Source organism: Dasypus novemcinctus, chromosome 8, assembly GCF_030445035.2.
Source record: "Dasypus novemcinctus isolate mDasNov1 chromosome 8, mDasNov1.1.hap2, whole genome shotgun sequence".
Classification (NCBI taxonomy): domain Eukaryota; kingdom Metazoa; phylum Chordata; class Mammalia; order Cingulata; family Dasypodidae; genus Dasypus; species Dasypus novemcinctus.
The window spans coordinates 127,642,765-127,714,853 of NC_080680.1; the positions used below are offsets into that span (position 1 = coordinate 127,642,765).

Sequence of the window (72,089 nt, forward strand, 5' to 3'; positions counted from 1 at the left end):
GGCAACCACTAAACTTTTTGCTGTCTTTAATGGATTTCTCTTTTCTGGACCTATCATATAGAGGGAATCATACACTATGTGGTGTTTTTCCACTGCCTTCACACTTCTGTTTCATTCCACTCAAAACAATCCATACAAAGTGTACAATCATTGGCTTTCCATATAATCACAGAATTGTGCCTTCATCACCCCAATCAATTTTATAACATTTTCATTGCTCCAAAAGAAAAACTCCTTACCCCTTATGACCCCCTGCTATTGCTGTTTTGCAATATGTGACTATTTTTGCTATGAATGTCGATGTGCAAATATCTGTTTGCATCCCTTCTTTCAGTTCTTCTGAACACATACCTAAAATGGAATTGCTAGATCATATGGACATTCTATACTTAGCTCCCAGAGGAACCACCAAACTGTCTTCCACAGTGGGTATATGAGTCTACATTTAGACCATCAGTGAATAAGTGTTCCTATTTCTAAAGATCCTCTCCAGCACTTACAATTTTCTTTTTTTTTTTTTTTTACTAGTGACCATTCTAGCAGGTATAAAATGATACCTATTGTCATTCTATTTTGCATTACCCTAATAGCTAGTTATGTTGAGAATCTAATAGCATAGTGATATTGTACTTTTTAGTCATTTTTATTTACAGTTTGGAAAAATGTCTAAGTTTTTGTCTGTTTTTAATTGGATTGTTTGTCTTTTTATTGCAGAGTTGAAAGCTTCCTTTCTATGTTCTGCATTTTATGCCTTTCCTGGATATGTGGTTTCTTGCATTGATTTGGCTGCCTTTGTACCTATTTGACAAAATCAAAGTATTCAGTTTTTAGGAGGTACCATTTATCTATTTACTTTTATTGTTTTGCTTATTTATAAAGCCTAAGAAACAATCCCCTGCCACAAGATCTTTAAGATGTTTCTTATATATACATATCTTTTAGGAGTTTTATGATCCCATCTCTTATATGAAGGACTTTGATCCATTTTGAGTTCATTTTTGTATAAGGTGTGAGTCAGGGTCTTCTTTCATACTTTGACATATGGATATTACAGCACCATTTGTTGAAGAGAATGTTCTGTCCCAGTTGTGTGGACTTGGCAGCCTTGACAAAAATCAAATGACCATAGATGTGAGGTTATATTTGTGAGCTTTGTATTTGATTCCATTGCCCAACATGCCTATCTTTATGCCAGTACCGTGATGATTTGACCACTTAGCTTTGTAATATGCTTTAAAGTTGGGAAGTTTGACATCTCCAACTTCCTTCATTTTTTCAAGATCTGTTTGCTTTTTGGGGCTCCATATCCTTCCAAATAAATTTGACAATTGGCTTTATTACTGCAGAGTATGCTGTAGTAACTGTGGTGTTTATTCCCGTCATATCTGTTATCTTTTTGCCTATGTCTGCAATTTCCCCTCCAAGTGTTGTCTTCATATTTTTAACCTCTTCCTTTACTTCATTAAATTTGTCTCTGATATATGTTCTGAGATCTTTAATTACTTGTCCAAAGTTCTGCTCCCCTTCCTGGTTTTTAGTTTGTTTATTGGATTCAGCCATGTTTTCCTGATTACTGGTTTGGTTTGTAGTTTTTTTGTTGCTGTCTGGTCATCATTTTATCTTGATGGGTTTAATCAGTTCCTTAGCTTCTTTGTCTAGTCTTGGGGATTAATTAGCTGTTGTTTTTGCGTAAGTGTTATATCTTCTCTTTATCACTTTGTTCTTCTTATTCTAATTTCTTATTGCTGGCTGAGTTCACTTTGAAGGAAAGTATTAGGGCCAGGGAGAGGCAATTGAGTAAGAAAGGAAAAAGTGTAAAGTAGTATTGGTAATAAATGTTCACAGAGCAACAGTATGAGATCTGGGAGCATGGATATTAGATTCATGTAAGTTGTGTAGAGTTATAGCAGCAAGTAGAGTACCTATAATGAGGTAGTCGACTGAATATGGGAGGAATATGGTATGAATTAAAAAGCTAGTGTTTTCATGAGAGAGGGAAAGAGAAAGGAAAGGCAATAGTTTCAAGAGTGGATAAAAGACAGAAGTCAGAACATTGGTATTAAAAATTAAGAGTTAGACAATTTGGGGATCAAAGAAAGGGAGGTGGAATATAGGAGAGACAGTAGATGATAGAGGATATCAAGATGTGGGGGAAAGGGCATAGTGTAGGTAGCCAAAATCAATTCACACAGAAATGAGGCAACGGAGGATGAGGAAACCCAGCAAATGTGAGGTGTTCCCTGCAGCACCTATTGTATAATTAAGATAAAATAAAATAAGAAGAAAATGAGGGACAAGAGAAAAGAGAGGAAAAAAAGAGAGAAGAAAGAAAGAAAGAAAAAGGACGGTTGGATAAAGAAAAGAGAGGGGAACAAGTAAGGAAAAGCAAAGAAGATATAGAACACCAGCAACAGCAACAATAAAAAAAACCCTAAATAAATGAAAAAAAAAAAAAAGACCTTGGGGCATACAATTGGAGAAAAGACTAGGAAATAATGCAATATTAGCAACCACGACAATAAAAAATAAAAAAAATAAAAACAACAACAACAAACAAACCCGCAAATGTTGAGAGCTAGGACAATTAAGGACCTCAGATGGGCCTCAGGGCATGTGGATTCAGGGATGGAAAGTCTGTGATATTGCAGACTCAAGAGGTGTGAGTCTCTGGGGTGTGGGCCACCAGGGTTTAGGGGACACAGACCTGGCAACCTCAAATCCAGTGAACAGGGAGCCTGGGAGCACTGCAGTGCAACACAGCCTTCAGGGATCCCCGCAGCTGGGTGCCAGCCCTATGGGAGAGGTCACATCTGCAAACTCTGATCTATGTGTCCGCAACCCACAATTCCCCCTCTCTCTAGGGTCTCTTCTGTGGCTGTATCACCAATTCGACTTCAGGACACCTCCCACCCTGCAGGCCCCCGAAACAGCCAGTTGGGGGCGCCTCTATATTGCAGCCAATTTAAGGATGCTGCAGATCCACAGCCAGGCCTAGGGGGCGGGGCTCTAGCCGGAAGCGCTGTATCAGTGTCTGAAACCAAAAATCCCATGCCTTACAGAAGAGTCCCCTAATTGGCTTCTAGATGCCTCCCACCCTGCAATCCCCCAAAACAGGTTCCCGGCGACGTCTCCTTACTGTGATCCATCTAAGGCCACTGCAGATCAGCAGCTGGCCTGGGGGCGGGGCTCCAGCCAGAAGCATTATTATTCGTGTCAGAAATAAAAAATTCCCCACCTCACAAAAAACTCCTTCCTTCTCGCCAAATCGGTCTGTGAAGGCCTGCTGCCCTGTCAACCCCCCAATAGCCGGCTCAGGGCTCATGAACTCCCCAGTACGGCAGAGCCTCCAGGAATCGCCGCGCAGCGCCGGTGCCCAGGCTCCACCCGCCCCAGGGGGGAGCGTCCGGCGTGCAGCCCCTAACTCCGTGTAAAAGAGCCTCAATTTTATCTTTAACACGAATTTTCTCTGTTACCTTCCCACGAAATTCATGTCCAGACACCTCCTGCCCTGCAAAATCCCGAAACAGCCTGGTCCCGAAGAATCTCCAACGCTGCCCAGCTGCTTCTCTTCAGGAGAGACCACCAGGTGCACTCATTCAACCACCATCTTGCCCCGCCTCAGTGGGGGACCTTAATACACCATTATAAACATTAGACAGAGCATCTTGACAGAGATTCAATAAAGAATCAAAGACTTTGAATAATGCATTAGAGCATCTGGACCTAATAGACATATACAGAACACTGTACCCAAATACAGCAGGATATACATTCTTCTCTAGTGCACATGGATCATTCTTCAAGAAAGACCACATGCTAGGTCACAGAGAAGGTTTCAATGAACTCACAAAGATGGAAATCATATATAGTAATTTCTCTGATCCCAATGGAAGGAAGTTGGAAATCTGTAAGGGCCACAGAACCAGAGTAGGGACAAAGATAAGGAAGTTAAATGGCACACTGTTAGACAAACAGTGGGTCAAGGAGGAAATTTCAAAAGAAATCAGTAACTTCCTTGAAATGAAAGAGAATGACAACACACTATATCAATACTTATGAGATGCAGCAAAAGCTGTAGTGAGAGGGCTATTCGTAGCTCTAAATTCATATATCAAAAAAGAAGGAAGAGGTAAAATTGAAGACCTAACTTCACACTTGGAGAAATTAGAAAAAGAACAACAAAGGAACCACAAAGGTAACTAATTTTTAAAAAGTAGATATGGCTTTTTTTCTTGATTTGCAATCAATGTGTCAGAATACCATAGTGGACCGTGGGACAAGGGCTTGGGTTCTAGGATTAAATGTTGAAGATGTTTCCAAGAAGCAAATTCATGGCACGAGGAAAGGGATCCGGGGAAGACAGACAATCCAATAAAGCTGTGTTAATGAGAGGTTTACCACTGAGGGCACTTGGGGCCAATACCTGCTGCTGATTCTCTGGCAAACAGGGTGGGCTGCACCCCAGGTGGTCCCACTGAGGAACAAAGATGTTAGTTGGTTTATCCCACTAGTTACCTACTGGCTATGGACTGACACTTGGTGAGCTAATCCACCTGCACATCTGATCTCTCCGAGGGTGGCAGGGGAAACAGAGGAAAAGAAGATGCAGGCCCTTGAGGTGGGAACCTGTGAATCTGCCAGCATTCCTGGATCTGTCACTAAAGCTGCAGGGGAACTTAGGTGGCTGTGCAGAAATATATAGAATCTGGGATAATGAATTTCATGGCACTTCTGGAGTCAAGGAGTAGGGAGGTTGACAGGAAGCACTGTGTTCATGGAATGTCCCCATTCAGGGAAGGATTTCTGACCACAGGGCCAGGGGACTGGGAAGTCCCTCCCCTCCAGCCTTAGCTCATCCTGAAGGTGGTCACAGCAGCTGACCCCATCGTGTTTCCAAACAGACTATTGTGGTCTCACTAGGTAGAGTTCAGCCATCTGGAACTTGGGACAAGAGAAAGATGGGGGGATGTGGGCTATCTGGAGTCGACCAGTCTCAAAAAGCTCAGGATTCACAGGTGACGTCCTGTTCTTTCAATGACCTGTGTATGTTGCTCCAACGACTTTTCCAAGGATTGAATTAAATGTGCCTGATCAGTGACTTGAAAATAATAAGAGAAATACAGGGACCCAGGGTATGGTCGACAAAGGAAGGGAACATGAGAACTTTGCCCTTTGATATAAAGCCTTGGGCTGAGTGCTGATTGCTGGACCTCAAAGTGGGCTGGACCTGCCCTTTCCTCCCCCAGGGAGGGTGGGCTCTCTGCCCAGGAACACCTCCCACACTGAGAGCTAATTACTGGGTCATGCTGGGATCATTAGAGAGTGCTCATTATATCACTTAGGGGGTGCTCGGGGGTGTCCCATCTTGGCTGAAAGGCACAAAGATGCTTTTGTGGAGGCCAGCTTTGGGCCTCAGAACAGATGGTCCAGCCAATGCCCACGAAGTCAGGAGAAGGCACTGTGGTGCCCAGGAGGTGGGCCAGGCGGGCAGTGCTCAGCCAGGCACACAGAACCCCAACTAGCACTGGGGCTCCTCAGGGTTCATGTTGTCCGTTCCTCTAAGGAAACGGGGTGCTGCTCTTGCCTAGGGGTACAGGGGTCTAAGCTGATGAGGGAGGTGCAGGCCTTTGGGAAGTCAGCGTTCTGGAGGAATGAATGTTAGGGGGTTGAACAAGTCTCTGCTGTGACTGGACAGGGACAGAACCAGAAGCTGGATCCCACTCCAGGCAGAAGGGAGCCCCATGTTTAAGGGGCTCGTCTGTGTTGGGGATCCCCAGGGCTTCACACATTGTCACAGGACAAATCATAACACCCGAAAACACCAGAATTGATGGATTATTTAAATCTTAAAGCGGTTGTCTAGCTTCTTTTTTTTGTCTTTATTTTTTTAATATTACATTAAAAAAATATGAGGTCTGTATATACCCCACCCCTCACCCCGCTTCTCCCCCCATAACAACAATCTCCTCCATCATCATGAGACATTCATTGCACTTGGTGAATACATCTCTGAGCACCACTGCACCTCATGGTCAATGGTCCATACCATAGCCCACACTCTCCCCCAGTTCACCCAGTGGGCCATGGGAGGACATACAATGTCTGGTAACTGTCCCCGCAGCACCACCCAGGACAACTCCAAGTCCCAAAAATGCCCCCACATCTCATCTCTTCCTCCCACTCCCTACCCCCAGCAGCCACCATGGCCACTTTCTCCACAGCAATGTCACATTTTCTTTGATTACTAATCACAATAGTTCATGAATAGAATATCAGTAAGTCCACTCTAATCCGTACTCTATTCCTCCATCCTGTGGACCTTGGAATGGTTGTGTCCACTCCACATCTATATCAAGAGGGGCTTAGATTCCATGTGGATGCTGGGTGCAATTCTCCTGCTTTCAGTTGTAGGCACTCTTGGCTCCCTGGTGTGGTGGTTGACCTTCTTCACCTCCATGTTAGCTGAGTGGGGTAAGTCCAACAAACCAGAGTGTAGGAGCTGAAGTCTGTTGAGATTCAGGACCTGGTTATCACATGGTCAGTCCAGAGATTCAGGTCCCCTGGGTATACATTAAATCCCAGAACCAACTATAGTTCCAGTAAAAGTAACAGGAGAGGACTGTGGACAAAGATCCCATCTGAGTCCAACTCCATCACACTCAGGAACACGAACTCCAAAGTAGGGCCGACTGACATGGCACTGAATTCCATCTGCCATGACCATAGAAACTGTGGGCCTCTGTAGCCCTCAGAAGAACCAATACCTGAGGTTGTATCTACTTTATCTGTCTTTGGGACTATGCTCAGGTGTGCATAAGGGCAACCCCTCTGATAACCTCCTGGCTCTTTTTGAAGACTCATAGCCATATAAACTCATTTGTCCTTTCCATTTCCCCCTTTTATTCAGGTTGTCTAGCTTCTTTTGTCCTCTATGGAGGAAGGCTCAATGACTCCCTATCACAGAAAGGGACCCTTCCCCACAGCAGGGAAGAAACACAAGTCCCCTTGGGGAGCTGAAATTCTCCCAGGGGCAGATGGCAGCGCAGAGGGACATGAGAAAGGAATAAGAAGGTCCAGAGCCTTTGTGCTCTAAAGGGGCTCGGCCCGACTTGGAGTCCCATTGCAGCAGGAGGGTCTGGGAAGCTGTTCTGCAGAGGTGCTACTTAGACGAAGGCTGCGTCCTAGTCAGAGCTCCCCCCCTGGATGGGGAAGGGGTTCAGCACAGGAAGTGGGGGGCAAGCAGGCAGGGGAGAGCTGGGGCTTTGGGAACTGGCCGCTCTCAGCGATTGGAAGAATTATCTTTCTCCAGCCCTAAAGCTCCATCTCTTTAGCATCAGCTGGGGGTGAAACCACCATTTCACCAGGACCTAGAAGACAAATTCAGCTAGGGGTGTCTGAGAAGGTGCAGAGCAGTGGCGCCTTCCTGCAGAAAGCGTGCTGCCCCCTCCCCACCTCCTCCAGCTGGGACTGCTCTCTCTCTTCATGGGATTCTGGGGTCATGATCCTCCCGGGGGAGCTGGAGGGGGCGGCTTCTGCAGGGCTTGCTCTTTGGTGCACTGAGCTGCTATTCACCGGCTTCCAACAATAACCACCTTCCTCCTGCCCAGTACAGAGCTGGCCGTGCCTGGTGGGGGGAGGGCTGGGGTCAGTGCCTGCCAAGTGCTCGGGGCTGGGGGCTGAGGGTGTATAAAGGGTGGTGTGTGGGAGCTGGGGACAGCCTCCTAGGACAGCCCTTGGACACTGCTGGCCGTGAGCCCAGAGCCCTGGCCATGAAGATGCTGCTCCTGACCATCGGCCTCAGCCTGGTCGCTGCCCTGCTGGCCCAGGACCCCCTCGACTTGGTCTCAGAGCAGCTGGATGTGAGCTGGAGGGCATGGGTGGGGGGGAGAGGTAGGGTCTGACTGGGGGCTGCCAGGAAGGTCAGGGGTGCTGCCCCTTTGCTCCATGCAGAGCTGGCCAGATGGAAAGGAGAAGCTGCTCTCCAGACCTGGGCCGGGCAGGGGGAGCCTGTGGAACTGATGCCCTGGGGACCCCCGGGCATTTCCAGGCCCCCTGGGTGAGGGTTCTTAGGGGGCCAGGGCCTTGTCCCACGAGAGTGGATATGGGGGTCCAGACAATCGCTGCCCAGTGGCGGGAGCCCAGGAGTGGTTTGTCCTAAGGAGTGTCAGGACCCACTCAAGGTGGGGGTGAAGCCAGGGGCTGGGGGGACCCCGTGCCTTGAGGTTCCTTTGCCCCAGGGACGTGGGTGGGGTTGGGGGAGGGTTTGAGTTGTGGCCCCCCGGGGGACAAGTGGCTCTTATGCCCTTGGCCCTGCCTCAGTTAACAGGGACGTGGTACGTGAAGGCCGTGGTGGACACCAAGGAGATGCCAGTGGAGAAGAGACCCGATAAGGTGTCCCCTCTGATGGTCACTGCCCTGGAGGGTGGGGACCTGGTGATCACCTTCACCATCATGTGAGTAGAAAAGGGCTGCTCCCCACCCATCTCTCCCTCTAACAGGGGGCCCCACACGCAGCCAGTGTGGTGGGAATAGACCAGGGAGCCACTAAAGCGCAGGTGGGGAGGCCATGCAGGGACAGCACTCAGGTGTGCAGGTGCCAGGTGAGCTGAGGCTGCAGGTGTGTTCCTGAGGCTGCAGCCCACGTGCCTTGTGCTCTCCAGGAAGAAGGGCCAGTGCCACGAGAAGAACATCCTGCTGGAGAAAACGGAGGAGCCGGGAAAATACAGGGCATGTGAGTGCCGAGCCCACCACAGGCTGGTAGAGGGTGGGCTGGGGGCTGCCGTGCCCCTGCCTGAGCCGAGGCGCCCCAGGTGGCCCTCCTCCCTGGGGGTCCCTGCCTGTTCTACCCCCAGGAAATGCTGAACTCCCTTCCCAGGGCCCTTGTTGTCCCTGAATGAGTTACCTGACAGCAGATGCCAGGGGTGAGGATGTGCACGGCAGGGAACCGAGGGTTAGGAATCCCGAGGGACAGATGGACATTTGCCCCAGATCCCTGAGCTCCCACACTTGCCATCCTGCCCTGACAGGAAGTGGTCTGTGGGACCCTAACTTGGCTGGGCCCCTTTCCGGAAGAGGCTTCCCCAGGACTTGGGGTCCATGGCTGTGGGGAACAGCCAGGCCTAGGGTCTGGCCAGCCTGGGGCTGGGGGTGCAGGGGGCTCCATGCAGCTAGGAGGCCCCGAAGCCGAAACCTGCCAGACCCGCCCTTACCTGCTCTCCACCTTCTCTGGGAAGAGGACCCTGAAGGCTGTTTTCTCTCTGTCCATCTTCAGTACATTGTAAGAAGGTGGTACAAGTAGAGGAGCTGCCCGTGAAAGACCACTACGTCTTTTACATCGAGGACCAGCGCAGAGGGAGACCTTTTTGCCTGGGAAAACTCATAGGTAAGGGGCCGCATCTCCTGAGCTGCCCCCACCCCAAATCAGCGTCAGCCTCCCCAGCTCCAGGGCAGGAGACCCAGGGCTGCTGAGGGAGGCCTGGTGGTCAGAGCCCTGCAGGGGGCAGCAAGGGGACAGCATCGGGCAAGGTCGGCCATGGCTCTACCTGTAGGGGGATTCCTGCAGCCACCAGCACGGCCTCCCAGGGGCCACTGGGTGTGGGGCTGGGGTCTCCAGGGGGAGGGGAATATTTGCTGGTGAAGGTTTTGTGGAAGTAACCCCCAGGTGGGTGAACTCCAGTATCCTCTGGGCACAGTTCCTCCTCGATGGGGGTCCCCCCAGGTCATAGTGTGATCCGGGAGGTCGGCTTGGCCACCTGGGACACCCCCAGGGGTCCCGAGTGGGTGGGGGCTCCATCCCCTACTCCTGCACACGGGACCTGCTCAGCTGCGGGGGCTCTGTGTGGACGGAGCCCCAGGCTGGACCAGAGCCCTGGCGGCTTTCTGGGGGTTTCCCCTCTGGCTGCCGCCCCCAGGCTGAAGCCCCCTCTCCACCCCAGGTGCTGGCGCCCCCTCCTCCTCCTGGGGTCTGCTCACTGCGGGGCTTCCCAGCCACGCCCAGACCTGGTCCAGGAAGGGCCTTTCCTCCTGGTCTCTCCAAAGGTAGAAATCTGGACGTGAACTTTGAAGCTCTGAAAGAATTTAAGAAATTCACGCAGAGCAAAGGATTCCTTCAGGAGAACATCTTCATCCCTGCCCAGATGGGTAAATGCACTGTGCGGCCGGGGTCCCCCGGGGGAGAAACTTTAGGAGAGCTATGGGCACCTGCAGCCCAGGCTGTGTTTCCCTTTGTCCCCTGTGAGCTGCAGGCAGGGATGGTGTCCACGTCTCCCTGTCCAGGGTGTCTTCTCATCCTTGTTTTCTATGTTTCTACAGAAAGCTGCATACCTGAAGGCAACTAGGGTAAGTGAGCCCTTGGGAGGACGCTGGAAGCCTCCAGAGCCATGTCTCTGGCCCCTCCCATCCTCACAGCAGCACAGACCCCAGGGGGCAGCAGGTGGCCACTCCTGCCCCTGCCCTCAGCTCCCGTCTGTCCCTGGTCATCCCGGGCCCTGCGGGAAGTCCTTTGTTGATCTCAGGACACACGCTGCATCTCTGGGTCCTGCTGACCCCTGTGAGGTTCCTTCTGGGGTGCTCTGCTCCCCAGCCTGGGAGGGGAGTTTCCTCACTCAGCTCCATCCTTACCAACTGCTTCTGGGTGTGGGAGCTGGGCCGTGTCCACTCGTCCTAACTGCCCCTCACCCCATCCCTAGCACAGGGAAGGACTTGCAGGGGCATGCCCTGTTGTGGGGTGCTGGATCCCAGTGGGGCCCGACGCTCCCTCAGGGCCCCCGTCTTCCCAGCAGGGACGCCTGCCCGCGGGCCTGTGTGCAGCCAGTGGAGGGATGCGCTCCTGGCCTGGCCTCTGCCCCTGCAGCTCCCCTCCCCCTGCACCCCCAGTGGCCCCAGGGAGTCTCCTCTTCTTTCCATCATGCCCAGCAGCCCAGGTCTGCACCCTGGAGACCCCTGCCATGCTGCCCCACAGGACCCAGTCCAGCCTGGACCCCTCCCCTCCCTCCTCCCCCACCCCCTGGCCCCACCCCGTCCTGGCCACTTTCTCCTGCCCCTGAATAAAGAGCTTCAGCATTGGCTCTGGCCTCAGCCTGTGTGTGAAGGGGTCTTGGGGTCTGTTTCCTTGGAGACCTGCTGGGGTCCAGCAGGGGAGGGGGCTGAGGGAGGGAGGTGGGGGTCATTCAACCTATGGAGCCAGACCCCAGTGGGCACAGCCTCCCACAGGGTGTGTGGCCGAGCCTGGGCCCGTCCAGGTGGCTGAGAGCTCAGCTCAGCTGGGCAGGGCAGGCCTGGCAGGCTGGTGACCTGAGCAGGTGGAAGCCCCTGGGGAGGGGCAGGCAGCAGGAGCCAGAGAGGGGACTGCAGATCCTGGCTGGATCAAGGCCAAATGGGACTTAGGGGACCCCCTGACACCCTGGGTGCCCTCATTTTGAGCAGGTTTGCAGGGAGGATGCCCAGCCCCTCCCCATCACCTCTCACAGTGAGGCACCCAGACCTTGACCTGCAGTTTGTCCTGCTCCAGGACCTGTGCTGAGAGCTGGCGCTCCTGGAGCACAGGGGACCCTCCTGATCCCTGGAGGGGCCGACAGTGTCGTGGGAGAGGTTGGGCAAAGCCGACAAGGGGTCACCGTGGGAGGGTAAATCCCTGGTTTTCGGACCCACGAATCCAGAATGGATTCTGGAGGGGCCCTGGCCAGGCGTTGCTGCTCCAGAGATTCCAGGACAGGGCCACGAGGGCACGTTCAGCCCTAGATCAGGGCGAGTGCAGGCCCCCACCCAGGAGCCCTTGACCTTCCTGCTTGGTGTCCTCCCCAACATCCACTTTGGTTCACATATTTTTCTTTTAAGCAATTTTATTGGGATATATTAATCTACCATAGAATCCATCCAATATTTACCTTCAATGAGTTTTGCTACAATCACAGAATTGTGCATTCTTCACCACAATCAATATTAGAGCATTTTCATTATTATAAAAATAAAGCCCCTCCCCCAGCACTTCCCTTTCAATCCCTCCAACTAGCCTCTTCGTACATATCTGCTAATTTAATTCCTCCTTTATAAATTCATTATATTTATCCTTTATGTAAATGGAGCCAAACATTATCCTGTACTGTTTATGTGCTTTCTATCACTGTTACTTGGTAGTTCTCTCTTTTTTGCTAATGGGATGAAAATGTATTACTGTATTACTATTCACTATAGACCATAGTTTCCTTTCAATCCATTTTAGTTTAGATACCTGTATTAGTCTGCCAAAGGGATGCTCATGCAAAGTACCAAAAGTCTGTTGGCTTTGCTAAAGAGTATTTATTTGTGGTAAAATCTCACAGTAACAAGGCCCTAAAGAGTCCAGCCCAAGGCTGCTCCCTCACCATAGTCAGTTGACATGTGTAGAAGCAAGATGGCAGGTGACATCTGCGAGGGTTCAGTCTTTCTTTCTCTTCAGGCTGGCATAGGGCTTATTTCTTTCTGGGCTTTCTCAGCTGCTCAGCTGCAAACTATCAGGTGAATGGCTCATCTCTCTCCCTGTGTCTTTTTGAGTGGGTGTCCCTTTATATCAGCCCACCAAGGGGGAGGGACTCAACTGTGAGTCACACCCTACCTACATGGTTAAATCAAAGCCCCTAAATTGATTTAATTAAGTAGGCTTAAAGCCTTTGAATTAAGTACAAACAAAGGGTAACACACCCTGAGGAACAGGCCAGTTTACGAACACGATCATTCTTTTGGGGGATCCACAAAAATAATCTCAAAATGCCACACCACCCTGTTATTAACATTCTGTAATATTAAAGTACACTTGTTCTGCATCACTGAAGAACATTCTTAAATCTGTACTATTGAACACAGCCATCATCTGCAGCAGAGTTCACTATGTGATACAGTTCCTCGTTTCATTCTTTAGCTTTTCTTCTAGTGATATAACAACCCTAAATTTTCCCTTTCAATCACAATCTCCCCCCATATTGGAGCTGCTAAGTACCTTCACCCTACTGTGTTGACATCACCTGTGCCCAATTCCAAGTATTTACATTCAAAGCTAATTACAAATTCTGTCCAAATGAAGCCTCTGTTATCTACTCTTTGTCCTCATTTGTCTTCTAGTTATTAAAGCCATGACTTTGCTCATTTTAATTAGTTTTCATGTGAGATCAAACAGTATTTGTCCTTTGTGTCTGACTCGTTTCACTCAACAAAAGGTCCTCGAGGTGCATCCACATTGTCATATGCTTCATGGCTTCATTTCTTCTTACAGCTGAAAAATACTCCATCGTGTGCATACACCACATTTTGTTCATCCATTCATCTGTTGAGGGACACCTGGGTTATTTCCATCTTCTGCAATTGTGAAAATGCTGCTATGGACATCCGTGTGCAGATGTTTATTGGTGTCCCTGTTTACGGTTTTCTGAGTACGTACCTAGTAGCGGGATTGCTGGATCATGTGGCATCTCCATATTTAACTTCCTGCGGGCCCTCTATATAGTCTTCCACAGCGGCTGCACCATTTTACAACCCACCAGCAGGGGATGAGTGTTCCCATCGCTCCACACCCTCTCCAAACTTCTAGTGCTTTTTAATAGCGGCCATTCTAATAGGTGCGAAATGGTATTTCATTGTTGCTCTGATTTGCATTTCCTTAATACATAATGATGTTGATAGACTTTTCATGTGTTCTTTTTTTTCAGCATTTTTATATCCTCTTTCAAAAAATTCTCTTCATGCCTTTTGCGCAATTATAAATTGGGTGGTTTTTCTTTTTATGCTGGATTTTTCAAAATGACTTTTACTGTTAGTAGTTGGATCTCTGGATATTAAAGCCATATCAGATGTGTGGATTCCAATATTGTCTCCCATTGGGTAGGCTGCCTTTTCACCTTGTTGATGAAGTCCTTTGAAGTACAGAAGTTTTCATATTCAGAAGGTCATGAAATTAAATTAAAAAAATAATAAAAAACCAACTCTAATTACAAGATAGTGAAGATGCTTTCTTATATTTTCTTCTAGATGTTTTATGATTCTGGCTTTTATATTTAGCTCTTTAATCTATTTTGACTTAATTGTTGCATAAGGTGTGAGCTAGGGGTCATCTTCCATTGTTTTGAATATGGATATACAATTATCCCAAAACCATTTCCTGAAGAGACTGTTCTGTCCCAGTTGGATGGGTTAGGTAAACTTGTTGAAAATCAATTGATGTAGATTTGAGAATGTACTTCTTAAGTCTCAATTCTATTCTGTTGATCTATATGTTTATCTTTATGCCATTACCATGTTGTTTTGACCACTGTAGCTTTGTAATATGCTTTAAAGTCAGGAAGTGTGAATCCACTGACTTCATACTTCTTTTTAAAGTAATATGTGGGTATTCAGTTTCTCTTCTCTTCCAAAATGAATTTGGTAATTGACTTTCCCACTTCTGTAAAGTAGACTTGGAATTTTCACTGAGATCGCATTGAAGCTATAAGTGAATTTGGATAGAACTGACATCTTAATGATGTTTAGTCTTCCATTCCAAGAACACTAAGCGTCCTTCCATGTATCAGGTCTTCTTTGGTTACTTTTAGCAATGTTTTGTAGTTTTCTGAGTACAGATCCTTTATATCCTTGCTTAAATTTACTAATAGATATTTGATTCTTTTAGTTGCTATTGTGAATGGCATTTGTTTCCTGATTTCCTTGTCAGATAGTTAATTTTTGGTATACAAGAACACAACTAGATTTCCATGTGTTGATCTTGTATCCACCACTTTGCCAAATTTGGTTATTAGCTCTAGTAGCTTTGTTGTTGATTTTTTGGGAGATTCTGAATAGGGGATCATGCATCTGCAAATATTGAAAGTTTACTTCTTCCTTTCCAATTTGGATTCTTTTATTTCTTTTTGAGCCTAATTTCTCCAGCTCAAACTTCTAGCACTGTTGAATAACAGTGGAGAGAGCGGTCATCCTTGCCTTGTTCCAGATCTTAGAGGGAAAGGTTTCACCATTGATATGGTGTTTGCTGAGGGTTTACACATATGCTCAGTTTCATGTTGAGGAAGATTCCTTCTCTTCCTATCTTTTAGTGCTCTTATCAAGAAAGAATGCTGGGATTTTCCAAAAGACTTTTCTGCATTGTGTGAGAAGATTGTGTGTTTTCCTCCTTCAATGTGATAATATGGTATATGATATTAAGTCATTTTCTTCCTTTGAAACACCATTGTATGCCTTGATCATGGTGTGTAATTCTTTCAATGTGCTGATGGATTCCATTTGTGAGTATTTTAATGAGGATTTTTGCATCTGTATTTATTTTCTTGTAATGTCTTTTTTTGGCCTTTATTATTTTTTAAATGTTACATTAAAAAAATATGAGGTCCCCATATACCCCCCTCCCTCTCACCCTACTCTTCCCCCCATAACAACAACCTCCTCCATCATCATGAGACATTCATTACACTTGGCGAATACATCTCTGAGCACTGCTGCACCTCAAGGTCAATGGTCCACACCATAGCCCACAGGCTCCCCCAGTCCACCCAGTGGGCCATGGGAGGACATACAATGTCTGGTAACTGTTCCTGCAGCACCACTCAGGACAACTCCAACCCAGAAAATGCCCCCAAATCACATCTCTTCCTCCTAATCCCTACCCCCAGCAGCCACCATGGCCACTTTCTCCACAACAATGCCATATTTTCCTCAATTACTAATCACAAAGCTCATGTATAGAACATCAATAAGTCCACTCTAATCCATACTGTATTCCTCCACCCTGAGGACCTTAGAATGGTTGTGTCCTCTCCACATCTATGTCATGAGGGGCTTAGATTCCACATGGATGCAATTCTCCTGCTTTCAGTTGTAGGCACTCTTGGCTCCCTGGTGTGGTGGTTGACCTTCTTCACCTCCATGTTAGATGAGTGGGGTAAGTCCAATAAAAGAGAGTGTAGAAGTTGAAAGTCTGTTGAGGCTCAGGACCTGGCTATCACATGGTCAGTCCAGAGATTCAGGTCCCCTGGTTATACACTAAACCCCAGTACCAACTACAGTTCTGGTAAAAACAACAGGACAGGCTTGTGGAAAGAGGTCACATCTGAGTCCAGCTCCATCACACAGAAACACAAACTCCAAAGTAGGGCCAACTGACATGGCACTGAACTCCATCTGCCACGACCATAGAACCTGTGTGTCTCTGCAGCCCTCAGCAGAACCAGTACGTGGTGTTACATCTACTTTATCTGTCTCTGGGACTCTGCTCAGGTGTGCATAAGCGCAACACCTCTGAAAACATCCTGGCTCTTTTTGGAGACTCATAGCCATATAAACTCATTTGTCCTTTCCATTTCCCCCCTTTTTCTGGTCAAAAAGCATTTTTAACTCCTGGTATTATACATAGACTGAGATATTCTGCTGGTCTGAGTTGAATCTTTTATTCAAGGTCATTTTCTAGTTACATCATCAGCTGGTACTTGGTAGTAATCCCTTGGTGCCAGGGAGGCTCATCCCCGGGAGTCATGTCCCATGCTGGGGGGAAGGCAATGCATTTACATGCTGAGTTTGGCTTCGAGACTGGCCACATTTAAGCAACATGGAGGCTCTCAGGAGGTAACTCTTAGGCACCCCGCAGCTCTAGGCCTTGTTCTTATTTCAGGTGCACAGGCTTACAAGCATAGTCATTAGGATGAAGGGCTCATTGTTGGACTTTCCTTCTTTTTTGGTCTTTGCTGTTGCACTTGGGGGCTTGGTGCTCTTCCTTTAGGGACTGTGATAGAGCTCCCCTGGCTAGCAACTCAGCACTTCCTCAGTTGTTGTTTTTAATTGTTTCCACTATGAAAATATCCAAACATTTTTACGTACCCTGGATATATGCCCTGGAGAACTCCCTCCCAACCATGTGTGCCCTTTCAGTAACATCCCAAACCAGTATTCCTCCCATGCCATTGTTGAACCTCTCTGTGATTCAAAACTTCTTCAGAAATGAAGTCCAATGTATTGCCAGGTTCCATTAATAGTAAAATGAAATATAGTGATGAGTTTAAAGGTAAGATGTAGAATACATATTAATTTAGAAAAAATAATGTAAAAATAAATTGGGGTATCAAAAAATTAAAAAATGCAAAAGCTTCATTTTTGATGTTTTGCCTTCCATTACTGCAATATGTGTTGCCCTGTATGCACATTGGCAAGGCACTTCTTCCGTCTTTTCCTCAGTGTCTACGTACTTTATTTTTCTTTTCTTTTTTTCCCCCTAATTATTAAGTTTGTCTCCACAAAAGATTTAGATCACATTAATTCATATACAATATACAGTACTCCGACATATCCAACATAAAACCCTTTTCCCTTCCACAGCAATAATCTTTTTACATGGTCATCCTATATTTACTGAAACTGATGTACAGATATTGAGCAATAGCTTTCAAACAAGGTAACATTTGGGTTTACATTGTGGTTTATATTTTAGACTATACAATTTTCTATATTTTTAGTTATCTTATGTTTTACATTATGATTTATATTTTAGCCTATCAGCCCCTATATATTTTTTTTCAATAGGCATGAAGAATTTAATTCTCTTCTTACAATTTTACACATCTAAAATATTGGAATACTTTTCCACAGGCTAGTTTCTAGCTTTGTACATTACTTTTTTTTTTTTCATTTGCAAAGGAGAAAATTTCTTTTTATTTTATTTCTTTTTATTTTTTGTCTTTATTCATTTTTTAAATATTACATTAAAAAAATATGAGGTCCCCTTACATCCCCCACCTCCCACCCCACTCCTCCCCCCATAGCAATATTCTCCTCCATCATCATGACACATTCATTGCATTTGATGAACACATCTCTGAGCATCATTGCACCTCATGGTCAATGGTCCACATCATGGCCCACATTCTCCCACGTTCCATCCAGTGGGCCATGGGAGGACATACAATGTCCAGTAATTGTCCCTGCAGCACTACCCAGGACAGCTCCAAGTTCTGAAAATGCCTCCACATCTCATCTCTTCCTCCCATTCCCCACACCCAGCAGCCACCATGGCCACTTTCTCCACACCAATGCCACATTTTCTTTGATTACTAATCACAATAGTTCATGAATAAATATCAGTAAGTCCACTCTAATCCATATTCTATTCCTCCATCCTGTGGACCTTGGATTGGTTGTGTCCATCCCACATCTATATCAAGAGGGGCCTTAGATTCCACATGGATGCTGGATGCAATCCTCCTGCTTTCAGTTGTAGGCACTCTTGGCTCCATGGAGTGGTGGTTGACCTTCTTCAACTCCATGTTAGCTGAGTGGGGTAAGTCCAATAAACCAGAGTTAGGAGCTGAAGTCTGTTGAGGCTCAGGGACTGGCTATCATATGGTCAGTCCAGAGATTCAGGTCCACTGGGTATATATTAAACCCCAGCACCAACTACAATTCTGTTAAAGTAACAGGAAAGGCTTGTGAAAAAAGATCACATCTGAGTCCAGCTCCATAACACAGAAACACAAACTCCAAGGAAGGGCCAACTGACATGGCACTGAACTCCATCTGCCATGACCATAGAACCTGTGGTCTCTGTAGCCTTCAGAAGAACTAATACCCGGGGTTGAATCTACTTTATCTGTCTCTGGGACTCTGCTGAGGTGTGCATAAGGGCGACCCCTCTGATAATCTCCCAGCTCTTTTTTGGAGACTCATAGCCATATAAACTCATTTGTCCTTTCCATTTCCCCCTTGATTCAGGTCAAAAAGCATTTTTAACTCCTGTTATTATATGTATACTGAGATAATCTGCTGGTCCGAGTTGAACCTTTTATTCAAGGTCCTTTTCTAGTCATATCATCAGCTGGTACTTGGTAGTAATCCCTTGGTGCCAGAGAGGCTCATCCCCAGGAGTCATGTCCCATGCTGGGGGGAAGGCAACGCATTTACATGCTGAGTTTGGCTTCGAGACTTGCCACATTTGAGCAACACGGAGGCTGTCAGGAGGCAACTTTTAGGCACACAACTTTTAGGCTCTAGGCCTTGTTGTTATTTCAAGTGCACAGGCTCATAAGCATAGTCATTAGTATCAAGGGCTCATTGTTGGACTTTCATTCTTTTTTGGTTATTGCTTTTGCCCTTAGGGTATAGTTGCTGTTCCTTTAGGGACTGTGATAGAGCTCCCCTGGCTAGGAACTCAGCACTCCCTCAGTTGTTGTTTTTAATTTTGTCCACTATGAAAATATCCAAACATTTTTATGTACCCTGGAGAACTCCCTGCCAACCATGTTTCCCCTGTCAATAACATCCCAAACCAGTATTCCTCCACTGCCATTGTTGAACCCTCTGTGACCCAAAACTTCTTGAAAAGTGAAGCCCAGTATATTGCCAGGTTCCCTTAACAGTAAAATGGAATATAGCGATGAGTTTAAAGGTTAGATATAGAATATATATTAGTTTGGAAATATTCTCCATTCTATCTTTTTCTTTTCTTTTTTCTAATTATTAAGCTTATCTTCAAAAGAGTTTTTGATCACAGTATTTCATATATACAATATACAGTACTCCCACATATCCAACATAAAACCTTTTCCCTTCCACAGTAATAATCTTTTTACATATTCATACTATATTTACTGAAACTGATGTACAGATATTGAGACAATAACTTTCAAACAGGGTAACATTTGTGTTTACATTGTGGTTTATATTTTAGAATATACAATTTTCTAAATTTTTAGCTAACTTATGTTTTACATTATGATTTACATTTTAGCCTATCAGCCCCTATATATTTTTGGTTTAATTTAACATGTCTTATATCCATCCTTGCATAAGGTAGTGGAACATTTCTATTGCCCACACAGTTACATTGATTCCATCTATTCAATGCCTCTTTCCCCGTCCCATCAGGGCGCAAAAGTGACAGTCAATCTTCATTGTTTGAAGGGTCATGTTCAGAGATAATTGCAACAGTTTTGAGGGCTTGACATGCTCAATTGCCCTAACGCATTGGGAGCCACCATTTCTCTCGAGAGATACAATTCCCTGTATTGAGAACATCAGTCCTCCCCAGGATGTGGGTATACCTTCACTCTCATTGAATGGTCTCCATCCAATGATATAATCCACTATGACAAAATGAGCACTCACACACGCCCTAGAAGCCTGTCCTGTGTCAGATTCTCCCCTTTAAGATCTTAAACAGGTAGCCTTCCTTATTATATATTTGAAAAGTTTTCTCAAATTTATACTCTCAACCACATACTTGACAATGTCCTATGTTCATATGTTCCTTCCCCCTCCCCCTATATTCTTGGGCAATATTACCCATCCTCCTCTCCCTAGCCCCCTTCTAGCCCAAAAAGCCCCACCCAAAGGTAGCCTATGCATCCATTTTATCCCTTCCTTGTTCAAATACTTACCTCCAGCTTATCATAGATTTCACCCAGGTAGGTGAGAGCTCGCAGCCTTCCTCCTCCCCCCAAATTCTTTTAAGGCTATCATCCTCTCTAGCTCTCTGAGGCAGCTTGCTTTAGTTATTTAACATCATCGAGGTCATGTAGAATTTGTCCTTCAATACCTGGGTTGTTTCACTCAACATAAGGTTCTCAAGATTCATCCATGTTATCACATGTGTTTATATTGTATTTGTTCTTAAAGCTGAGTAATATTCCATCATATGTATATACTGCATTTTATTTATCCATTCATCTGTTGATGGGCATTTGGGTTGATTCCAACTTTTGGTGATAGTGAGCAATGCTGCCATGAACATTGGTGTGCATATATCAGTTTGTGTCCTTGTTTTCAGGTTCTCCTGGCTATATACCCAGCAGTGGAATTGCTGGGTCATATGGCAAGTCTATAGCTAGTTTTTCGAGAAACCGCCAAACTGTCCTCCAGAATGGCTGGATCCTTCTGCATTCCCACCAGCAGTGGATAAGTGTTCCCATTCCTCCACATCCTCTCCATCACTTGTAGTCTTCTCTTTTTTTGATAGCTGCCAATCTTATATGAGAAAGATGGTATCTCATTGTAGTTTTGAATTGCATTCCCCTAATAGCTAGAAATTTGGAGTATTTTTTCATGTGGTTTTTGGCCATTTGTGTTTCTTCCTTGGAGAAGTGTCTGTTTAAATCTTTTTCCCATTTTTAAAATGTGTTGTTTGCCTTTTTATTTTCAAGATATAGGAGTTCTTTGTATATACCGCTTATAAGTTTCCTCTCAGATATATGGTTACCAAATATTTTCTCCTATTGTGTAGGCTCTCTTTTCATTTTCGTGACAAAGTCCTTTGAGGTGCAGAAGGCTTTTGTCTTGAGGAAGTCCCATTTATCTATTTGTTCTTTTGCTGCTCGTGCTTTTGGTGTGAAGTTCATGAAGCCATTTCCTATTACAAGGTCCTGTAGATGCTTCCATACACTGCTTTCCAAAGTCTTTATGGTCTTGGCTCTTATGGTCTTTGATCCATCTTGAGTTGATTTTTGTATAAGGTATGAGTTGGTAACCCTCTTTCATTCTTTTACATATGGATATCCAGTTCTCTAGGTACCATTTGTTGAATAGGCCATTCTCTCCCAGTTGAGAGGGTTTGGTGGCTTTATCAAATGTTATATGACTGTATATATGAGGATCTATATCAGAACTCTCAGTTCGGTTCCATTGGTCTGTGTGTCTCTCCTTGTGCCAGTACCATGCTGTCTTCACTTCTGTAGCTTTGTAGTATGTTTTGAAGCCAGGTAGTGTGATTCCTCCTACTTCCTTTTTCTTTTTCAATATGTCTTTGGCTATTCGGGGCCTCTTTCCTTTCCAAATAAATTTCATAGCTAGTTTTTCTAGTTCATTAAAAAATGTTGTGTTGGTTTTTATTGGGATTGCATTGGATGTGTAGATCAGTTTTGGTAGGGTAGACATCTTAATAATATTTAGTCTTCCTATCCATGAACAGGGAATATTCTTCCATTTATTTAGGTCTTCTTTGATTTCCTTGAACACTGTTGTATAGTTCTCTGTGTAAAAGTTTTTTTCTTCTTTAGTTAAATTTATTCCTAGATATTTGATTTTTTAATTTACTATTGTAAATGGTATTTGTTTCTTGATTTCTTCCTGAGCTTGCTCATTATTTGTGTGCAGAAATCCTACTGATTTTTGTGCATTGATCTTATAACCTGTGACTTTACTAAACTCATTTATAAGTTCTAGAAGCTTTGTTGTAGACCTCTCAGGGTTTTATATGTATAGGATCATGTCATCTGCAAGTAATGAAATTTTGACTTCTTCCTTTCCAATTTGAGTGCCGTTTATATCTGGTTCTTGCCTCATTGCTCGAGCAAGTACTTCTAAGACAATGTTAAATAGAAGAGGTGATAGTGGGCATCCTTGTCTTGTTCCTGATCTTAGAGGGAAGAATTTTAGGATTTCACCATTGTAAAAGTTGGCTGTGGGTTTTTCATATATACTGTTTATATTGTTCAGAAAATTTCCTTGTATTCCAATCTTTTGCAGTGCTTTTATCAAGAAAGGACGCTGTATTTTGTCAAACGCTTTTTCTACATTTATGGATATAATCATGTGATTTTTTCTCTCCAATCTGTTTATATGGTGTATTACATTGATTGACTTTTTTATGTTGAACCATCTTCGCATACCCGGAATGAATCCCACTTGGTCATGGTGTATAATTCATTTAATGTGTTGTTGAATATGGTTAGCAAGTATTTTGTTGAGGATTTTTGCGTCTAGGTTCGTTAGAGAAATTGGTCTGTAATTTTCCTTTCTTGTGGTGTCTTTATTTGGCTTTGGTACTAGTGTAATGTTGGCATCATAGAATGAGTTAGGTAATTTTCCTTCTGTTTTGATTTTTTGGAAGAGTTTCAGCAGGATTGGCTTTAGTTCTTTCTGCAATGTTTTGTAGAATTCACCTGTGAAGTCGTCTGGCCCTGGGCTCTTCTTAGTTGGGAGGTTTTCAATGACTGATTCTATCTCTTTACTTGTGATTGATTTGTTGAGATCGTCAATTTCTTCTTTCATCAATATAGGCTGCTTATGTGATTCTAGGAATTTGTTCATTTCCTCTAAATTGTCATTTTTGTTGGGATGTAGTTTTTCAAAGTATCCTCTTATGATCATCTTTATTTCTGTGGGGTCAGTGGTGATATCTCCTTTCTCCTTTCTTATTTTGTGTATTTGCATCTTCTCTCTTTTTTTCTTTGTTAGTTTAGCTAAGGGTTTGTCAATTTTATTGATTTTTTTTTCAAAGAACCAGCTCTTGGGTTTGTTTATCTTTTCAAGTGCTTTCTTATGTTCTATTTCATTTAGTTCTGCTCTTATCTTTGTTCTTTATTTCTTCTTCCAGTGAGGTTACTTTGTTGTTTTTTTACTAATTCCTCCAAATGTGTAGTTAGTTCTTCAATTTTTGATCTTTCTTCTTTTTTGATGTATGAATTTATAGATATAAATTTCCCTCTCAGTACTGCTTTTGCTGCATCCCATAAGTTTTCTTATTTGTTATTATTTTCAGTAGTATCAAGGTAGTTATTAATTTCTTTTGAGATTTCCTCCTTGACCCACTGTTTTTTTAAGAGTGTGCTGTTTAATTTTCATTATCTTGGTGTGAAATCTGGACCTCTGGCCCTTGCAGATTTCCAGCTTCATTCCACTGTGGTCAGAGCTATTATTTTGTATGATTTCGATCTTTCTGAATTCATTGAGACTTTCCTTGTGGCCTAGCATATGGTCTATCTTGGAGAATGACCCATGTGCACTTGAGAAAAATGTATATCCTGCTGTGTTTGGGTGTAATGATCTGTATATGTCTATTAGATCCAGCTCTTCTAATATACTGTTCAAATATTTTGTTTCTTAATGATTCTCTTTTGAGATGTTCTGTCCAGAGTTGATAGTGGTGTATTAAAATCCCCCACTATAATTGTAGGTACATCTATTCTTTCACTTAGTTTTTCCAGCGTTTGCCTCATGTATTTAGAGGTGCCCTTGATAGGAGCATAAATATTTGATTGTTTGTTCTTTTTGAGAGATTGTCCCTTTCACTAATATGTAGTATCCTTCTTTGTCTCTCACAATTGTTTCACATTTAAAGTCTACTTTGTCTGATATTAATATAGCTACTCCTGTCTTTTCTTGGTTATTGTTTGCTTATAAGATTTCTTTCCAGCCATTAACTTTCAAACTCCTTGAATTCCTGGGTCTAAGATGTGTCTCTTGGAGACAGCATATAGATGGGTCATATTTCCTTATCCAATGTCCCAGTCTGAATCTTTTGACAGGTTAGTTTAATCCATTGACAGTCAGTGTTATTACTTTCAAGGAATTATTTATTTATTTATTTATTTTTTAATTTCTCAAAGATATTTCTTTTTTTTTAAAATTGATTTTGTAAAAATATTACATTAAAAAAACAATATGAGGTCCCATTCAACCCCACCATCCCCACCCCACCACTCCTCCCCCAGCAACACTCACTCCCATCATCATGGTGCATCCATTGCATTTGGTAAGTACATCTCTGGGCATCTCTGCACCCCATGGTCAATGGTCCACATCATGGCCCATACTCTCCCACATTCCATCCAGTGGGCCCTGGGAGGATTTACAATGTCCAGTGATTGCCCCTGCAGCACCATCCAGGGCAACTCTAAGTCCCAAAGGCGCCTCCACATCTCATCTCTTCCTGCCATTCCCCATACCCATATCAGCCACCATGTCCACTTTTCCCACTCCACTCCAATGCCACCTTTTCTCTGTGGACCTTGGATTGGTTATGTCCGTGGCATCTCTACATCAGGAGGAGGCTCAGACTCCACATGGATACTGGATGCAATCCTCCTGCTTTCAGTTGTAGGCACTCTGGGCTCCATGATGTGGTGGTTGTCCTTCTTCAACTCCATCTTAGCTGAGTGAGGTGAGTCCAATAAATCAGATTGTAGGAGCTGAAGTCTGTTGAGGCTCAGGGCCTGGCTGTCATATTGTCAGTCCAGAGATTCAAATCCCCTAAATATATCTTAAACCCCAACACCAACTACAATTCCAGTAAAGTAGGGTGAAAGTCTTATGAAAAGAGATTCCATCTGAGTCCAGTTTCATCATGCAGAAACACCAGCTCCAAAGAAGGGCCATCTGCCGTGGCAGTGAACCCCATCTGCCATGACCATAAAGCTCGTGGGTCTCTTTAGTCCTCAAAGGAACCAATACCTGGGGTTGTATCTACTTTATCTGTCTCTTAGATTCTGCTCAGTTGTGCATAAGGGCAATCCTTCTGACAGCCTCCAGACCTTTTTTAGAGACTCATAGCCATATAAACGCATTTCTCCTTTCCATTTCCCCCTTACATTAGGTCAAACAGCATTTTAAAGTCATGTTATTATATGTAGACAGGGATATTCTGCTAGATCCACATTGAACCTTCAATTCAAGGTTATTTTCCAGTTGCATCATCAGTTGGTACTTGATAGTGATCCCTCGGTGCCAGGGAGGCTCATCCCCGGGTGTCATGTCCCATGCTAGGGGGAAGGCATTGCATTTACATGCTGAGTTTGGCTTCGAGCCTGGCCACATTTGAGTAACATGAAGGCTGTCAGGAGGAAATTCCCAGGCACAGTGCTGCTCTAGGCCTTGTTCTTATTTCAGGCATATAGGCTCACAAGCATAGTCATTAGTATCATGCTCTCACTATTGGACCCTCATTCCTTCCTGGTCCTTACCGTTGCACCTGGGGGACTGCCGCTGCTCCCCTAGTGACCATGATGGAGCACCCCCGGCCAGGAACCCAGTACCCCCCCCCAGCTGTAGTTTTTAATTGTTGCCACTATGAGTATATCCAAACATTACCATGCCCTGGACATATGCCCTGTATAGCTCCCTGTCAGCCATATATCACCTGTCGATAGTATCCTATACCAGTATTCCTCCGCTGCCATTGTTGAACCACTCTGTGATCCAAAACTTTCTGAAAATTGAAGCCCAATATAATGTAAGGATCCCTTACTAGTAAAATGGCATAGAGCGATGGGTTTAAAGGTTAGATATAGAATACGTGTTGACTTGGAAAAATTCTACATCCTATCTTTTTCTTTTTCTTTTTTCCCTAATTATTGAACTTCTCTTCACAAGAGCCCTAGACCACAGTAATTCATATATACAATATGCAGTACTCCCACACATCCAGCGTAAAACCTTTTCCTTTCCACAGCGATATTCTTATACCATATTCATATCACATTTACTTACAGTGATGTACAGACTCTGTGACAATAGCTTTCAAACAAGATGACATCTGTGCTTACATTGTGGTCCATACTTTAGGATATACAGTTTTCTAAATTTTTAGTTATCCTATGTTTTACATTATGGTCAAGGAATTATTTATGTTAGCCATATTTTGTTTGGACTTGTGTTTGTCATATTTTGTTTGTTTTTTTTTCTTCCCTTTTTTTCTTTTTTGTTGCTCTTACACTCTCCTCCAACTCTGCCTGTCCTGTTTTTTCCTTTCTTCCTGCAGAACTCCCTTTAGAATTTCTTGAAGAGGAGGTTTCTTGTAGGCATACTCTTTCAATTTCTGTTTATCTGTGAATATTTTGAACTCTGCATCATTTTTGAATGCCAGTTTAGCTGAATAGGGTATTCTTGGTTGGAAATTTTTTTCTTTTAGTACTTTGACTATATCATACCACTGCCTTCTTGCCTCCACGGTTTCAGATGAGAAATCAGCACTTAATCTTATGGACCTTCCCTTGTATGTGATGGTTTTCTTTTCTCTTGCTGCTTTTAAAATTTTCTCTTTGTCTTGAGCATTGGATAATTTGACAAGTATATGTCTTGGGGTGGGCCTGTTGGGGCTTATGGTGTTTGGGGTGCATTGTGCTTCTTGAATATATACATCTGTCTCTTTCAGCAGATTTGGGGAGTTTTCAGCCATTATTTCCTGTAACACTCCTTCTGATCCCTTTCCCTTCTCTTCTCCTTCTGGGATGCCTATAATATGTATGTTTGTGCATTTTGCATTTTCATTCAGGTCCTTAAGTCCTAGCTGGATTTTTTCTATCTTTTTATCAATCAATTCTACTATCTGTTTGATTTCCAATGTACTGTTTTCCACATCGCTAATTCTCTGCTCTGCCTCTTCTAGTCTGCTGCTATTTGCTGCGAGTATATTTTTGATTTCTTGAACTGTGGTGTTCATCCCCATCATATCTGTTATCTTTTTGCATATGTCCACCATTTCTTCTCCAAGTGTTTTCTTCATATTCTTAATCTCTTCTTTTACTTCAGTAAGTTGGTCTCTAATATGTGTTTTGAGATCTTTAATTACTTGTCCGATGTTCTGCTCCCCTTTCTGGTTTTTAGTTTGTTCATTGGATTCAGCCATGTTTTCCTGATTATTGGTTTGGTTTGTAGTTTTTTGTTGCTCTCTGGTCATCATTTTATCTTGACAGGTTTAATCAGTTCCTTAGCTTCTTTGTCTAGTCTTGGGGATTAATTAGTTGTTGTTCTTGCATAAGTGTTATGTCTTCTCTTTGTCACTTTGTTCTTCTTACTCTATTTTCTTGTTGCTGGTTAAGTTCACTTTGAATGAAAATATTAGGGCCAGGGAAAGCAAAATGAGTAAGAAAAGAAAATGTATTAAGTAGTATTGGTAATAAATGTTAACAGAGCAACAATGTGAGATCTGGGGGAATGGATCTTCGAGTCATGTGAGTTGTGTAGGGTTATAGCAGTAAGTAGAGTACCTATAATGAGAAAATCAACTGAATATATGGAGTAATATAGTATGAATTAAAAAGCCAGTGTTTTCATGAGAGAGGGAAAGTGAAAAGAAAGACAATAATATCAAGAGTGGATAAAAGACAGAAAACAGAAGAAAGGCATTAGAAATTAAAAGTCAGACTACTTGGGGGCCAAAGAAAGGGAGGTGGGATGTAAGAGAAACAGTAGATGATGGAAGATAGAAAGATGTGGGGGAAAGGGGATAGTGTAGGTGGCCAAAATCAATTCACACAGAAACGAGGAAATGGAGGATGAGGAAACACAGCAAATGTGAAGCGCTCCCTGCAGCACCTATTATATAAAGAAAATAAAATAAGAAGAAAAAGAGAGAAAAGAAAAAAAAAAGAGAAGAGAAAAAGGTGGTGGGCAAAGAAAAGGGGAGGTAACAAGCAAGCAAAAAAAAAAAAAGGACAAAAACAACCTAAATAAATGAAGAAGGAATTTGGGGGCTAAAACGGGAGAAAAGACCCAGAGACAATGCAATTTTAGCAACCAAGACAGGAAAGAGAAAAAAGAAAAAAAAAAACACAAATGTTGAGGGCCAGTGTAATCAAGGACCTCAGATGGACCTCAGGTCATGGTGGATTCAGGGATGGGAAGTCTGTGACACTTCAGAATCAAGGTGTGTGAGTCTCTGGAGTGTGGGCCACCAGGCTTTAGGGGACTCAGACCTGGGAACCATGCATCCGGTTAACAGGGGGCCTGGGAGCACCGCAGCACAACACAGCCTTCAGGGATCCCTGCAACTGGGCACCGGCCCTAGGGGGAGAGGTCCTGCCTGCATCCTCTGATCTCCATGTGAGAAACTGAAAGTTCACCTCTTGCAAGAATCTCTTCTGTCACTGTCCCACCAAATCGACATCCAGACACTTCTTACCCTGCAAGCCCCCAAACAGCCCACTCAGGGTTTTTGAACACCCCACAGAACAAAGATCTCAGGGATTGTTGTGGCACGGCTGCCAGGCCTAGGGGGGAGGGGCTCCAGCCAGAACCTCTGACCTCCATGTCAGAAACCCAAAATTCCACCTCTCACAAGAATCTCCTCTGTCACTGTCTCACCAAATCGACTTCTAGACACCTCCTGCCCTGCAAGTCCCCTGAAACAGCCCACTCAGGGTTTGGGAACTCTGTGTATTTTCATAGTGGTTACAATTAAAAACAACAACTGAGGGTTTGCTGAGTTCCTAGCCAGGAGAGCTCTATCACAGTACCTAAAGGAACAGCAACAATACCCCAAGTGCAATGGCAAAGACCATAAAAGAAGGTCCAACAATGAGCCCTTGATATTAATGACTATGCTTGTGACCCTGTGCACCTGAAATAAGAACAAGGCCTAGAGCTGCAGGGTGCCTAAGAGTTCCCTCCTGAGAATCTCCATGTTGCTCAAATGTGGCCAGTTTCGAAGCCAAACTCAGCTTCCCCCCAGTGTGGGATATGACTCCCAGGGATGAGCCTTCCTGGTGCCAAGGGATTACTACCAAGTACCAGCTGATGATGTAACTAGAAAATGACCTTGAATAAAAGGGTCAACTCGGACCAGCAAAATATCTCAATCTACATATAATACCAGGAGTTAAAAATGCTTTTTGACCTGAAGAAAAGCAGGAAATTGAAAGGACAATTGAGTTTATATGGCTATGAGTCTCCAAAAAGAGTCAGGAGGTTATCAGAGGGGTTGCGCTTATGCACACATGAGCAGAGTCCCAGACACAGATAAAGTAGAGACAACCACAGATATTGGTTCTTCTGAGGGCTACAGAGACCCACAGGTTTATGGTCATGGCAGATGGAGTTCAGTGCCATGTCAGTTGACCCTACTTTGGAGTTTGTGTTTCTGTGTGATGGAGCTGGACTCAGATGTGATATTTGTTCACAAGCCTCTCCTGTTACTTTTACTGGAACTGCAGTTGTTTTTGGGGATTAAAGTATACCCAGGGGACCTGAATCTCTGGACTGACCATGTGATAGCCAAGCCCTGAACCTCAACTGACTGGCAACTCTTACACTCTGGTTTATGGAACTTACCCCACTCAGCTAACACGGAGGTGAAGAAGGTCAACCACCACACGAGGGAGCCAAGAGTGCCTACAACTGAAAGCAGGAGAATTGCATCCATCATCCATGTGGAATCTAAGCCCCCTCTTGATATAGATATACAGTGGACACAACCATTCTAAGGTCCACAGCATGGAGGAATAGAGTATGTATTAAAGTGGACTTACTGATATTCTGTTAATGAACTATTGTGATTAGTAATTGAAGAAATAGTGGCATTGGTGTGGAGAAAGTGGCCATGGTGGCTGCTCGGGTAGGGAGTGGGAGGAAGAGATGTGATGTGGGGGCATTTTCGGGACTTGGAGTTGACCTGTGTGGTGCTGCAGGTACAGTTCCTGGATATTGTATGTCATCTCATGGCCCACTGGGTGGACTGTGGGAGAGTGTGGGCTATGATGTGGACCATTGATCATGAGGTACAGCAGTGGTCAGAGATGTATTCACCAAATGCAATGAATGTCTCATGATGATGGAGGAGATTGTTGTTATGGGGTGAGGAGTGGGATGAGAGGGTTGGGAGGATACATGGGGACCTCATAATTTTTAATGTAACATTAAAAAAATAAATAAAGCCAAAAAATAGATACTCATATACACAGTCATATAATATTTGATAAAGCCACCAAACCCTCTCAACTGGGAGAGAATTGCCTCATCAACAAACGGTGCCTGGAGAACTGGATATACATATGTAAAAGAGTGAAAGAGGATTACCAATCACACTTTATAAAAATATCAACTCAAAATGGATCGAAGACCTATATGTAACAGCCAGGACCATAAAGACTTCCGAAAGCAATAAAGGGAACCATCTCCAGGACCTTGTAACAGGAAATGGCTTCATGAACTCCACACCAAAAGCACGAGCATCAAAAGAGCCAATAGATAAGTGGGAATTCCTCAAAATTAAAGCATTCTGCACCTCAAAGGAGTTTGTCAAGAAAGTGAAAAGAGAGCCTTCAGAATGGGAGAAAATATTTGGTAACCATATATCTGATAGGAGACTTATAACCTGCATATATAAAGAACTCTTATATTTCGAAAATAAAAAGACAAACAACCCATTTAAAAAACGGGAAAAAGATTTAAACAGACACTTCTCCAAAGAAGAAATACAAATGGCTATAAAGCACATGAAAAAATGCCCCAAATCTCTAGCTACTAGGGAAATGCAAATCTAAACTACAATGAGATATCATTTTACTCCCATAAGATTGGCAGCTATGAAAAAAATAGAAGACTACAAATGCTGGAAAGGATGTGTAGGAATGGGAATACTCATACACTGCTGGTGGGAATGCAGAAGGATCCAGCCATTACAGAGGACAGTTTGGCAGTTTCTCAAAAAACTAGCTATAGATTTGCCATATGAACAACAATTCCACCCCTGGATATATACCCAGTAGAACAGAAAACAAGGACACAAACCAATATATACACACCAATGTTCATAGCAGCATTGTTCACTATTGCCAAAAGATGGAACCAACCCAAATGCCCATCAACAGATGAATGGATAAATAAAATATGGTATATACATACAATGGAATACTACTCAGCTTTAAGAATAAATACAGTACAAACACACATGTTAACATGGATGAAGATGCTTGAGAAACTTATGTTGAGTGAAACAATCCAGGCATTGAAGGACAAATACTACATGACCTCAATGATATGAAATAAGTAAACCAAGCTGCCTCAGAGAGCTAGAGACCGGATAACAGGCTTAAAGGAATTTCGGGGGTAGAGGAAGGTTGCGAGGTCACACCTACCTGGGTGAAATCTATGATAAGCTGGAGATAAGTGTTTGTACAGGGAAAAAATAAAATAGGGGCATAAGGATACCTTTGGGTGGGGCTTTGGATGCTTGAGGGGGGCTAGGGATGGGGTGATGGGTAATATGGCCCAAGAAATTGGGGGGAGAGTGGGGGAAGATGTGAATATAGGAGATTGTCAGGTATGTGGTTGAGAGTATAATGTTGAGAAAACTCTTTCAAAAATACAATAAGGGAGGTTTCCTGTTTAAGGTACTTGAAGGGGAGAATCTGACACAGGACAGCCTTCTAGGGAGTGTGTGCATGCTCATTTTGTGATAGTGGGTTATATCATTGGCTGGAGACCCATACAATGAGAGTGAAGGTATACCCACACCCTGGGGAGGACTGATGTTCTCAAATACAGGGAATTGTATCTCTCGAGAGAAATGGTGGTTCCCAATGCGTTAGGGCAGTCGAGCATGTCAAGCCCTCAATATTGTTGCAAGTATCTCTGAACATGGACCTTCAAGCAATGAGGATCGACTGTCAATGTCATCCCTGAGGGGAGGGGGAAAGAGGTATTGAACAGATGGAATGAATGTAACTGTGGGACAATGGATGTGTTCCACAAGTTTATGCAATGATGGATATAGGACATGTTAATTTACACCAAAAATGTATAGGGGTCTATAGGCTAAAATGTAAATCATAATGTAAAACATAAGATAACTAAAAATTTAGAAAATTATATAGTCTCAAATATAAACCATAATGTAAACCCAACTGTAGCTTGTTGGAAAGCAATTGCCTCAATATCTGTACATCAGTTGCAGTAAATATACTATGAACATTTAAAAAGATTATTGGTGGAGAAGGGACAAAGTGTCTTATATTCGATATGTGGGAGTAATGTATGTTCTATATATGAATTACTCTGATTTAAAACTTTTCTGAAGACAAGCTTAATAATTAGAAAAAAAAAGTAAATAAAAGGACGTAGATATTGAGGAAGAGATGGAAGAAGTTGTCTTGCCAATGTGCATACAGGGCCACAGTTATTGCAGTGACGAAAGGTGAAACATCAAAAACAAAGCTTTTTCATTCTTAATTTTTTGATACCCCAATTTTTACTTTAATTTTTCTAAATTAGTATGTATTCTATATCTAACCTTTAAACCCATCACTATATTCCATTTTACTATTAATGGAAACTGGCAATATATTGGGCTTCATTTTTGAAGAAGTTTTGGATCACAAAGAGTTTCAAAAAATGGCAGGGGTGGAATACTGGTGTGGGATGTTATTGACAGGGGACACATGGTTGGCAGGGAGTTCTCCAGGGCATATATCCAGGGTACATAAAAATTTTTGGATTATTTTCATAGTGGATACAATTAAAAACAACAACTGAGGGAGTGGTGAGTTCCTAGCCAGGGGGGCTCTATCACAGTCCCTAAAGGAACAGCAACAATCCCCCAAGTGCAATGGCAAAGACCAAAAAAGAATGAAGGTCCAACGATGAGCCCTTGATACTAATGACTGTGCTTGTGAGCCTGTGCACCTGAAATAAGAACAAGGCCTAGAGCTGCAGGGTGCCTAAGAGTTACCTCCTGAGAGCCTCCATGTTGCTCAAATGTGGCCAGTCTCGAAGTCAAACTCCTCATGTAAATGTGTTGCCTTCCCCCCAGTGTGGGACATGACTCCCTGGGATTAGCCTCCCTGGCACCAAGGGATTACTACCAAGTACAAGCTGATGATGTAACTAGAAAGAGACCTTGAATAAAAGATTCAACTCAGACCAGCAGAATATCTCAGCCTACATATAATATCAGGAGTTAAAAATGCTTTTTGACCTTGAGTAAAAGGGGGAAATGAAAAGGACAAATGAGTTTATATGGCTATGAGTCTCCAAAAAAGAGCCAGGAGGTCATCAGAAGGATCGTCCTTACATACTTTTAGCATAGTTTCAGAGACATCTAAAGTAGATACCACCCTAGGAATTGGTTCTTCTGAGGGCTACAGAGACCCACAGATTCTACGGTCATGGCAGATGGAGTTCAGTGCCATGTCAGTTGGCCCTACTTTGGAGTTCATGTTCCTGAGTGTGATGGAGTTGGACTCAGATGTGATCTTTGTTCACAAGCCCCTCCTGTTACTTTTACTGGACCTGTGGTTGGCATTGGGATTTAATGTATACTCAGGGGACCTGAATCTCTGGACTGTCCATGTAATAGCCAGGCCCTTAGCCTCAACAGACTTGCAACTCCTACTCTCTGGTCTATTGGACTTACCCCAGCCAGCTAACATGGAGGTGAAGAGGGTCAGCCACCACACCAGGGAGCCGAGATTGCCTACAACTGAAAGCAGGAGGATTGCATCCAGCATCCATGTGGAATCTAAGCCCCCTCTTGATATAGATGTGGAGTGGACATAACCATTCCAGGGTCCACAGGATGGAGGAATAGTGTATGGATTAGAGTGGACTTACTGATATTCTCTTCATGGACTATTGTGATTAATAATCGAAGAAAATGTAGCACTGACGTGGAGAAAGTGGCCATGGTAGCTGCTGAGGGTGGGAAGTGGAAAGAAGAGAGGTGATGTGGGGGCATTTTCGGGATTTGGATTTGTCCTGGGTTGTACTGCAGGGACAGTTACTGGACATTGTATGTCCTCCCATGACCCACTGGATGGACTAGGGGAGACTGTAAACTATAATGTGGATCATTGACCATGAGGTGCAGTGGTGGTCAGAGATGTATTCACCAAGTGCAATGAATGTCCCATGATGATGGAGGAGGTTGTTGTTATGGGAGGAGTGGGGTGAGGGGGTGGAGGGTATATGGGGAACTCATTTTTTTAATGTAACATTTAAAAAATAAAGACAAAAAAAGAAAAAGAAAAACTGTAATACCACATACCACAAGATCTTAAAAAACAACAACAACAACCAAATAGGAAACTACCATGTGACACACCAAGTGAAGTCTGGGACTGATCTCCTGAGAACCACTGCCCCGTGCCCCGCGCCTCTGGGTGACGCGTCCCTCCAGGGGTGTAGACGGAGCCTCTGGATATTGTTTCCACTCGCGTTTCAAGCCCTCGGGGCAGATCGTTTCCCCAGGGCCCAGCTCTGGCCGCCCCTCACCCTCGCCCCGTGCTCCGCGCTCTCAGCCCTTCAGGCAGGCGGCCTGTCCACAGCGCAGCCTGCGCCCGCGGTCGGTGATGTGCGCCCAGGGCTGCTGCAGACACGGAGGCGCCTTAGGGGCTGGCCCTGCGTCCCGAAACTCACCCGGGCCACCCCACGGTGAATTCTTCCTGTGACCTCCGTGGCCCTGGACCCTGCGCTCGCCCTTGTCATCTCGGCCCCCTCAGTAAGAGCCGGGCAGGGGCCTTTCCGCCGCCGTCGCCAAAAGGACCCGCTTCACGGGCTCCTGTCCTCGTCCTACCCCTCCAGGCCCTGCGCTCCCCCTGCCGCTGGAAACGGGTATAATCAGGGGGTGGTCCCCTGTGAGGCTGGTTATTCCTTCTAGACAAGGATTCTGCATGAGGCCCCTTTCCATAGCCAGGCTCCTGGAAGGTTTAAAAGAGGATTTGGTTCCCAAAGTCCCGGAGAGGTGGGGAGCCCCTCACCCCATCTCAGCCCCGGGCACATGAGGGTCAGGATAAGGTTTGACTATTTACATGAAGGATAAATACGATAAATTTATGGAACAGAATTAAATAAGCAGATATGTATGGCAGAAGCTAGATGGAGGGATTGACAGGGAACGCTAAGTGTGGCTTTTATTCTTATAATATTGGAAGTGCTCTAATATTGATTGTGGTGAAGAATGCACAATTCTGTGATTATACCAAAACTCATTGAAGGTAACTGTTGAATGGATTGTACAGTATATGAACCCATCTCAATAAAATTGCTTGAAAGAAAAAAATTGTGAGCCAAAGTGGATGTCGGGGGGCACCAAGCAGGGAGGCCAAGGGCTCCTTGGTGGGGGGGTGGCCTGCGCTCACCCTGCTCTGGGGCTGAAGGCACCCTCGTGGCCCGTCCTGCAATCTCAGGAGCAGCAATGCCTGGCAAGAGCCCTCCAGAGGCCATCCCGTCTGGACGCACGGGTTCCAGGACCAGGGGTTTACCCCCCGTGGTCGCCCCCCCTCGGCTTAGCCCGGCCTCCCCATGACACTGTCGGTCCCCCAGGGATCAGGAGGGTCCCCTGTGCTCCAGGAGCACCAGCTCTCAGCACAGGTCCTGGAGCAGGACAAACTGCAGGTCAAGGTCTGGGTGCCTCACTGTGAGAGGTGATGGGGAGGGGCTGGGCATCCTCCCTGCAAACCTGCTCAAAATGAGGGCACCCAGGGTGTCAGGGGGTCCCCTAAGTCCCATTTGGCTTTGATCCAGCCAGGGTCTGCAGCCCCCGCTCTGGCTCCTGCTGCCTGCCCCTCCCCAGGGGCTTCCACCTGCTCAGGTCACCAGCCTGCCAGGCCTGCCCTGCCCAGCTGAGCTGAGCTCTCAGCCACCTGGATGGGCCCAGGCTCGGCCACACACCCTGTGGGAGGCTGTGCCCGCTGGGGTCTGGCCCCATAGGTTCAATGTCCTCCACCTCCCTCTCCCAGCCCCCTCCCCTGCTGGACCCCAGGAGGTCTCCAAGGAAACAGACCCCAAGACCCCTTCACACACAGGCTGAGGCCAGAGCCAATGCTGAAGCTCTTTATTCAGGAGCAGGAGAAAGTGGCCAGGACGGGGTGGGGCCAGGGGGTGGGGAGGAGGGAGGGGAGGGGCACAGGCTGGACTGGGTCCTGTCGGGCAGCAAGGCAGGGGTCTCCAGGGTGCAGACCTGGGCTGCTGGGCATGATGGAAAGAAGAGGAGACTCCCTGGGGCCACTGGGGGTGCAGGGGGAGGGGAGCTGCAGGGGCAGAGGCCAGGCCAGGAGCGCGTCCCTCCACTGGCTGCACACAGGCCCACGGGCAGGCATCCCTGTTGGGAAGACGGGGGCCCTGAGGGAGCATCAGGCCCCAGTGGGATCCGGCACCCCACAATGGGGCAGGCCCCTGCAAGTCCTTCCCTTTGCTGGGGATGGGGTGAGGGGCAATTAGGACGAGTGGACACGGCCCAGCTCCCACACCCAGAAGCAGTCGGTGAGGATGGAGCTGAGTGAGGAGACTCCCCTCCCAGGCTGGGGAGCAGAGCACCCCAGAAGCAGCCTCACAGGGGCCAGCAGGACCCGGAGACGCAGCGTGTGTCCTGAGGTCCACAAAGGACTTCCCACAGGGCCCGGGATGACCAGGGACAGATGGGAGCTGAGGGCAGGGGCAAGAGTGGCCACCTGCTGCCCCCTGGGGTCTGTGCTGCTGTGAGGATGGGAGGGGGCCCGAGACATGGCTCTGGAGGCTTCCAGCGTCCTCCCAAGTGCTCACTTACCCTAGTGGCCTTCAGGAACGCAGCTTTCTGTAGAAACAAAACAAGGATGAGAAGACGCCCTGGACAGGGAGACGTGGACGCCATCCCTGCCCGCAGCTCACAGGGGACAAGAGGTTGTTGATGTGATGTATTCACCAAAGGCAGTGAACGTGCCTCACTGATGAAAGGGGATGTTGCTGGGGAGGAGCGGGGTGGGGTGGGGAGTGGAGTATATGGGAACCTCGTAAGTTTTTAAATGTAAGGGTTTATGTGATCTTTTTATCTCTTTTTAAAAAAAGATAATTAAAATTTAAAAAAATTTTTAAAAAGGAAAACCCAGCCTGGGCTGCACCTGCACGGAGCCCTCCTAAAGCTTCTCCCCCAGGGGACCCCGGCCGCACGGGGTCATTTACCCGTCTGGGCAGGGATGAAGATGTTCTCCTGAAGGAATCCTTTGCGCTGCACAAACTTCTTAAATTCTTCCAGAGCTTCAAAGTTGACGTCCAGATTTCTACCTGTGGAGAGACCAGGAGGAAAGGCCCTTCCTGGACCAGGTCTGGGAGTGGCTGGGAAGCCCCGCAGTGAGCAGACCCCAGGAGGAGGAGGGGGCTCCAGCACCTGGGGTGGGAGGGGGCTTCACCCTGGGGGGCGGCAGCCAGAGGGGAAACCCCCAGAAAGCCGCCCAGGGCTCCGGTCCAGCCTGGGGCTCCGTCCACACAGAGCCCCCGCAGCTGAGCAGGTCCCGTGTGCAGGAGTAGGGGACGGAGCCCCCCGCCTACTCAGAACCTTGGGGGTCTTGCAGCTGGCCAAGCCGACCTCCAGGATCACACTGTGACCTGGGGCACCCTCATCAAAGAGAAGTTGTGTCCAGAGGATACTGGAGTTCACCCACCTGGGGGTGCTTGCCACAAAAGCTTCACCAGCAAATATTCCCCTCCCCCTGGAGACCCCAGCCCCACACCCAGTGGCCCCTGGGAGGCCGTGCTGGTGGCTGCAGGAATCCCCCTACAGGTAGGGCCATGGCCGACCTTGTCCGATGCTGTCCCCTTGCTGCCCCCTGCAGGGCTCTGACCACCAGGCCTCCCTCAGCAGCCCTGGGTCTCCTGCCCTGGAGCTGGGGAGGCTGACGCTGATTTGGGGTGGGAGCAGCTCAGGAGATGCGGCCCCTTACCTATGAGGTTTCCCATGTGAAAAGGTCTCCCTCTGTGCTGGCCCTCCATGATAAAGGCGTAGTGGTCTTTCACGGGCAGCTCCTCTCCTTGTACCAGGTTCGTCCCATTGACTGAAGATGGACAGAGAGAAAACAGCCTTCAGGGTCCTCTTCCCAGAGAAGGTGGAGAGCAGTAAGGGCGGGTCTGGCAGGTTTCGGCTTCGGGGCCTCCTAGCTGCATGGAGCCCCCTGCACCCCCAGCCCCAGCCTGGCCAGACCCTAGGCCTGGCTGTTCCCCACAGCCATGGACCCCAAGTCCTAGGGAAGCCTCCTCCAGAAAGGGGCCCAGCCAAGTTAGGGTCCCACAGACCACTTCCTGTCAGGGCAGGATGGCAAGCGTGGGAGCTCGGGGATCTGAGGCAAATGTCCATCTGTCCCTCGGGATTCCTAACCCTAGTTTCCCTGCCGTGCACATCCTCTCCCCTGGCGTCTGCTGTCAGGTAACTCATCCAGGGACAGCAAGGGCCCTGGGAAGGGAGTTCAGCATTTCCTGGGGTAGGACAGGCAGGGACTCCCAGGGAGGAGGGCCACCTGGGGAGCCTCGGCTCAGTCAGTGGCACGGCAGCCCCCAGCCCCCCTCTACCAGCCTGTGGTGGGCTCGGCACTCACATGCCCTGTATTTTCCCGGCTCCTCTGTTTTCTCCAGCAGGACGTTCATCTTGTGGCACTGGCCCTTCTTCCTGGAGAGCACAAGGCACGTGGGCTGCAGCCTCAGGAACACACCTGCAGCCTCAGCTCACCTGGCACCTGCACACCTGAGCATAGTCCCTGCATGGCCTCCCCACCTGTGCTTTAGTGGCTCCCTGGTCTATTCCCACCACACTGGCTGTGTGTGGGGCCCCCTATTAGAGGGAGAGATGGGTGGGGAGCAGCCCTTTTCTACTCACATGATGGTGAAGGTGATCACCAGGTCCCCACCCTCCAGGGCAGTGATCGTCTGAGGGGACACCTTCTTGGGTCTCTGCTCCACTGGCATCACCTTAGTGTCCACCAAGGCCTTCACGTACCACGTCCCTATTAACTGAGGCAGGGCCAAGGGCATAAGAGCCACTTGTCCCCCGGGGGGCCACAACTCAAACCCTCCCCCAACCCCACCCACGTTCCTGGGGCAAAGGGACCTCGAGGCACGGGGTCCCCCCAGCCCCTGGCTTCACCCCCACCTTGAGTGTGTCCTGACGCTCCTTAGGACAAACCACTCCCTGGGTTCCTGCCACTGGGCAGCGATTGACTGTCCCCATATCCACTCTTGTGGGACAGGCCCTGGTCCCCTAAGAACTGCCACCCAGGGGGCCTGGAAATGCCCGGGGGTCCCCAGGGCATCAGTTCCACAGGGTCCCCCTGCCCCTGCCCAGGGCTGGAGAGCGGCTCCTCCTGTCCATCTGGCCAGCTCTGCCTGGAGCACAGGAGAACCTCTGACCTTCCTGGCAGCCTCCACAGGCCCTGGCCCCTCCCCAGTCAGACTCTACCTCTCCCCACCCCATGCCCCTCCAGCTCACATCCAGCTTCTCCGAGATCAAGCCGAGGGGGTCCTGGGCTGGCAGGGCAGCAACCAGGCTGAGGCCGAGGGTCAGGAGCAGCGTCTTCATGGCCAGGGCTCTGGGCTCACAGTGGCCAGAGGTGCCGAAGGGCTGTCCTAGGAGGCTGTGCCTGGACCCCACACGCCGCCCTTTATATGCCCTCAGCCCCCAGCCCCGAGCACTTGGCAGTGCTGACCACAGCCCTCCCCCACCAGTTGTGGCCAGCTCTGCACTGGGCAGGTGGAAGGTGGTTATTGTTGGAAGCCGGTGCATAGCAGCTCAGTGCACCAAAGAGCAAGCCCTGCAGAAGGCCGCCCCCTCCAGCTCCCCCGGGAGGCTCATGACCCCAGAATCCCAAGAAGAGAGAGAGCGCTCCCACCTGGGGGAGGTGGGGAGGGGGCAGCACGCTTTCTGCATGAAGGCTCCACTGCCCCTTCCCACCCCTGCAGCCTCTGGGGCTTCCATGGCTGAGTTTGTCTTCTAGGTCCTGGGAAAATAGTGGTTTCACCCCCAGCTGACGCTAAAGAGATGGAACTTTAGGGCTGGAGAAAGCTGGTTCTCCCACTCGCTGAGAGCTGCCAGTTCCTGAAGCCCCAGCTCTCCCCTGCCTACATGGCCCTCCCTACTTCCCGTGCTGGGCCCCCCCACCCCATCCTGGGGGAGGGGCTCTGGCTAGGACGCAGCCTTCATCTAAGTAGCACCTCCGCAGAGCAGCCTCCCAGACCCTCCTGCTCTGTTGGGGACCCTGAGCCAGGCTGAACCCCTTTAGAGCACAAAGGCTCTGGACCGTCTTGTTCCTTTCTCATGTCCCTCTGCACTGCCATCTGCCTCTGGGAGAATTTCAGCTCCCCGAAGGAGTTTGAGTGCTGTGGTTCTTCCCTGCTGTGGGGAAGTTTCCTTTTCTGTGATTGGTGGTCATTGAGCATTCCTCCATAGAGGACAACAGAAGCTAGGCAATCGCTTCAAGACTTAAATAATTCATCAATTCCAGTTTTTGGGGTGTTTCGAGGTTCTATTGTGACAACGTGTGAAGCTCTGGGGGTCCTTAGCATCTATGAGCCCCTTAAACGTGGTGTCCCCTCCTTCCTGCCTGGAGTGGGATCCAGCAGCTGGTGCTGTCCATGGCCAGTCTTGGCAGAGGCTTTTTTGACTCCCTAAATTTCATTCTTCAGTACCCCGATTTCCCAAAGCCCTGCACCTCCCTTGTCAGTGTACAGTCCTGTACCCCAAGGCAAGCCCAGCACCCTGTTCCCTTTGAGGATTTGGCAACCTCAGCCCTGAGGAGACCCAGTGCTGGCCGGGGTTCCATGTGCCTGGCTGAGTGCTGCCAGCCCGGCCCCGCCTCCTGGGCACCACGGTGCCTTCTCCTGACTTCGTGGGCACTGGCTGGACCATCTGTTCTGGAGGCCCAGAGCTGGCCTCCACAAAAGCATCTTTGTACCTTTCAGCCAAGATGGGACACCCCCGAGCACCCCCTAAGTGATATAATGAGCACTCACTAATGGCCCCAGCATGACCCAGTAATTAGCTCTTCGCATGGGAGGTGTTCCTGGGCAGAGAGCCCACCCTCCCTGGGGGCAGAAAGGGCAGGTCCAGCCCGCTTTGAGGGCCAGTGATCAGCACTCAGCACAAGGCTCTATATCAAAGGGCAAAGATCTCCTGTTCCCTTCCTTTGTTGACTATACCCTGGGCCCAGTATTTCTCTTATTATTTTCAAGTCACTGATCAGGCACATTTAATTCAATTCATGGAGCAACGTGCACAGGCCACTGAAAGAACAGGACGTCACCTGCAAATCCTGAGCTTTTTGAGACTGGTCCCCTCCAGCTAGCCCACATCCCCCCATCTTCCTGGTGCCCCAAGTTCCAGAGGGCTGAACTCTACCTAGTGAGTCCATGATAGTCTATTTACAAACAGGGTGGAGTCAGCTGACGTGACCACCTTCAGGAGGTGGTAAGGCAGGAGGGAGGGACTTCCTAGGCTCCTGGCAGACTTGGTCTTAGTTCTTTCTGAAATGCTTGGTAGAATTCACCTGTAAAGCAGGTTGGCCCAGGGCTCTTCTTAGTTGGGAGGTTTTAATGACTGATTCTATCTCTTATGATTGGTTTGTTGAGATCATCAATTTCTTCTTTCGTCAATGTAGACTGCTTATGTGTTTCCAGGAATTTGTTCATTTCCTCTAAATTGTCCTTGTTGGCATATAGTTTTTCAAAGCATCCTCTTATGATAGTCATTATTTCTGTGAAGTCAGTGGTGATACCCCCTTTCTCATTTCTTATTTTGTGTAATTGCTTCTTCTCTCTTTTTTTTCTTTGCTAGTCTAACTAAGGACTTACCAGTTTTATTGATCTTCTCAAAATACCAACCCTTTGTTTTATTTTTTCTAGTGCATTCTTGCTTTCTATTTCATCTAAATCTGCTCTGATCTTTGTTATTTCTTTTTTTCTTCTTTCTTTGGGGTTGGTTTTTTTGTTGTTTGTGTCTTCTTTTTTTAGTAATTCCTCCAAGTGTGCACTTAGGTCTTCAATTTTAGGTCTTTCTTCTTTTTTGATGTATGAATTAATGGCTATAAATTTCCCCCTCAGTACGGCTTTTGCTGCATCCATAAGTTTTGATATACTGTGTTGTCATTTTCATTAGTTTCAATGTAGTTACTGATTTCTTTTGAGATTTCCTCCTTGACCTACTGTTTGTCTAAGAGTGTGTTGCTTAACTTCCATATCTTGATGCCCAATCTGGGTCTCTGGCCCTTGCATATTTCCAGCTTCAGTCCACTGTGGTCAGAGAAATTATTTTGTAGGATTTCAATCTTTCAGAATTCATTGAGACATTCTCTGTGGCCTAGCATGTGGTTTATTTGGAGATTGATCCACATACAATTGAGCAGCTTGTGTACCCTGTTGTATTTGGATGTAGTGTTCTGAATATGTCTATTAGTCCAGATTCATTAATATATTAGTAAAGTCTTTGTTTCTTTATTGATTCTCCATTGAGATATTCTGTTTAATGGTGATAATGGTGTATTAAAGTCTCCCACTATAAATGTAGAGGCATTTATTCCTCCACTTAGTTTTTCCAGTGTTTGCCTGATGTATTTTAAGGCACCCTGATTAGGTGTATAAACGTTTATGATTGTTCTTTATTCTTGAAAGATCACCCCTTTGAATAATATGTAGTACCCATCTTTTGTCTCTCAAAATAGTTTTGCATTTAAAATCTATTTTTTCTGATATTAGTATGGGTACTCCTGTCCTTTTTTGGTTATTGTTTGCTTATAAGATTGTTTTCCAGGTGTTCACTTTCAACCTCCTTGAATCCCTGGGCCTAAAATGAGTTTCTTGTAGGTGGTGTATAGATGGGTCATATTTCCTTACCCATTCTACCATCTGTGTCTCTTGACAGGTGAGTTTAATCCATTAATGTTCAGTGTTATTACTCTCAAGGAATTACTTACATTACCCATATTTTCTTTGGATTTGTGTGTCATAGGTTGTTTTTATTGCTCTTTTTGTCTTTTGGTTGTTCTTACACTCACCTCCAACTCTCTCTCCTGTTTTTTTCTTTCCAACTGCAGAACTCCCTTTAGGATTTCTTGAAGGGCAGGTTTCTTATTGGCATACTCTCAGTTTCTGTTTATCTGTGAATATTTTGAAGTCTCCATTATTTTTGACTGCTAGGTTGCTGGATAGAGTATTCTTGGCTGGAAATGTTTTTCCTTTAGTTCCTTGACTACATCATACCACTGCCCTCTTGCCTCCATGGTTTCAGATGAGAAATCAGCACTTAATCCTATTGAGCTTCCCTTGTATGTGATGGTTTTCTTTTCTCATACTTCCTTCAGTGTTTTCTCTTTGTCTTGAACATTGGATAATTTGACAAAGGTGTATCTTCAGGTAGGCCTGTTGGGATTTATACTGTTTGGGATATGCTGCACTTCCTTGACACGTACATCCATCTCCTTCAATAGGTTTGGGAAGTTTTCAGCCACTATTTTTTCCAACACCCCTTCTGTCCCCTTTCCCTTCTCTTCTCCTCTTGGATGCCTATAATGTATATGTTTGTGCATTTTGTGTTGTCATTCAAATCCCTAAGCCCCTGCTGGATTTTTTCTCTCCTTTTATCTAACAATTCTACAATTTGTTTGATTTCAGATGTACTATCTTCCACATCACTAATTCTCTCCTCTGCTTCTTCAAATGTGCTGTTATTTGCTGAGAGAGTATTTTTTATTTCTTGAATGGAGCCAATCATCACAATAATATCTGTTATCTTTTTTTAGTATGTTTATAATTTCTTCATTATGCTCTCTAAGTGTTTTTTTTCTTTAAAAGATTTATTAATTTTTAAAATTTATTTCTCTCCCTTTCCCAACCCTCCCCCCCCCCCCCAGTTGTCTGCTCTCTAGTCCATTTGTTGTGTGTTCTTTTGTGACTGCTTCTATCCTTATCAGTGGCACCGGGAATCTGTGTTTCTTTTTTGTTGCATCATCTTGTTGTGTCAGCTCTCCACATGTGCAGTGCCATTCTTGGGCAGGCTGCACTTCCTTTCACACTGGGAGCTCACCTTACAGGGTGAACTCCTTGCGTGTGGGATACCCCTATGTGGGGGAAACCCCTGCATGGCACAGCACTCCTTGTGTGCATCAGCACTGTACATGGGCCAGCCCCACATGGGTTGTTGAGGCCCGGGGTTTGAACTGCAGACCTCCCTTATGGTAGGCAGATGCCCTATGCATTGGGCCAATTCTGCTTCCCCAAGTGTTTTCTTAATATCAACTTTTTAAAACATTTATTTTAATTATTTCTCTCCCCTTCACTCCACCCCACTGTCTGCTCTCTATGTCCATCCTCTGTGTGTACTTCTGTGTCAGCTTGCCTTCTTGTCATGTGGCACCAGGAAACTGTTTTGCTTTGTTGTTGTTGTTGTTGTGTCATCTTGCTGCATCAGGTTTCTGTGTGTGTGGTGCTACTCCTAGGCAGGCTCAGCTATTTTCACAAGGGGTGGCTCTCCTTGCAGGGTGCACTCCTTGCATGTGGAGCACCCCTACATGGGTGACACCCTTGCATGGCATGGCACTCCTTGCACGCAGCAGCATTGCTCATGGGCCAGCTCACCACATGGGTCAGGAAGCCCTGGGTATCAAACCCTGGACCCTCCATATGGTAGGCAGATGTTCTATCAGTTGAGCCACAACCGCTTCCCTTAGTATCCTTAATCTCTTCCTTTACTTTATTAAGTTGATCCACGATATTTGATTGGAGACCTTTGATTAGTTGTTTGATGTTCTGCTCCTCTTTCTGGTTTTTAATTATTCATTGGAGTGGGCCATTTCTTCCTGATTATTGGTTTGGTTTGTATTTTTTTGTTGCTGTCTGGTCATCATTTTATCTTGGTGGGTTCCTTCAGTAGATTAGCTTCTCCCTCTCATCTCCAGTTTTCTTAGGTGCTCTTTTGTGTGTGTTAATTTTTCTCTTTGACACTGTGTTCTTATTCTATTACCTGGTTTTTATCTAAGTCACCTTGAAGAAAAAAGATTAGGGCCAGGGAAAGCAAAAGAGGTAAGAAAAGAGAAAGTATAACAGTAGTATTGGTAATAAGTGTTAGCAGAAGAACCATATAAGACCTAGGAGAATCAATATTAAACTCATGTAAGCAGTGTATAGTTACAGGAATTAGGAAGTGGAGTGCCTACAATGAAATGGGAAATTGAATATGAAGAAGAATATAGTATGAATTAAAAGGTTAGCATTAGATCCTCCAAGGGCCCACTGGGTGGAACGTGGGAGAGTATGGGCTATGATGTGGACCACTGGCCATGAGGTGCAGCGATACCCAGAGATATACTTACCAAATGCAATGGATGTGTGTCATGATGATGGGAGAGAGTGTTACTGTGGGGGGAGTGGTGGGGTGGGGGCGGTGGGCTTGAATGGGACCTCATATTTTTTTAATGTAATATTTTAAAAAAATAAATAAATAAATAAATAAGGCTAGCATGATCAGGACAGAAGGAAGAGAAAAGAAAGGGCAATAAAATAAAGAGTTAATAAAAGACAGAAAGCAGAATAAAAGTTAGAAATAAAAAGTCAGAAAAATTGGGGGCTAAACAAAGAGAGGGAATGTAAGAGCAACAACAGAATGTGGAATGTAAAAAGATGTAGGAAGGAAAATAGATAGCATCCGTAGCCAAAATCAGTACACAGAAGAGAGGAGGTTGAGGATGAGGAAACACAGCAAACAATAAACAACCCAGTAGCACCTAATTTGAAAAAGGAAAAGAAAAAAGAAAGAAAGAAAAGGTGGGTGGATAAAGAGGAGGGAAAGACAAGATAAGAAGAAAAAAAAAACCAACACAAAAACCACAAGCCCTCAAGGAAGGAGACAACAAAACAATAAAAAAAACAGACTTCCCTCAAAGTAAGAGACCCAAGGGAAGCTAACACAAGGATGTTATCTATGTTTTCCCTTTCTCAAAATACCAGCTAATATCCCAGTGGGTCACTACTCTAAGGGCAGCTGTGAACTGGACCAGAGATCTTGCACATTCAAGGCTGAAACTCCTCCACTGAGCCAAACCCTCCTTCAGGGTCAAACTACTCCTCAAAAAAAAAAGTCCCCTTCAGGGGCAGGACAGGCTCTTTGCAACTCAAACACTGAGTAGGAGTCTGCCCTCCCCTTTCTCCCTTTCTCCTTCCCTCTCTCCGGGCAGCAGGAAGCCGTGTGAGAGCCCCTCCAACAGGCAGACGGGACCCTGGTGACCAGACCACCACATAAGCAGTGCCGGTCTCCTTGAGAGCGCCCCCCCTTGCGGGACCCCAATGTGCTCCTGGAGTCCTCCCAGCGCGCCCCGGGCCCTCCTCGCGCCGCGCAGGCTTAGGCGCCGCCTGGCCCCACCTTCTCCCCACGTGGACGAGGGCGGGCGCGGGGCTGCTCGGCAGAGTCGCCTCTCCCCCTCCCTGGCTGCTCCTCAGGCTGCTGTGCTCCTGGAAGCTCAGAAAGCGGGGTCCGGTGACTGAACCCGCACGCGCAGGACCCTCTCCACCTGCACCAGAACCCTCCACTCCCGGAGTGGTTCTCCCCGTCTGCGCGGCCAGGGAGGTGCGGCCAGGCGGAGGCTTCCTGCCCCGGGGACGGCAAACGCGCGGCTTAACCCTGTCACCCCTCTTGCCCCGCTCTCTTGGGATTGATGCCTCCTGCTTTGTGGGTCCCCCTCAGCCTGTCCCTGCCGGCTCCATGCTCTGGGCGCGCCTGCCGCCATCTTGCCCGCCGTCCCGCCCGCCGTCCCGCCCGCCATCTTGCCCGCCCGCCGTCCCGCCCGCCATCTTGCCCGCCCGCCGTCCCGCCCGCCGTCCCGCCCGCCGTCCCGCCCGCCGTCCCGCCCGCCGTCCCGCCCGCCGTCCCGCCCGCCCCCTCGCCCCTGGTGGGCGGGGCCTGGGGTCCTCGGGCATCCGGGTGGCCCAGGGGTGCTCCCAGGTGCTCCCGGCCCAGTGCGGGCGGGTCCTGCCGCGCGTCTCCTGCCGGTGGGAGGTTCCCTAAGGAGCTCCTAGACGGGGGCGCGGGGCCGGGAGGCGGGGACGGGCGCCAGGGCAGCTCTGGCCAGGGAGGTAGCTCAGGGGGTCCCACGCGCACCCGAAGCGCCTCCCCCTGTATGATTTACATAACCTTTTATGTAATCTGTGTATCTCTTACAAGTAAAGGAAACACATTTAAAGATAGTGTCGTCCTATCAAGGGCTCCTCCTTGGACCACCTGCCTAACTGGCCTTTGCCCTTGCACCGGGGGGTTGCTGCGGCACCCGGGGGAATGGGACAGCTCCCCCCAGGAACTCAGCACTGCCCTGTTGTCCTGTGTAACTCCACCTGCGGTGGCAATACCCAACAAATATCACAACATTTTTATGTACCCCATAAACGTGCCCTGGAGAACTCCCTCCCAAACACGCATCCCACATCAAAAGCACCCCACACCTGTGCTCCTCCCCTGCCGCAGCTGAACCCCGCTATCCAAAACTTCTTCAAAAGTGAACCAAAACCATTGCCAAATCCAGTTAGTAGGAAATGAAATAGTAATGATAGGCTTAAACATTAGAAATAGATTACATACTAATTTAGAAGAACTAAAATGAAGTGAAAAATAAATTGGGGTATTAAAAAATGAAAACTATCATAAAACTTTGCTTTTGATGTCTTGCCTTTCATCACTCTAATAGCTGTTGCCCTGTATGTACAGTGGCAAAGTAATTTCTTTCATTCCTTCCTCAGTGTCTACATGCATTTTTTAAAAGTTTTAATTTTGTCTTCAAAAAGTTTTAGATCACAGTAAAGTCACATATACAATATAGGGGACTCCCGTATGTCCAGCATCAAACCCTCTTCCCCCTTCCCCAATGATGAAAAGGGTTGTTGATGTTGGAGGAGTGGGGGCGGGGTATATGGGAGCCACTTATTTTTTTTTAATGTAATATTTTTGGGATATAAGTATCTTTTTTAAAAAGACAATTAAAAAATTAAAAAGTGGACATTTTTTTAAATAATGGGAAAAATATAACAATGAGACAAATATACACTTACTTACCTGAAAATATCCCCAGAACCTTAAAAACTTAATAAAATATGTGAAAGAACAGAAATAATTACTTGCCTAGCTCAAACCAAATTTTAAAAATCCAGATTGTATAAAGGCCTAAGTATCCAAATATAGAAATGATCCCTGAAAGTATAGTCTTTAAAGGCCTGAGTATAAATGAAATCACCTGAAGAAAATCTTAGAGAACATCTCTAACTAGGGTTAAATGATTCTCCTTTTTAAAAACACATAAAACAAAAACCGTGGAGAAAATGATAGGAAAACACCACTACAACAATATAAAAAACTCCTTGTGAAAAGAACTAATAACAACCTCTTCCAGCATTGTGGCACATTCATTGCTTTTGGTGAATACATTTTGGAATACTGGGAGGAGTGGGGGGTGGGGGTGGGGTACGTGGGAATCTCATACTTTTTGATGGGACATTTTTTTGTGATCTATGTATCTTTAAATAAAACACAATTTAATAAAAATTAAAAGAACTAATATAAAAAATAAAAGGAGATACATCTGATAGGTTGAAAATAGTATCATCACATAGAATAAAGCTTATTATCCAAACTATAAAGAACACCTGACATCACAGGAGAAGAATATGGACAAAAGTAATAAAAAAACAATCCAGGGGGAAGAAAGAGAGGTAAATAAATCATACTTGAATACTTGTATAGATGTGAAAATTCACCAAAAAATAGGGAAATATATATCAGTAAAACATACCATTTCAAAGCCATCAACAATGGAAAAACCCTTCAAGCAATGAGTAAATATACATTTGATAACATCCAATATTAACCAGAATAATGGAAATGGGAACTCTGCCAGCTTGAAGGGCACTTTTAGTGCTATCTGTTAAAAATCAAAACTCTGTATAGCAAAAAGAACAGCTTCATCTTCTGGGATGAAGATTTAGACAAGTCTTTCTGTATTCCTCCTACTTAGTAGGACATTGGATATTTTATATATAAGAAAGAAAAAACAACATGAGGCTCTGAAAGGTGGAAAGAAGGCAGGTCAGCTAGTGAATTTGGGAGCAAATGAATGACATGGTGGTAAAATTCCTTGGGTTTCATTTTACCACATATTTTATAGATATATTGCTGAGGAATCTATCAATCTGGAAATGCCAACAGTTGCAGAACAAGAAAAAAAGCCCCAACTGAAATTTGCTCTTTCTAGTCAAAGGAATAGAAAAAGAGCATTCCAGCAAGACAGAAAACTTTTTGATAATAGCACCTCTGTTCCAGCCAAACACTACAAAAAGTGCTGAGGTCCCATGCTCACCCATACAAGATAAGGAAGATTGGGGAGCTTAGACTTACACCCCCACCAATCTGAAACACCCAAACTCCTTTTAGGGTGATGTCAGACATGGCCAAGTAGGGTGGCAGGACTTTCATTCCTGCCAGGGCTAAGGAGATCGTCCCTGGAGTGTCAGTGGAGCCCATGTGGAGAGACTGGATTGCCAATCTTGCCCAGCCGTCACAAACATCTTCAAACTCCAATGTTCAGTGTGTAAAGTAGGCCTGTTGGAGAGTCAGAATTTTCACCACCACTCTGTGGTGAAGGGGCCACCATCACTCGTCAATCCCTACGGTGGCAGAGGAAACCACATGTAGAACTGTAAGGAGAAACTGCTACTTCCCCCTGCCGGGTAAGTGCAGGCAACTAGAACTCCCAATCCCACCTTGCAACATTGAATGCAGTCGAATTTTGCAAAAACACATAAACCTTCAGAAAAAAGAAGCTGAGCAAACCCCAAATACAATCAAACCAAACAAATCCAAAACAATACACACCATACGTAAAATACAGAAGATTAATTACAAAAGATCATCTGAGAAGCAGCAAAAGATTGACAACAGTTTGCCTATTCAGGGAAAAAGTAATGGTAGTGACAGTAGATTTCTCATCAGAGGGAAAAGTTACAGAAAAAAAGAAAAAGGAAACAAAAAATAAAATCTGCTGAGAAAGCCCAATTCACTAAATACCCTGGGATAGGAAACTTGGTCTGGGAGAAGGTGGAGTCAGAAAATCAACTAGCCCTCCTGTAGCACACCTAAGGGAGAGGGACTGTAGGACGTGCTTCTGAAGCTTCCAATAGCATATTTGGGGTTTCTTGTGAGGTGTGGGTGCACTCTCTCGAAATTAAGAGTCATTGTTTCCGTGTTGAGCTGGTACACTAAAGACCCATTTGAATCTCCTACAGGACCCCTCGTGCAGGTTTCCTGCTGCCCTGGGAGAGAGGAAAGTGAGGAAGGGGGAAAGGGAGAAAGTCAGATTCCTAAGCATTTTATTTAACTGCAAAGAGGATTCCTTGCTTGAAACTTTGTATGGTATTTTTTTGATTTGTCTTCTTGTTTTCCCTTCCTCTTTATCCCCTCAAGGCTTTTTTCTTTCTTTCTTTTTTCTTTTCTTTTTTCTTGCTTGCTTCCCCCTTCTCTTTTGTCTTCCCTCTTTTTTCTTTCTCTTCTTTTTAATTTTTTTTTATATTAGGTGCTGCAAAGAGCACTTCACATTTGCTGTATTTCCTCATCCTCCATTTCCTCTTTTCTGTGTGTATTGATTTGGGCCACCAATACTATACCTTTTCCTCTACATCTTTCTATCCTCCATAATTTATTGTTTCACTTACGTTACACCTCTCTTTGTTTGCCCTCCTATTTTTCTTTTTATTTCCAATACCTTTGTTCTGTTTTCTGTGTTATATTTAAGCTTTATATTATTGTCCATCCTTTTCTCTTTTCCTCTCTCCTGAACGCACTGGCCTTTTAATTTACACTATACTCCTCCCCGTATTCAGTTTACTGTCTCATAATATGTACTCTACTTTTCTTACTGTTATAATTCTACATAGCTTGCATTCTCTGTATTTCACATGGTTCCTCTGTTAACATTTATTATCAATACTACTATTATTCATTTTCTTTTCTTACTCCTTTTGCTTTCTCTGGCCCTAGCATTATTCTTCAAGTGAACTTAGCCAACAACAAGGAAATAAAAAAGGAAGAACAAAGTGACAAAGGAAAGATTTAACATGCATGCAAAAACAACTAATTAAAATCCGATGTAGACAAAGAAGCTAAGCAACTGATTAAACCCATCAAGATAAAATGACAACCAGGGAAGCGGACTTGGCCCAGTGGTTAGGGCATCCATCTACCACATGGGAGGTCCACGGTTCAAACCCCAGGCCTTCTTGACCTGTGTGGAGCTGGCCCATGTGCAGTGCTGATGTGTGCAAGGAGTGCCATGCCATGCAGGGGTGTTCCTGCAGGGGACCCCCGTGTGCAAGGAGTGTGCCCCATAAGGGAAAGCCACCCAGCGGGAAAGAAAGTACAGCCTGCCCAGGAATGGCGCCGCACACACGGAGAGCTGACACAACAAGATGACGCAACAAAAAGAAACACAGATTCCTGTGCCGCTGACAACAACAGAAGTAGACAAAGAAGAACACGCAGCAAATAGATGCAGAGAACAGATAACTGGGGCAGGGGGTGGGAAGGGGAGAGAAATAAATAAAATAAATAAATCTTAAAAAAAAAAAAAATGACCAGACAGCAATAAAAAACAACAAAACACACCCATATCAGGAAAACATGGCCCAATCCAATGAACAAACTAAAAACCAGGAAGAGGAGCAGAACATTGAAAAAGTAATTAAAGTTCTTATAACATATATTAGGGACCAATTTCATGAAGGGAAGCAAGAGATTAAGAATATGAAGAAAACTCTTGGGGACAATACAGAAGACATTGTAGTCATATGCAAAAAGATAAAATATATGATGGTGATGAACAGCACAAGTCAAGAAATCAAAAATACACTCTCAGCAAATAACAACAGACCCAAAGAGGCAGAGGAAAGAATTTGTGATGTGGAAGACAGTACACCTGAAATAAAAAAAATAGTAGAACTGATTGTTCCTGAAGAGGCAGAGGAAAGAATTTGTGATGTGGAAGACAGTACACCTGAAATCAAACAGATAGTAGAACTGATTGAAACAAAGATAGAAAAAAATCCATCAGGAACTTAGGGACCTGAATGACAATGCAAAACACACAAACATAAGCATTATAGGCATCCCAGAAGAAGAGAAGGGAAAGGGGACAGTAGGGGTGTTGCAGGATATAATGGCTGAAAACTACCCAGATCAAATGAGAGAGACAGATGTACATGTCCAGGAAGCACAATGCACCCCAGACACCATAAATCCCAAAAGGCCCACCCCAAGACATATACTTGTCAATTTATCCAATGCTCAAGACAAAGAGAAAATACTAAAAGCAGCAAGAGAAAAGAGAACCATCACATACAAAGGAAGATCCATAAATTAACTGCTGATAACTCATCTGAAACCATGGAGGCAAGAAGGCAGTAGTATGGCATAGTTGAAATACTAAAAGAAAAGAATTTCCAACTAAGAATACTCTATCGAGCAAAACTAGCATCCAAAAATGATGGAGAGTTCAAAATATTCACAGAAAAACATAAACTAAGAGAGTATGCCAACAAGAATCCTGCCATTGAAGAAATACTATTGGGAATTCTGTAGAAAGAAAGAAAAAAACAAGATAAACAGAGTTGGAGAAGAGTGTAAGAGCAACTAAAAAGAAAAAAACAGAAAAAAGAAATCAAACAAAATATGACAAACAAAACTACAAAGAAAATATGGCTAATGTAAGTAATTCCTTGAAAGTAATAACACTGAATGTCAATGGATTAAACTCCCCAGTCAAGCAACTCAGACCTGAAGACTGGATAAGGAAATATGACCCATATATATGCTGTCTCCAGGAAACACATCTTAGACCCAGGGATTCAAGGAGGTTGAAATTGAATGGCTGGAAAGCAATCTTATAAGCAAACAATAACCAAAAAAGAGCAGGTATAGCTATATTAGTATCAGACAAAATAGACTTTAAATGCAAAACAAGAGTGAGAGACAAAGATGGACATTACATATTAGTGAAAGGGATAATCTTTCAGGAAAAAAGAACAATAATAAACATTTATGCTCCTAACAAGAGTGCCTCCAAATATGTGAGGCAAACACTGGAAATAATAAGTGAAGAAATAGATGCCTCTACAAATATACTGGGGGACTTTATTTCACCATTATCAACTTTGGACATAACATCTCAAAAAACCAATAAAGAAACAAAGGAGGGCGGGGCAAGATGGTGGTTGAGTGAGTGCACCTGAAAGTCTCTCCTGCAAAGAAGCGGCTGGGTAGCGTTGGAAATTCTTCAGGACCAGGCTGTTTCAGGATTTTGCAGGGCAGGAGGTGTCTGGACATCGATTTGGTGGGAAGGTAACAGAGAAAATTTGTTTATAAGATAAAATTGAGGCTCTCTTACACGGAGGTGGGGGCTGCGCCCAGGATGCCCCCTCCTGGGGTGGGCAGAGCCATGGCACCAGCACCGCGGTGGCAATTCCTGAAGGCTCTGTGGTACTGGGGAATTCATAAGCCCTGAGAGGGCTATTGGGGGGCTAACAGGGCAGGAGGCCTTCACAGACCAACTTGGGGAGACAGGCGGGAGTTTTGTGTGAGGTGGGGAATTTTTGATTCCTGACATGAATAATAGTGCTTCTGGCTAGAGCCCCGCCCCCACAGCTGGCTGCCGATCTACAGCAGCCTTAAATCACTCACAATAAAGAGACATCATCAGGAGGCTGTTTCAGGGGCCTGCAGGGTGGGGGACATCTGGAAGCCGATTAGGGGAATCTTTTGAGAGGCATGGGAATTCCGGTTTCAGACACTGATAGCAGCACTTCTGGCTGGAGCCCCGCCCCATGGGCCTGGCTGCTGATCTGCAGCATCATTTAATTGGCTGCAGTGTAGGGGCACCCCCAGGTGGCTATTTCAGGGGCTTGCAGGGTGGGAGATGTCCTGAAGTTGAATTGGTGATACAGCCACAGAAGAGACCCTAGTGAGAGGGTGAATTGCGGGGTTCTGACACATAGGTCAGAGTTTGCAGATGTGACCTCCCCCACAGGGCTGACACCCAGCTGTGGGGATCCCTGAAGGCTGTGTTGCACTGCGGTGCTCCCAGGCTCCCTGTTAACCAGATTTGAGGTTGTCAGGTCTGTGTCCCCTAAACCCTGGTGGCCCACACCGCAGAGACTCACACCTCTTGAGTCTGCAATATCACAGACTTTCAGTCCCTGAATCCACCATGCCCTGAGGTCCATCTGAGGTCCTTGAATGTCTTAGCCCTCAATGTTTGTGTTTTTTCTTTCTTTCTTTTTTTTTGTTTTAATTTGTTTTAATTTTTTAATCATCCTGATTGCTAACATTGCATTATCTCCTAGTCTTTTCTCCCACTGTATCCCCCAAGGTCTTTTTTTTTTCTTTCTCTCTAGTCCCTCATTTTCTTCTTATTTTATTTTATCTTAATTATACAATAGGTGCTGCAGGGAACACCTCACATTTGCTGGGTTTCCTCATCCTCCATTGCCTCATTTCTGTGTGAATTGATTTTGGCTACCTATATTATCCCCTTTCCCCCACATCTTGATATCCTCCATCATCTACTGTCTTTCCTATATTCTACCTCCCTTTCTTTGATCCCCAAAATGTCTAACTCTTAATTTCTAATACCTTTGTTTTGTTTTCTGCCTTTTAGCCACTTTTGAAACTATTGCCTTTCTTTTCTCTTTCCCACTCTCACGAAAACACTAGCTTTTTAATTCATACCATATTCCTCCCATATTCAGTTGACTACCTCATCATAGGTACTCTACTTACTGCTATAACTCCACACAACTTACATGAATCTAATATCCATCCTCCCAGATCTCATATTGTTGCTCTGTTAACATTTATTACCAATACTACTTTACACATTTTCCTTTCTTACACATTTGCCTTTCCCTGGCCCTAATACTTTCCTTCAAAGTGAACTCAGCCAGCAATAAGAAATTAGAATAAGAAGAACAAAGTGACAAAGAGAAGATATAACATTTATGCCAAAACAACAGCTAATTAATCCCCAAGACTAGACAAAGAAGCCAAGGAACTGATTAAACCTGTCAAGATAAAATGATGACCAGACAGCAACAAAAATTTACAAACCAAACCAGTAATCAGGAAAACATGGCTGAATCCAATGAACAAACTAAAAACCAGGAAGGGGAGCAGAACTTCGCACAAGTAATTAAAGATCTCAGACCATATATCACTGACAAATTTAATGAGGTAAAGGAAGACGTTAACAATATGAGACAACACTTGGAGGGGAAATTGCAGACATATGCAAAAAGATAACAGATATGATGGGAATGAACACCACAGTTAAAGAAATCAAAAATGCACTCGCAGCAAATAGCAGCAGATTAGAAGAGGCAGAGCAGAGAATTAGCGATCTGGAAGACAGTACATTGGAAATCAAACAGATAGTAGAATTGATTGATAAAAAGATAGAAAAAATCCAGCTAGGACTTAGGGACCTGAATGAAAATGCAAAACGCACAAACATAAGTATTATAGGCATCCCCGAAGGAGAAGAGAAGGGAAAGGGGTCAGAAGGAGTGTTGCAGGAAATAATGGCTGAAAACTTCCCAAATCTACTGAAAGAGACAGATGTACATATCCAAGAAGCACAACGCACCCCAAATATCATAAACCCCAACAGGCCCACCTCAAGACATATACTTGTCAAATTATCCAACTCTCAAAACAAAGAGAAAATTCTAAAAGCAGCAAGAGAAAAGAAAACCATCACATAAAAGGGAAGGTCCATAAGATTAAGTGCTGATTTCTCATCTGAAACGATGGAGGTAAGAAGGCAGTGGTATGATATAGTCAAGGTACTAAAAGAAAAAAATTTCCAACCAAGAATACTCTATCCAGCTAAACTAGAATTCAAAAATGATGCAGAGTTCAAAATATACACAGATAAACAGAAATTGAGAGAGTATGCCAACAAGAAACCTCCCCTTCAAGAAATTCTAAAAGGAGTTCTGCAGGAAGAAAGGAAAAAACAGGACAGGCAGAGGTGGAGGAGAGTGTAAGAGCAACAAAAAAGACAAAAAGAGAAGAAAAACAAACAAACAAAATATGACAAACACAAATCCATTCAAAATATGGCTAACATAAATAATTCCTTGGGTGTAATAACACTGAATGTTATGGATTAAACTCACCTATCAAAAGATTCAGACTGGGACACTGGATAAGGAAATATGACCCATCTATATGCTGTCTACAAGAGACACATCTTAGACCCAGAGATTCATGGACACTAAAAGTGAATGGTTGGAAAACAATCTTACAACCAAACAATAACTAAAAAAGGCCAGGAGTAGCTATATTAATATCAGACAAAATAGACTTTAAATGCAAAACAATTGTGGGAGACAAAGAAGGATACTACATATTAGTGAAAGGGACAATCTCTCAAGAAGAACGAGCAATCATAAATATTTATGCTCTTAACAAGGGCACCTATAAATACCTGAGGCAAACGCTGGAAAAACTAAGTGAAAGAATAGATGCATCTGCAATTATAGTGGGGGATTTTAATACACCACTATCAACTCTGGACAGAATATCTCAAAAGAGAATCACTAAAGAAATGAAATATTTGAATGGTATATTAGAGGAGCTGGATCTAATAGACATATACAGATCATTACACCCAAACACAGCAAGATATACATTTTTCTCAAGTGCACATGGATCATTCTCCATATGTTAGGCCACAAAGAAAGGCTCAATGAATTCAGAAAGATTGAAATCATACAAAATAAAATCTCTGACCACAGTGGAGTGAAGCTGGACATCTGCAAGGGCCAGAGGCCCAGATTTCACACCACGATTTGGAAATTAAACAGCACACTCTTAGAAAAGCAGTGGGTCAAAGAGGAAATCTCAAAAGAAATCAATGACTACCTTGAAACAAGTGATAGTGATTACACAACATACCAAAATTTATGGGATGCTGCAAAAGCAGTACTGAGAGGGAAATTTATAGCCATAAATTCATACAGCAAAAAAGAAGAGCAAAAATTGAAGAACTAACTGCACATTTGGAGGAATTAGGAAAAAAACAACAAAGTAATCCAACAGGAAGAAGAAGGAAGGAAATAATGAAGATAAGAGCAGAACTAAATGAAATAGAAAATAAGAAAGACTTGAAAAGATAAACAAGACAAAGAGCTCGTTTTTTGAGACCAAGAAAACTGACAAACCTTTAGTGAGACTAACAAAGAAAAAAGGAGAGAAGATGCGAATACACAAAATAAGAAATGAGAAAGGAGAGATCACCACTGACCCCACAGAAATAAAGACTATCATAAGAGGATACTTTGAAAAACTATATTCCAACAAAAATGACAATTCAGAGGAAATGGACAAATTCCTAGAAACACATATGCAGCCTATATTGATGAAAGAAGAAATTGATGATCTCAACAAACCAATCACAAGTAAAGAGATAGAATCAGTCATTAAAAACTTCCCAACTAAGAAGAGCCCAGGGCCAGACAGCTTCCCCGTTGAATTCTACAAAACATTCCGGAAGGAACTAACACCAATCCTGCTGAAACTCTTCCAAATAATTGAAACAGAAGGAACATTGCCTAACTCCTTCTATGATGCCAACATTACCCTAGTACCAAAGCCAAACAAAGACACCACAAGAAAGGAAAATTACAGACCAATTTCTCTAATGAACGTAGATGCAAAAATACTTAACAAAATACTTGCTAATCATATTGAACAACACATTAAATGAATTATACACCACGACCAATTGGGATTCATTCTGGGTATGCAAGGATGGTTCAACATAAGAAAATCAATCAATGTAATACACCATATAAACAGATTAAAGGAAAAAAATCACATGATTATATCTATAGATGCAGAAAAAGCATTTGACAAAATACAGCACCCTTTCTTGATAAAACCACTCCAAAAGATCAGAATACAAGGAAATTTTTTCAACAAGATAAAGAGTATATATGAAAAATCTACAGCCGACATCGTTTACAATGGAGAAATCCTAAAATCCTTCCCTCTAAAGTCAGGAACAAGACAAGAATGCCCACTGTCTCCCCTTCTATTTAACATTGTCTTAGAAGTACTTCTCGAGCACTGAGGCAAGAACCAGATACATAAAAGGCATTCAGATTGGAAAGGAAGAAGTCAAAATTGCATTATTTGCAGATGATATGATCCTATACATAGAAAACCCTGAGAGGTCTACAACAAAGCTTCTAGAACTCATAAATGAGTTTAGTAAAGTCGCAGGTTATAAGATCAATGTGCAAAAATCAGTAGCATTTCTGTACACCAATAATGAGCAAGATCAGGAGGAACTGAAGAAACAAATACCACTCACAATAGTAAATTAAAAAATCAAATATTTAGGAATTTAACTAAATATGTAAAAACTTATACACTGCGAACTATACAAGACTGTTCAAGGAAATCAAAGAAGACCTAAATAAATGGAAGAATATTCCCTGTTCATGGATAGGAAGACTAAATATTATTAAGTTGTCTATCCTACCAAAGCTGATCTACACATTCAATGCAACCCCAATAAAAATCAACACAGCCTTCCTTAAAGAACTAGAAAAACTAGTTATGAAATTTATTTGGAAAGGAAAGAGGCCCTGAATAGCCAAAGGCATATTGAAAAAGAAAAGGAAATAGGAGGAATCACACTACCTGGCTTCAAAACATACTACAAAGCTACAGTAGTGAAAACAGCTTGGTATTGGCATAAGGAGAGACACACAGACCAATGGAATCGAATTGAAAGTTCTGATATAGAACCTCCTATATATAGCCATATAATATTCAATAAAGCCACCAAACCCTCTCAACTGGGAGAGAATGGCCTATTCAACAAATGGTGCCTGGAGACCTGGATATCCATATGTAGAAGAATGAAAGAGGATTACCATCTCACACGTTATACAAAGATCAACTCAAGATGGATCAAAGACCTAAATATAAGAGCCAAGACCATAAAGACCTTGGAAAGCAGTGTAGGGAAACATCTACAAGACCTTGTAATAGGAAATGGCTTCATGAACATCACACCAAAAGCACGAGCAGCAAAAGAACTAATAGATAAATGGGACTTCCTCAAAATTAAGGCCTTCTGCTCCACAAAGGAGTTTGTCAAGAAAGTAAAAGGGAACCTCCACAATGGGAGAAAATATTTGGAAACCATATATCTGATAAGAGACTCATAACTTGCATATATAAAGAACTCATATATCTTGAAAATAAAAAGATAAGCAACCCATTTAAAAAATGGGAAAAAGATTTAAACAGACACTTCTCCAAAGAAGAAATACAAATGGCTAAAAAGCATGTGAAAAAATGCTCCAAATCTCTAGCTATCAGGGAAATGCAAATCAAAACTACAATGAGATACCATCTTACTACCATAAGATGGGCAGCTATGAAAAAAACAGAAGAATACAAATGCTGGAGAGGATGTGAAGAAATGGGAACGCTCATCCACTGCTGGTGGGAATGCAGAAGGATCCAACCATTCTGGAGGACAGTTTGGCAGTTTCTCAAAAAACTAACCATAGATTTGCCATATGACCTTGCAATACCAATGCTGGGTATATGCCCAGCAGAACTGAAAACAAGGACACAAACCAATATATGTACACCAATGTTCATAGCAGTATTGTTCACTATCTCCAAAAGTTGGAATCAACTCAAATGCCCATCAACAGATGAGTGGATCAATAAAATGTGCTATATACATACAATGGAATACTACTCGGCTTAAGAACAAATACACTACAAACACACGTGATAACATGGATGAATCTTGAGAACCTTATATTAAGTGAAGCAACCCAGGCATTGAAGGACAAATACTACATGACCTTAATGATATGAAATAAGCAAGCTACCTCAGAGAGCTAGAGACTGGAAGATAGGCTTACAGGAAATCGGGGGGTAGAGGAAGGATGTAAGCTGATATCCACACGGATGAAATCTATGATAAGCTGGAGGTAAGTATGTGTACAAGGAAGAGATAAAATGGGGGCATAGGGTTACCTTTGGGTGGGGCTTTGGGGGTTTGAGGGGGGCTAAGGATGGGCGGATGGGTAATATTTTTCAAGAAATTGGGGGGAGGGTGGGACAACATATGAACATAGGAGATTGTCAGGTGTTGGTTCAGAGTATAATGCTGAGAAAACCTTTTCAAAATATAATTAGGAAAGTTATCTGTTTAAGAAACTCAAAGGGGATAATCTGACGCAGGACAGACTCCTAGGGAATTTGTGAATGCTCATTTTGCTAGAGTGGGTCATACCATTGGGTAGAGACCCATATAATGAGAGTGTAGGTAGACCCACATCCTGGGGAGGACTAATGCCATCAAATAGAGGGAACTGTATCTCTGAAGAGAAATGGTGACTCCCAGGGCATTAGGGCAGTTGAGCAAGTCAAGCCCTCAACACTTGCAAGTATCTCTGAACATGGCTCCTCAAGAAATGAAAATTGACTGTCACTGTGGGCCCCAAGGGGAAGGGGAAATAGATATTGAATAGATGGAACCAAAGTAAATGTGAGGGCAAAAGAAGTGTTTCACAAGAGTACACAAGGATGGATATAAAACATGTAATATTACACCAAAAACATATAGGGGACGACAGACTAATAATGTAAACCATAATGTAAAACATAGGATAACTAAAAAATTTAGAAAACTGTATAGCCTAAAGTATAAACCACAATGTAAACACAAATGTTACCTTCTTTGAAAGCTATTGTCTCAATATCTGTACATCAGTTTCAGTAAATATGATATGAATAAGTTAAAAGATTATTGCTGTGGAAGGGAAAAAGTTTTATAATGGATATGTGGGAGTACTGTATATTGTATATATGAGTTACTGTGATCTAGGGCTTTTGTGAAGAGAAGTTCAATAATTAGGAGAAAAGAAAAGGGAAAGATAGGATGTAGAATTTTTCCAAATCAATATGTATTCTATATCTAACTTTTAAACCCATCGCTATATTCCATTTTACTAGTAAGGGAACCTGACATTATATTGGGCTTCACTTTTCATGAAGTTTTGGATCACAGAGTGGTTCAACAATGGCAGCTGAGGAATACTGGTATGGGATGTTATTGACAGGGTACATATGATTAACAGGGAGTTATACAGGGGCATATGTCCTGGGTGCATGGAAATGTTTGGATATACTCATAGTGGAAACAATTAAAAACAACAGCTGGGGGGGTATTGGGTTCCTGGCTGGGGGGGGCTCCGTCATGGTCCCTAGGGGTGCAGCAGCAGTCCCCCAGGTGCAACGGCGAGGACCAGGAAGGAATGAGGGTCCAACAGTGAGCCCCTGATACTAATGACTAAGCTTGTGAGCCTATACACCTGAAATAAGAACAAGGCCTAGAGCAGCACTGTGCCCAAGAGTTCCCTCCTGACAGCCTCCGTGTTGCTCAAATGTGGCCAGTCTCAAAGCCAAACTCAGCATGTAAATGCACTGCCTTCCCCCCAGCGTGGGACATGACAACAAGGGATGAGCCTCCCTGACGCCGAGGGATCACAACCAAGTACCAGCAGATGATGTAACTAGAAAATGACCTTGAATTAATGGTTCAACACGGACAAGCAGAATATCCCTGTCTACATACAATAACAGGAGTTAAATTTGCTATTTGACCTAAATTAAGGGGGAAATGGAAAGGACAAATGAGTTTATATGGCTATGAGTCTCTAAAAAATAGTCTGGAAGTTGTCAGAAGGATTGCCCTTATGCACACCTGAGCAGAGTCTCAGAGACAGATAAAGTAGATACAACCCCATGTATTGGTTCTTTTGAAGGCTAAAGAGACCCACAGTTCTATGGTCATGGCAGATGGAGTTCACTGCCATGTCAGTTGGCCCTTCTTTGGAGCTGGTGTTTCTGCGTGATGGAGCTGGACTCAGATGTGATCTCTTTTCACAAGCCTTTCATGCTACTTTACTGGAATTGTAGTTGGTGCTGGGGTTTAAGGTATATCTAGGGGATTTGAATCTCTGGACTAACAATATGATAGCCAGGCCCTGAGCCTCAACAGACTTCAGCTCCTACACTCTGATTTATTGGACTTACCCAACTCAGCTAACAAGGAGTCGAAGAATGTCAACCACTACACCATGGAGCCTAGAGTGCCCACAACTGAAAGCAGGAGGATTGCATCCAGTATCCATGTGGAATCTAAGCCCCCTCTTGACATAGATGTGGAATGGACACAACCAAGCCAAGGTCCACAGGATGGAGGAGTACAGTAAGGATTAGAGTGGATTTAACGATATTCTATTCATGAACTATTGTGGTTAATAATCGAGAAAATGTGGCATTGGTTTGGAAAAAGTGGCCATGGTGGCTGTTGGGTGCGGGGAATGGGAGGAAGAGATGAGATGTGGAGGCATTTTCTGGACTTGGAGTTGTCCTGGGTGGTGCTGCAGGGACAATTGCTGGACATTGTATGTCCTTCCATGGCCCACTGGAGGAACATGGGAGAGTGTGAGCTATGGTGTGGACTATAGGCCATGGGGTGCAGTGATGCCCGGAGATGTACTCACCAGATGCAACGGATGTGTCATGATGATGGGGGAGAGTGTTACTGTGGGGGGAGTGGTGGGGTGGGGCGGTGGGGGTGAATGGGGACCTCATATTTTTGAATGTAATATTTTTTAAAAAATGAATAAATTGAGTAGAGTTTGAAAAATAAAAAAAGGCACTGGGGCAGGAAAGCATGAAACTTGCCCACCTTGGGAATTCCTGCTATTTTGTCAAGGAGTGGGGGCTCCCAGTTTACTAAAAGTGTAATCAGAGAACTTTGCAAGGCCTAAATCTAAGAACTGAGAGCAGGGAGACCTGTGAAAAGAAACCCAAGGAAACTCATTTTTATAATGAAGCCTAATTATAGTTAAGCCTTAGAGTCACTCTTTGGATGTTACTACACCAAACAAAACAAACAAACAAACAAAAAAACATTATTCTAAGTGAAAGAAATCAGACACAAAGTACTATGTATTGTATGATTCCATGTGTAAAAAATGTAGCTATAAATCAATTTATAATGATGACATTAGTTTAGTGGTTATATAGGGCTTGGGTAGGACTGCTAAAGAGTACAGTTCTTTTTGGAATAATGAAATTGTTCTAAAATTTTTTGTCGTGATAACTGCACAACATTGTGATTTTACTGAAAACTATTGATTATACACTTTGGATAGATCCTATGGTATGTGAATTTATCTCAATAAAACTACTTAATAAATAAGTAATTGTGCAAGTATGGCCAGAAACAGTGGCTGTGTACAGCAGGTGAAGCAGAGAGAGATTGAGGGGGTGAAGAATTTTCTTGTTAGTTTTTTTCTTTATTATTGAACTAATGAAAATGCTCTGATGATGACTGAGCTGATGAATGTACAACTACGTGATTATACCAAACATCACTGACTATACATTTCAGAAGATTTGTATACTTTATTAATATGTATCAATAAAATTGAGGTATAGGGAGTGGGGCATATGCGAATCCCCTTTATTTTTTTATGTAATATTTATGTAATCTAAGTATCTTTAAAAAAAATAAAAAAATACATATTTTAAAAATTAAAAAAAAAAAAAAAAGAAACAGAGACTTTAAGCACTATTTTAGAGGTGCTGGACCTAATAGACATATACAGAACATTACACCCAAATACAACAGGGTAAACATTCTTCTCAAGTGCACATGGATTATTCTCCAAGACAGACCACATGCTAGGCCACAGAAAATGTCTCAATGAATTCAGAAAGATAGAAATCATACAAAATAATTTCTCTGACCACAGTAGAATGAAGTTGGAAATCTGCATTGGCCAGAGACACAGATTTGGCAGCAAGATCTGGAAGTTAAACAACACACTCCTAGAAAAACAAAGGATCAAGGAGAAAAATCTCAAAAGAAATTAGTAACTACCTTGAAACTAAAGAAAATGATAACACAACATGTCCAAACTTATGGGATGTGGCAAAAGCAGTACTGAGAAAGAAATTTATAGCCTTAAATTCATACATCAAAAAAGAAGAAAGAGCTAAAATTGAAGAACTAACTGCACACTTGGAGGAATTAGTAAAAAAAAAAAAAAAAAAAAAAAAGAAAAGAAAGAAAGAAACTAACCCCAAAGGAAAAAAAAAAGGAAGAAATAAAAAAAGATCAGAGTAGAACTAAATGAAATAGAAAACAAGAAAGCACTTGAAAAAAATAAACAAAACCAAGAGCTGGTTCTTTGAGAAGATCAACAAAATTGATAAACACTTTGCTAGATTAACAAAGAAAAAAAGAGAAGATGCAAATACTCAAAATAAGCAATGAGAAAGGAGATATCACCACTGATCCCACAGAAATAAAGACTATCATAAGGGGGTTCTTTGTAAAACTATATTCTAGCAAGAAGAACAATTTAGAGGAAATGGACACATTCCTAGAAACACATAAGCAGCCTACATTGATGAAAGAAGAAATTGATGATCTCAGCAAACGAATCACAAGTAGAGAGATAGAATCAGTCATTAAAAACCTCTCAACTAAGAAGATCCCAGATGGTTTCACGGGTGAATTCTACCAAACATTCAGGAAAGAACTAACACCAATCTTGCTAAAACCCTTCCAAAAAATGAAAACAGAAGGAACATTGCCTAACTCATTCTATGATGCCAACATTATTCTAGTACCAAAGCCAAACAAAGACACCACAAGGAAGGAAAATTACAGACCATTCTCTCTAATGAACTTAGATGCAAAAATCCTCAGCAAAATACTTGCTAATCATATTCAACAACACATTAAACAAATTAAACACCGTGACCAAGTGGGATTTATTCCTGGTATGCAAGGATGTTTCAACATAAGAAAATCAATTAATGTAATATACCACATAAACAATTTGAAGGAAAAATATCACATGATCATATCTATAGATGCAGAAAAAGCATTTGACAAAATACAGCAGTCTTTCTGGATAAAAACACTGCAAAAGATCAGAATAGAATGAAACATTCTGAACATGATAGAGGTGCATGAAAAACCCACAGCTAACATTTACAATGGTGAAATCCTAAAACCTTTCCATCTAAGATTAGAAATAAGACAAGGATGCCCACTATCCTATTTAACATAGTCTTAGAAGTACTTGCTTGCACACTGAGGCAAGAACCAGACATAAAAGGCATCCAAACTGGAAAGGAAGAAGTTAAAATTTCACTATTTGCAGGTAATATGATCCTATACATAGAAAACCCTGAGAAGTCTACAAGAAAGCTACTAGAACTTATAAATGTATTCAGTAAATTCACAGGATACAAGATCAATGCATGAAAATCAGCAGCATTTCTGTACACCAATAATGAGAAAGCTCAGGAGGAAATCAAGAAACAAATACCATTTACAATAGTCAATAAAAAAATCAAATACCTAGGAATATATTTAACTAAAGATGTAAAAAACTTATACACAGAGAGCTACACAAGACTGTTGAAGGAAATCAGAGAAGACCTAAATAAATGGAAGAATATTCCTTGTTCATGGATAGGAAGACTAAATATTATTAAGATGTCTATCCTACCGAAACTGATCTACACATTCAATGCAATCCCAATAAAAATCAACACAGCATTCTTTAAGGAACTAGAAAAACTAGCTATGAAATTTATTTGGAAAGGAAAGAGACCCCAAATAGCTAAGGACATATTGAAAAAGAAAAAGGAAATAGGAGGAATCACACTACCTGATTTCAAAACATACTACAAAACTACGGTAGTGAAAATAGTATGGTATTGGCACAAGGAGAGACACACAGACCAATGGAACCGAATTGAGAGTTCTGATATAGATGCTCATATATACAGTCATGTAATATTCAATAAAGCCACCAAACGCTCTCAACTGGGAGAGAATGGCCTATTCAACAAATGGTGCCTGGAGAACTGGATATCCATATGTAAAAGAATGAAAGAGGATTACCATCTCACACCTTGTACAAAAATCAACTCAAGATGGATCAAACACCTAAATATAAGAGACAAGGCCATAAAGACTTTGGAAAGCAGTCTAGGGAAGTATATACAAGACCTTGTAATAGGAAATGGCTCCATGAACTTCACACCAAAAGCACGAGCAGCGAAAGAACAAATAGGTAAATGGGACTTCCTCAGAATTAAAGCCTTCCATACCTCAAAGGAGTTTATCAAGAAAGTGAAAAGGGAGCCTACACAATGGGAGAAAATATTTGGTAACCAGGTATCTGATAGGAGACTTATAACTTGCATATATAAAGAACTCCTATATCCTGAAAACAAAAAGATAAACCACCCATTTAAAAATTGGGAAAAAGATTTAAACAGACACTTCTCCAAAGAAGAAATACAAATGACTAAAAAGCACATGACATTATATTGGGCCTCAAATTTCGGGGAGTTCTGGATCACAGAGTGTTTCAACAATGGCAATGGAGGGATACTGGTATGGGATACCAATGACAGGTGATATATGGCTGACAGGGAGCTGTACAGAACATATGTCCAGGGTGCATGGTAATGTTTGGATATACTCATAGTGGCAACAATTAAAAACCACAGCAGGGGGGGTACTGGGTTCCTGGCCAGTGGTGCTCTGTTGTGTTCCCTAGGGGAGCAGCGACAGTCTCCCAGGTACAGCGGCAGGGACCGGGAGGGAATGAGGGTTCAACAGTGAGCCCCTGATGCTAATGACTATGCTTGTGAGCTGATAAGCCTAAAATAAGAACAAGGCCTAGAGCAACATTGTGCCTGGGAATTTCCTCCTGTCAGCCTTCATGTTACTCAAATGTGGCCAGTCTCGAAGCCAAACTCAGCATGTAAATGCAATGCCTTCCCCCCAGCGTGGGACATGACACCCGGGGATGAGCCTCCCTGGCACCGAGGGACCACTATCAACTACCAACTGATGATGCAACTGGAAAATGACCTTATACGGAAGGTTCAATGTGGATCAGCAGAATATCCCTGTCTACATAAAATAACATGACTTTAAAATGCTGTTTGACCTAAAGTAAGGGGGAAATGGAAAAGAGAAATGAGTTTATATGGCTACGAGTTTCTAAAAAAGAGTCTGGAGGCTGGCAGAAGGATTGCCCTCATGCACAACTGAGCAGAGTCAGAGAGACAGATAAAGCAGATACAACCCCCAGATATCGGTTCCTTCGAGGGCTAAAGAGACCCATGGGAATTATGGTCATGGCCGATGGGGTTAACTACCAGGTCAGATGGCCCCTTTTTGGAACTGGTGTTTATGTGTGATGAATCTGGACTCAGATGGGATCTTCCTTCATAAGACTTTCATGCTAATGTGCTGGAGGTGCAGTTAATGTTGGGGCTTAAGATATATTTAGGGGATTTGAATCTCTGGACTGACAATGTGATAGCCAGGTCCTGAGCCTCAACAGACTCCAGCACCTACAATATGATGTATTGGACTTACCACACTCAGCTAAGATGGAGTTGAAGAAGGACAACCACCACACCATGGAGCCTAGAGTGATTACAACTGAAAGTGGGAGGATTGCATCCAACATCCATGTGGAATCTGAGCCTCCTCTTGACATAGAGGTGCAATGGACACAACCAATCCGATGTCCACATAGAAGAGGTGGCATTGGATTGGGAAAAGTGGACATGGTGGCTGATGGGTATGGGGAAAGGCAGGAAGAGATGAGAGGTGGAGGCGTCTTTGGGACATGGAGCTGCCCTGGATGGTGCTTCAGAGGCAATCACCAGACATTGTAAATCCTCACAGGGCCCACTGGATGGAATGGAGGAGAGTATGGGCCATGATGTGGACCATTGACTATGAGGTGCAGAGGTGCCCAAAGATGTACTTACCAAATCCAATGGATGTGTCATGATGATGGGAACGAGTGTTGCTGGGGGGGGGGGGGGGGGGGAGAGGTGGGGTGGGGGGGGTTGAATGGGACCTCACATATATATTTTTAATGTAATATTATTACAAAATCAAAAAAAAAAAGATGACAATACTACACAAAGTGAAAAAAAAAAAGCTCCAAATCTCTAGCAATCAGGGAAATGCAAATCAAAACTACAATAAGATCCCATATTACTCCCATAAGATTGGCAGCTATGAAAAGGAAGAAGACTACAAATGCTGGAGAGGATGTGGAGGAATGAGAACCCTCATCCACTGTTTGTGGGAATGCAGAAGGATCCAACCATTCTGGAGGATAGTTTGGTGGTTTCTCAAAAAACTAGCTATAGACTTGCCATATGACCCAGCAATTCCACTGCTGGGTATATATATACCCAGTAGAACTAAAAACAAGGACACAAACCGATATATGCACACCAATATTCGTAGCAGCATTGTTCACTATTGCCAAAAGTTGGAATCAACCCAAATGTCCATCGACAGATGAATGGATAAATAAAATGTGGTGTATACATACAATGGAATAGTACTAGGCTTTAAGAACGAATATACCAGAAACACACATGACAACATGGATCAATATTGAGAACCTTATGTTGAGTGAAGCAACCCAGGCATTGAAGGACAAATACTACATGACCTCAATGATATGAAATAAGTAAACAAGCTGCCTCAGAGAGCTAGAGACTGGATGATAGGCTTACAGGAAATTGGGGAATAGAGGAAGGATGTAAACTGACACCTACATGGGTCAAATCTATGATAAGCTGGAGGTAAGTATTTGTACAAGGAAGGGATAAAATGGGGGCATAGGATTACCTTTGGGTAGGGATTTGGATGCTTGAAAGGGATGAGGGATGGGAGGACGGGTAATATTGCCCAAGAAATTGGGGGAGGGTGGGGCAACATACAAACATAGGGGATTGTCAGGTATTTGGTTGAGAGTATAATGCTGAGAAAACTTTTTCAAAAATATAACAATGAAGGTCACCTGTTTAAGATGCTTAAAGGTGATAATCTGATGCAGGACAGGCTTTTAGGGAATATGTGAATGCTCATATTGCTAAAGTGTGTTATATCATTGGATAGAGACTCATATAATGAGAGTGAAGGTATACGCTCATCTTGGAGAGGACTGATGCCTTCGAATAGAGGGAATTGTATCTCTCAAGAGAAATGGTGGCTCCCAGTGCATTAGAGCAGTTGAGCATGTCAAGCCCTCGACATTGTTGCAAGTATCTCTGAATATGGCCCTTCAAGCAATGAAGATTGACGGTCACTGTGGGCCCTAAGGGGAGGGGGAAAGAGGTATTGAAGAGATGGAACCAATGTAAATGTGTGGGCAATAGAAGTGTTCCACAAGAGTATGCAAGGATGGATATAAGATGTTAAATTACACCAAAAATATATAGGGGCTGATAGGCTAAAATGAAAAACCTAAGATAACTAAAAATTTAGAAAATTGTATAGTCTAAAATATAAACCACAATGTAAACACAAATGTTACCTTGTTTGAAAGCTCTTGTCTCAATATCTGTACATCAGTTTCAGTAAATACTGTATGATTATGTAAAAAGATTATTGCTTTGGAAAGGAAAAGTTGGATATGTTGGATATGTGGGAGTACTGTATATTGTATATATGAACTACTGTGATCTAAAGCTCTTGTGATGATAAGCTTAATTAGAAAATAGAAAAGGAAAAGATCGGATGTAGACACTGAGGAAAAGACGGAAGTAGTTGCCTTGCCAATTTGCATACAGGGCAACACTTATTACAGTGATGGAAGGCAAAACATAAAAAAAAAAACTTTTGCATTTTTAAATTTTTTGATATCCCAATTTATTTTTACTTTAATTTTTCCAAATTAATATGTATTCTATATCTAACCTTTAAACTCATTGCTATATTCCATTTTACTCTTAATGGAACCTGGCAATATATTGGGCTTCACTTTTCAGGAAGTTTTGGATCACAGAGAGGTTCAAAAATGGCAGCAGATGAATACTGGTGTGGGATGTTATTGACAGGGGACACATGGTAGGGAGGGAGTTCTCCAGGGCATATATCCAGGGTAAACAAAAATGTTTGGATATTTTCATAGTGGTTACAATTAAAAACAACAGCTGAGGGAGTGCTGAGTTCCTAGCCAGGGAGCTCTCTGAAAATCCTTAAAGGCACAGCAACAATTCCCCAAGTACAATGGCAAAGACCAAAAAAGAATGAAGGTCCAACAATGAGCCCTTGATACTAATGAATATGCTCGTGAGCCTGTGCACCTGAAATGAGAACAAGGCCTAGAGTTGCAGGGTGCCTAAGAGTTACCTCCTGAGAGCCTCTGTGTTGCTCAAATGTGGCCAGTCTTGAAGCCAAACTCAGCATGTAAATGCATTGCCTTCCCCCCAGTGTGGGACATGACTCCTGGGGATGAGCCTCCCTGGTGCCGGAGGATTAGTACCAAGTACCAGCTGATGATGTAAGTAGAAAATGGTCTTGAATAAAAGGGTCAACTCGGACCAGCAGTATATCTCAATCTACATAAAATACCAGTTAAAAATGATTTTTGACCTGAATCAAGGGGGAAATGGAAAGGACAAATGAGTTTATATGGCTATTAGTCTCCAAAAAGAACTGGGAGATGATCAGAAGGGTTGTCCTTATTTGTTTTTTTAATTCATTTTTAAAATATTACATTAAAAAAATATGAGGTCCTCATGCACCCCCTCTCACCCCACTACTCCACCCATAGCAACATTCTCCATCATCATGACACATTCATTGCATTTGGTTGAATACATTTCTGAGCATCGCTGCACCTCATGGTCAATGGTCCACATCATAACCCACATTCTCCCATGTTCCATCCAGGAGGCCATGGGAGGACCTACAATGTCTGGTAATTGTTCCTGCAGCACCACCCAGGACAAATCCAAGTCCCAAAAATGCCTCCACATCTCATCTCTTCCTCCCATTCCCCACACCCAGCAGCCACCATGGCCACTTTCTCCACACCAATGCCACATTTTCTTCGACTACTAAGCAGAATAGTTCATGAATAGAATATTAGTAAGTCCACTCTAATCCATATTCTATTCCTCCATCCTGTGTAAATTGGATTGGTTGTGTCCATTCCACATCTCTGTCAAGAGGGGGCTTAGATTCCACATGGATGCTGGATGCAATCCTCCTGCTTTCAGTTGTAGGCACTCTTGGCTTTATGGTGTGCTGGTTGACGTTCATCAACTCCATGTTAGCTGAGTGGGGTAAGTCCAATAAACCAGAGTGTAGGAGCTGAATTCTGTTGAGGCTCAGGGCCTGGCTATCATATTGTCAGTCCAGAGATTCAAATCCCCTAGATACATCTTAAACCCCAGCACCAACTACAGTTCTGGTAAAAGTAACAGGAGAGGTTTGTGAACAAAGATCACATCTGAGTCCAGCTCCATCACACAGAAACACAAACTCCAAAGCAGGGCCAACTGACATGGCTGTGAACTCCATCTGCCATGACCATAGAACCTGTGGGTCTCTGTAGCCCTCAGAAGAGCCAATACCTGGGGTTGTATCTACTTTATCTGTCTCTGGGACTCTACTCAGGTGTGCATAACGGCAACCACTCTGATAACTCTTGGCTCTTTTTTAGTGACTCATAGCCATATAAATTCATTTGTCCTTTCCATTTCCCCCTTGATTTAGATCAAAAAGCATTTTTAACTGCTGTTATTATATGTAGACAGGGATATTCTGCTGGTCCAAGTTGAACCTTTTATTCAAGGTCATTTTCTAGTTATGTCATCAGTTGGTACTTGGTACTGATCCCTCGGCACCAGGGAGGCTCATCCCCAGGAGTCATGT

The 72,089-nt window shown here is 44.0% G+C and overlaps 2 protein-coding genes across 2 annotated transcripts; one reads left to right on the forward strand and one right to left on the reverse strand.

Annotated features, from left to right (window-relative positions):
* Window positions 1–7,769: 7,769 nt before the first annotated feature.
* Window positions 7,770–35,856, forward strand: LOC101442202 (odorant-binding protein 2b-like). The gene is made up of 6 exons (XM_012520322.2): window positions 7,770–7,859; window positions 8,320–8,453; window positions 8,661–8,731; window positions 9,272–9,382; window positions 10,039–10,151; window positions 35,752–35,856. The coding sequence occupies exons 1-6, from the start codon at window positions 7,770–7,772 to the stop codon at window positions 35,854–35,856; spliced, it is 624 nt and encodes a 207-aa protein (XP_012375776.2).
* Window positions 35,857–37,357: 1,501 nt separating this feature from the next.
* Window positions 37,358–39,748, reverse strand: LOC101442642 (odorant-binding protein 2b-like). The gene is made up of 5 exons (XM_058301389.1): window positions 39,659–39,748; window positions 39,050–39,183; window positions 38,772–38,842; window positions 38,124–38,234; window positions 37,358–37,467 (listed from the first exon to the last, which is right to left on the reverse strand). Exons 1-5 carry the CDS (start codon window positions 39,746–39,748, stop codon window positions 37,358–37,360), a joined length of 516 nt encoding a protein of 171 aa, XP_058157372.1.
* Window positions 39,749–72,089: the final 32,341 nt, after the last annotated feature.

Coding starts and splice junctions, on each gene's coding strand:
- LOC101442202 (XM_012520322.2), top strand. CDS start 7,770: ATGAAGATGCTGCTCCTGACCATCGGCCTCAGCCTGGTCGCTGCCCTG. Junction 8,454..8,660: donor GTGATCACCTTCACCATCAT/GTGAGTAGAAAA, acceptor TGTGCTCTCCAG/GAAGAAGGGCCAGTGCCACG. Junction 8,732..9,271: donor GCCGGGAAAATACAGGGCAT/GTGAGTGCCGAG, acceptor GTCCATCTTCAG/TACATTGTAAGAAGGTGGTA.
- LOC101442642 (XM_058301389.1), bottom strand. CDS start 39,748: ATGAAGACGCTGCTCCTGACCCTCGGCCTCAGCCTGGTTGCTGCCCTG. Junction 38,235..38,771: donor GCCGGGAAAATACAGGGCAT/GTGAGTGCCGAG, acceptor GTCCATCTTCAG/TCAATGGGACGAACCTGGTA. Junction 37,468..38,123: donor TCACATGGGAAACCTCATAG/GTAAGGGGCCGC, acceptor GTCTCTCCACAG/GTAGAAATCTGGACGTCAAC.